Raw genomic sequence first — 72,089 nt, forward strand, 5'->3', positions numbered from 1 at the left:
CTAATACATTATTATTGTCCATGTAAACTTTGGCAAAGTTCGCGGAAAAATAACTTATCACTAGAAAGTGATATATTTTGAAAGGCTCGAGGGTAAGTCCTATTGTACTTTGGCCCATTATACCACTAGTTGAGAGTAACACAGTGGATTTAAGTCCTAGCTCACTATGAGGGTAAGACATCGGGTTCGAGTACTGATGCTCCATGATGATAAGAATTGGGTTCGAGTCCCAATTCATTATGGCCTTATATGCCTTTATATGGGTAAGGCATTAGGTTTGAGTCCAAATACACCATATTGATGATATAATAATGATTAAAGAAAAATAATGTATTTCTTATGAAAAAGCATGAAACTTGTCCCACTTGATTTGCTCCATTCTTGAAGTGAATGTGTTAGCGGTGCATAATAATAGCCTCTTTGGCCAAACTTCTAAAATCAGCTTATTTTAAGAAGTGCTTTTCTCAAAAGTACTTTTTAAAAAAGTACTTTTGGTGAGAAGCAGTTTATGTTTGGCTAATTAATTTGAAAAGCACTTTTGAGCAGTAATTAGTGTTTCGCCAAACTTTTAAAAATTATTTCTAAGTGTATTTTTCTCAAAAGTGCTTCTCGAAAAAGTGCTTTTGGAGAGAAGCTACTTTTTTCTGCTTCTCAAAAACTGTTTCTACTTCTCCTCAAAAGTACTTTTTTTCCTTCCAAAATCTTAGCCAAACACCTTAATTTTTGGCCAAAAGTGCTTTTGGCCAAAAAAAGTACTTTTGGCCCAAAAAGAAGCTTGGCCAAACAGGTTATAAGTCTAAACGAAGACAAGTGGTTGATCAATGAACGTGGGCGTGCCAAAGAACAAAATAATAATAGTCAGCATTATGGTAATTGTAAAAAGGAGAAAAATAAGGGTTCTCAAAATAATCTTTCAAAGGTGAAGAAAATATGTATCAATATGGTCTATTAATATGAGACATATTCACATGATTGTAGTCCATTACTTGAAAATGTGACTTGTGATAAGCATTGTAAATACAGACTCATTCCCGAAAGTGAATGTAAAAATATATATATGATAAAAATTATGCATAAGAATGTGCTTATGCATGATTAAATAAATACTACATCTCACCTCTACGAGAAGTTTGAGAGAAAGAAAGATAATGAACATTACTATGTGGTTAAATGAATATACCATCAGTCGCGTACATGTGGTACGTCAAAAATATTTTGCCATGCCATATAAAAAGTTATTAAAGGCAAAATTAAAGCAAAAAATAATTTTGCTTATGATAATTTTAACCATGAAAATTATTATGATATGATTTTCTCCGTGAAGGAAACATTCACCATATGGATGGTGTGACAAAAGATCTTATAGTACAAAATTAATTAAGAGCTCCGGAAGAACTAATTTGTTACTACCCGGATGAATGATATTGTTCATGACATTGATATTATAGTAAATCTCAAAATAAATTTTTTTGCGTTTCAAAGATATTAGCCAAAGTAGTTAACATATTGAGACTATAAATGATGGAAAGATTGAATATCTTCATACTACTATGATCATATCGGGTAAATATGAAAATTATCTGACTGTGACGATCTGATAGGTCGTTTTGAGTATTAGCCCTAATTTTAATGTCCTGAGATCTCCCATAGCTTCATTTAATATTTATTGATTTCGGTGCGTGGTCCGAGTCGCTTTTCAAAAAGTTTTTATGTGAAATTTTGATTAAAATGTGATTTTTGACTTAAAATGAGGCTAGAGTTAACCACGACCAATATTTTGAATAAACAACCTTGGATCGGTATTTTAACGATTTCGATAGGTTCGTATGATATTTTTGGACTTGTACGCATGTTTGGTAGGGGTCTGGGGTGACTGAGCACATTTCGGCGCGTTATGTGAAAAATTGTGAAATTGAGTTTAAGTTGAAAAGTTCTTGAGTGTTGATGATCGATTCTTATTATTTGATATTATTTTGATGATTTGAGGTAGCGAGCAAGTTCGTAGCATGTTATTACACTACTGTGCATGTTCGATTTGGGGCCCGAGGGGCTCGGGTGATTTTTGGGTGAGTGTCGGATGAGTTTGGAATGGTTTTGCAACTTCTGGTGCCCAACAGTTACAGATCTCGCTTTTGTGAGGTCAGGCTCGCATTTGCAAGCCTCGCTTTTGAGGTCAATGGATCGCATTTGCGATCATGGGCTGTGGGCCTTTGCATTTGCCAGACATTTCAGTGGGCTTGATGCACCAATCGCATTTGCGATAAGTATGTCACATTTGCGGACATCGCATTTGTGATCTAGTGTAATGCGATGTCTACAGCTGGGTAAAAGAGAAAAAATCGGGATTTAGCTTATTTTACACCATTTTTAAACCCTAAACTCTCTAGAGGCGATTTTTGAAGAACTTTTTCTTTCCAAATTCATTGGTAAGCATCTGTAATTACTTTTCAATCAATTTCAATTACTTTTCATGAGTTTTTAATATCAAATATTTAAATTTCATGGTAGAAATTAGGGGTATTGGGTAGAATTTAGGAATTTTATAAATTTGAGATTTAGACCTCGAATTGAGGTCGGATTTCGAAATAAATTACATATTTGAGCTCGGGTGTGAATGGGTAATCGAGTTTTCGGTCCGAATCTTGGATTTTGACCAAGCAGACCCGGGGTTAACTTTTGTTGACTTTTTCAAAAATAATCAAAAATTGAACCTTTTTCATTTGTGGGTAGGTTCTAAAGCTTATTTTCAATTGTTTGAATAATAATTAGCTAGATTTGATTGGTTTGGTGGCTCGTTCGAAAGGCAAGGTCGTGATTGAATGCTGATTTGGTTGCGGAGTGAGGTAAGTGTCGTGGTTAACTTTGACTTGAGGAAATTAGGACTTGTTGGTCTATTTGTTACGTGAATTATGTATGGGGACGGCGTAGATGTAAGGTGACAAGTACATATTCATTGTCATTAGGTTAAAGCATGCGGGTGGAAATTGTTTAATTGTACTATGTTGTTTCATTTACTATACTTTCCATGCCTTAGTTGGATTGTTATTTCTTTAATTGTTTTCTCCATGCCTTAGTTAGATTGTTATTTCTTTAATTGTTCGCTTTCATATTTATTATTACTTTGAAGTTATTGGGATATTGAAAGTCGAGTTTGCTTATCATAACACCATGGCTGAAGTGAAATTTGCTTCCCACCTTGCTTGATACTTTGGATTATTGTTGTTGCTTGTTGAGGAAGTGTGAAAAGTACGAAGGGTGTTGTTGTACCTTATTTGCATATTGTTATCATTGATTGAGTGAATGTGAGGATAAAAGGACGAAGGGTGATGTCGTGTCATTTTATTTATCATATCATATGATGAGGATGAGAGTAAAATCACGAAGGGTGATGCCGTACCATTGCATTATTCATATTACAAGGTGAGGATGAGAGTAAAAGCAAGAAGAGTGATGCCATGCAATTTGATAATTTTATTGCTTTACTTGATTCTCGAATTGTGAATTCAACTTGGTTGTTTCTTTGTTTATTTCGAAAAGACACTATTTGGTATTTATGTACTTATTGTTCCAATGTTGTTCCCTTTACTATACTCCTACCCCGTTATTACTTTTAAATGCCTTACTTGTTATTCTATTGCTTTATAATATATATATATATATATATATATATATATATATATATATATATATATATATATTTGTATATTTTTAGTATGTGTCTTGTCTTAGCCTCGTCACTATCTTGTCGGGGTTAGGCTCGATACTTACGGAGTACATTAAATCGGTTGTACTCATACTACACGTCTGCACTTCTTGTGCAGATTGGTGTTAGTCCCATCAACATCTCGCGGAGTTTCTGCTCGAATCATATCTGCATTTGGAGACTTGAGGTAGACCCGCATGGCAATCGCAGTCCCTGAAGTCCCTTTCCTTATCTAGTTTTACTATTTATTTTGTTTTGAACAATTGTATTTCAGTTCAGGCATTGGTTGTAGCACTTTTAGTATGCTCATGTAGTTGTGACACAGGATCCCGGGATTTAGCTAGTCAGCGTTTGGAGTTATTATATCTATTTTGGAATTCTAAAGCTTCATTTCTTATTATGTTGCTTTCAACTTGGTTTAAAATGATTAGTTGTGTACTATTGTTGGCTTGCCTAGCAAGTGGACACTAGGCGCCATCACGGCCCCATGCTTGTATAACTATCCGGCCGATCGATTTGAGTATTATAGCCTCGTTCCCCCATTTATTGCCTATTCAGTGTTTCTTTATTGTTAAGTAACTGTCGGGGTGGTTGGTTTAGTTCCAGGGATGTTTCGGAATGAGTGGGGACACTTAAACCCAAGGTTGGAAGCCTAAGTTGAAACAGTTGATCGAATGTTGACTTATGTGTAAATGGCTCCGGAATAGAGGTTTGATGGTTTCGATAGCTCCGTATGGTGATTTTGGACTTAGGAGTGTGTCCGAATATTGATTTGCAGGTCCGTAGATCATTTGGCTTGAATTGGCGAAAGTTGGGAAAGTTGAAGTTTGGAGAGTTGAGAAGTTTGACCGAAAGTTGCCTTTATGGTTATCGGGCTCGAATTTTTGTCCCGGAAGTTGGAATAGGTCTGTTGTGTCATTTATCACTTGTGTGCAAATTTTGAGGTCAATCGGAGTTGGTTTGGTATGTTTAGGCTTTAGTTTTGGAAGTTAGAAGTTCATAAGTTCATTAGGCTTGAATCGATGTGTGTTTCGTGATTTTAATGTTGTTTGATGTGATTTGAGGCTTTGAGCGAGTTCGTATGATGTTTTAGGACTTGTTTGTATGTTTGGTTGAGGTCCCGGGGGCCTCGGGTGGATTTCGGATGGTTAAAGGATTGGAATTTGGACTTAAGAAACTGCTGAAGAGTTCTGGTCTGGTGCGATCGCACCTGCGAAAGATTTGGTCGCAAGTGCGAGACCATAGAAGCGTGTTTGGCATCGCAGAAGCGGATTTTAGTTGGGCTGAGGGGATGCGCAGGTGTGAGGTTTTGGACGCACCTGCGAGTTCGCAAATGTGGGGAGTGGAGGCACAGGTGCGAGGTTTTGGCCGCACCTGCGAGTTCGCAAATGCGGGGAGTGGGGGCGCAGGTGTGAGGTATTGGCCGCACCTGCGAGTTCACAAATGCAGGGAGTGGAGGTGCAGGTGTGAGTCCTAGAGAGGAGACCTGAGGGCGCAGGTGCAGAAGGAGGCCTGCAGAAGAGGATGCGCTTCTGCGGATGAGGGCCCGCAGAAACGAAAGTGGGTAGGAGGCAGTGGAGTCGCAGAAGCGAAACGGACTCCGCAGAAGCGGTCCCGCAGGTACAAGGAGGGGACTGCAGGTGAGACTGGTCGGGGACCTAAGTGAGTTCTGCAGGTGCGGAGATTGCACAGCAGATGCGGTTTCGCAGAGGCCATTTTTGGGCCGGATGTGCAAAAATGCCTAGGCAGAATATAAATTCGAAGGGTTCCGAGATTTCTTCATATTTGGACTTTGCAAGCTCGGTTGGAGGCGATTTTTGAAAGGCGTTTTGCGAGATTTCAAGAGGTAAGCCACTTTTGATCATTTTTATGTATTAATATTGAATACCCATTGAATTTTCCACCTAGATTATGTGTTTTTAAGGTGGAATTTTGGAAACTTTGGACTAGGGATTGGAGAGTAAGATTTGGGGATTTGAGTGACGATTTGATGGCGGAATTGGGTAATTTTTGTATGGTTGGACTTGTTATTGAATTTTTTTTATTTTTTTGGATTCCAAGTCGTGGGCCAGCTGATAACAACAAGATAGGGGTCCAAGAACTACTAAAGAAAAGCAAGAAATGTGCGGAAGCTAAAAGAAAATAAAGAAACAAAAAAAGAAGACAAAAAATTAAGATAGATTGAATTCAAGAAGTCTATTCTTGAAGTTGAATCCTAACAACAACAATTAGCTAAATAAGAACTAATCACCTTTTATAGAGAATTAAAAATAAGATATAGATTGTGGAACCCGACCCTTTAGAATAACAAGAACAACAATAAGGCTAAACTTATCACCTTTCTTGAATACCTAGAAGTGATATAAGATTTCTAAGAATTCATCATACCACTTTAAGTTGAGTCTGAATAAATCCAAGAGTAGACACACACAAGAGTGCAAGAAAAATCTCAATATTTTTATTGATAATAATCTGTCATAATCTAAGTCTAAAAACAAAGACACCCCTTTATATAGAGAGGGGGTCACGAAATTCTACCTAAAAAATAAGAAAATAAAGTCCTAAACTACTTTGGATAATCAGTCCAACTACCTTATGAAAAGAAAAAATACTAGGAAACAAAAATCAAGTCATTCTTGGAAAGTAATTCCAACAATCTTAGGAAAAGGAAAATATAAACTTACCTACCTAGGAAAGAAATAAATATAGTCCCAAAATATATAAAAATAAGTCAAAACCAATGTAGGATAGGATTTTGAAAGTCCCGAACCAATCTTGGATAGAATCTTGGAAATCTTGGAAATCTTGAAAGAAATTTGCAAGCAACATAGCACCAACTTGCACTCAACATCTAGCACGCCTATTGTAACCTTCTAAGACATCAAGCAAGTCCTTTTACGTTATAAAAATATGGATTTATGTAGGACTTCATGGGCTACAAGTTTGGAAACAATTTATGTGCCAAATTGGTCCAAAGATGGACTGATTAGGACCTTCTTCAAAGGATGTTGTCACGACCCAATTTTGGTTTAGGCCATGATGGCGCCCAGCGCCTTGCTAGGCAAGCCGACAGTGGACAATCTAGTAATTTCCATTTTTAATAAGTTTTTCAAACAGCTAACTTTCCTTAAATTTAAAAAAAAATTAACAAATAACGGAATTTAAAGTGAGCAAAATGAAAGCAACTAAATGAAATCATAACCGTAGAAATACAACCCAAAAATCATAAGTCTACTATTGTGTGCCAAGACCCGGTGTCACAAGTAGATAGGCTACTAGTAGAATATACAAAAGAATTCTAATCTACTTCCTGAAATGGAATAGACAGAACAAATAAACAAATAAAAGACTCTGGCTGCTGCAGAACGGCTCGGAAGGGTAGCTCACCGTATAGTCTCGTAGTGGGGATCAAATATGCGCACCGAACTGGTAACCAGATGTACTGCCTCAGATCCTGCACAGTCAAGTGTAGAAGTGTAGCGTGAGTACATAAACAACATGTACCCAGTAAGTATCCAGTCTAACCTCGAAGAAGTAGTGACGAGGGATCGACTTTGACACTTACTATGGGCCAACAATGATATATCAAATTTTATACTAAGAATGGATTTCATGAACAATACTGAAAGCTCAAATATCAGGAAATAGTAAATTCTTCTTTCGCAAATATTAAGTCCCGAGTTTAGTTTCATTATTTAACAGCTCGTATTTCATGGCATTTTAAGCAATATAAATCATGAATAGTTCTAAAGATTTTCATGCGCATATTATGCCGAGGTCATACGGCCCAATCCAACTTAATATTTAAACTGTGCACTGCCGAGGGTCAAATGGCACGAATCATAGATGCATCTATCTGCTACCGAGGCGTTCAGCCCGCTCCACAAATAGAAAATATTTCAAATAACATACAAATTCTCATTTATAGTCAAGTGTTCCATTCGCAACTTTAAGTAAATAAATTTAACCTTTTACAATTCTTTTATCAACTTCCAATATGACTTAAGCAATTAACTCAACAAGTAGGAGTGCAAACATTTCAAGTATAGCATGGTATGGGTCCTAGACTACCCGGACAATAGCATAATTAGTAGCTACGTATGGACTCTCGTCACCTCATACGTACGTAGCCCCTACACGTAGGAGCACATATTAGTTATAATTTACCTATGGGGTTAATTCCCTCTTACAAGGTTAGAAAAGAGACTTACCTCGTCTCAAGGCCTACTTTCCGGTCCAAGATTTGTGCCCCACCCTCAATTTGGCGCCAAACGACTCGAAACTAGTCAAATGTTATATGAAATAATTAATACATGCTTAAAAGTTTATACCTTAACTATCAAAATGATTTCCCAAGCCTATTTGCAAAAATCCTAAAACTCATCCCCGGGCCCACGTGCCCTGATTCCGAAAACGTTTGAAGAAAGTTGTTACCCATAACCTTATGACCTCAAATATATGATTTTTACTAAATTCCATAACAAATTTCGTGGTTAAATCTCATTTTATCAAAAACCTAGGTTTTCACTTAAACCCATGATTTTTCACTAATTTACATGTTATTAGCTTCCCTTAATCTATGTATTTAACTCAAGATTGGTAGAAATCACTTGCCTCTAAGTGCTAGGTGAAATCCCCTCCTTAACAGCTCTCAAATAGCCCAAGAGTGAAAGAAAAATGTGATAAAAATGGGCTAAGTCCCGTATTAAATGAACCCTCACTGCCCAGAGATTTTCGCATTTGTAGTGCCTTGGTCGCATATGCGGTCTCGCAGCTGCGGCAATTGCCTCGCAGGTGCATTTTTCCCTCACCTGGCCTTACTCCGCATCTGCGGACAAAAGGGGCCGCTTCTGCGAGCCTAGCTGCACCTGCGGTCACGCAGGTGCGCCCAATCTTCCGCATCTGCAGTTCCGGGGCTGCCCTCGATATTTTGCTTCTGCGGCTCGTGGCTCGCATCTGCGAGCCCGCACCTATGGCTGGCCAAGTGCAGGTGCGATTATGACAGATTTGGGAGCTTCAGCTATTGCTCTAAGCTCCCAACTTGGGCCGAGCCTCATCCGATCGGCACTCGGGGCCCCCAGGGCCCCGTCCGAACATACCAGCAAGTTTGAAATCATAAAACGGACTCGCTCGAACTCTCGGAACACCCAAAACAACATTAAAACTAAGAATCGCACCCCAAAACTCATTGAATCAAACTTATAAACTTCAAGTTCTTCAATTTACTCCAAATGCGCCAAAACGTACTTAAACTACCCGAATTGACACCAAATTTTGCATGCAAGTCTTAAATGATATTACGGAACTATTCCCGATCTCGAAATTCCATTTAGTCCTCGATATCACCAAAACCCGCTCCAGACCAAATTTAAAGAACTTCTACAACCTTCAAAGAACCAACCTTCACTATTAGGCTCCAAAACGCTCCCGGATCATCCAAAACCCGATCCGAACATACGCCCAAGTCCGTAATCATCATACGTACCTATTGGAACCGTCAAATCCCAATTTTGAGGTCGTTTACTCAAAATGTTGATCGAAGTCAAACTTGGCCTTTTTAGCCAACCTTAAGGAACCAAGTATTCCGATTTCAACCCGAACCCTTCCAAATCCCGAACTAACGATCCCGCAAGTCATAAAACTGTAAAGGCACGTAAGGGAAGTCTTATTTAGTGGAATGGGGTTCTAGAAAGCAAAATTACTGGTCGGGTCGTTACATTCTCCACCTCTTAAACAAATGTTTGTCCTCGAACGGGTTTAGATTCATAACTGGAGTGCTGAATAAGTGTGGATATCTGCTCCGCATGTCCTCCTCGGACTCCCAGGTCGCCTCCTCGACTGGTTGGCCCCTCCACTAAACCTTTACCGCAGAAATCCTCTTGGATCTCAACTGGCGATCCTGCCTATCAACAAGGCAACTGGCTCCTCTTCATAACCCAGACTCTCATCTAACTGAACCGTGCTGAAGTCTAACACATGCGACAAGTCGGGATGATACCTCCGGAGCATCGACATGTGGAAAACCAGGTGAACTCCCTATAGACTGGGAGGTAAAGCAAGCTCATAATCAACCTCCCCAACTCGCCTCAACACCTCAAATGGGCTTATAAACCTTGGGCTCAACTTGCCCTTCTTTCCGAATCTCATAATCCCTTTCATCAGTGAAACTTTCAAAAGAACCTTCTCGCCCACCATAAATGATAAATCATGCGCCTTATGATTCGCGTAACTCTTCTGTCGGGACTGAGCTGTGCGAAGCCGCTCCTGAATCAACTTTACCTTTTCCAAGGCATCCTTCACCAAATCAGTCCCATACAATCTAGCCTCGCTGGGCTCAAACCACCCAATGAGAGAACGACACCTCCGACCATATAAAGCCTCGAATGGAGCCATTTCGATGTTGGACTGATAGCTGTTGTTGTAAGCAAACTCAGCCAAATGCAAGAATCAATCCCACTGCCCTCCAAAGTCAATCACACATGCTCTGAGCATGTCCTCCAATTTCTGAACTGTCCGCTCCTACTGACCGTCGGTCTGCGGATGAAATGTTGTGCTGAGCTCTATGCGGGTCCCCAACTCACTCTGTACCGCTCTCCAGAAATGTGATGTAAACTGAGGACCTCTGTTTGAAATGATGGAAATGGGCACACCATGCAGCCGAACTATCTCCTAGATATAAATCCGGGCCAATCTTTTTGAGGTATATGTAGTCATCACAGGAATAAAGTGTGCCGACTTGGTTAATCTGTCAATAATGACCCAAATTGCATCAAACCTCTACAAAGTCCGCAGTAACCCAACTACGAAGTCCATAGTGATGCGCTCCCACTTCCACTCAGGTATAGTCATCTGCTGAAGTAGGCCTCCTAGCCTCTGGTGCTCATACTTAACCTGCTGGTAATTTAAGCATGTAGCTACATACTCAACTATGTCTTTCTTCATTCGCCGCCACCAATAATGCTGCTTCAGGTCGCGATACATCTTCGTAGCACCTGGGTGAATGGAATATCGGGAACTGTGCGCCTCCTCTAGGACTCAAGCCATCAGCGCTGCCTCAAATTGAGATCCCTTTGCTTGAACAAATGCTGCAAGCTGCGATGATCAGTGTAAACCTCACAGGACACCCCATAAAGGTAATGCCTCCAGATCTTAAGAGCATGAACAATCGCGACTAACTCTAGGTCGTGCACAGGGTAATTCCTCTCATGAATCTTCAGCTGACATGAAGCATATGCAATAACTTGCCCCTCCTGCATCAGTACACAACCCAAACCAACGCGTGAAGCGTCGCAATAAACTGTATACATCCCCGAACCAGAAGGCAACCTAGAACCGGTACTGTAGTCAAAGCTGTCTTGAGCTTCTGAAAGCTCGCCTTACAATCCTTGGACCAATGGAATGGAGCACCCTTCTGGGTCAATCTAGTCAAAGGTGCTACAATAGATGAAAATCCCTCCACAAACCGGCGATAATAACCTGTTAATCCCAAGAAACTCCTGATCTCAGTCGCCGAAGTGGGATGAGGCCAACTCTCAACTGCCTCAATCTTCTTGGGATCCACCTTGATACCTTCGCCTGATACCACATGCCCCAAGAATGCTGCGAAATCTAACCAAAACTCACACTTGGAGAACTTAGCATATAGCTTCTATTCCCGCAAGGTCTGAAGCACTACTCTCAAATGATGTTCGTGCTCCTCCATGCTACGTAAGTAAATCAAGATGTCATCAATGAAGACAATAACAAAGGAATCAATATAAGGCCTGAACACCTTGTTCATCGGATCCATAAACGCCGTTGGGGCATTGGTTAAGCCGAAGGACATTACTAGAAACTCATAATAGCCATATCTAGTACGGAAGGCAGACTTCGCAACATCTGAGTCCCAAATCTTCAACTAATGGTACCCCGATCTCAAGCCAATCACAGAAAACACCCTAGCACCCTGCAACTGGTCAAACAAATCATCAATGCGCGGCAATAGGTACTTGTTCTTAATGGTGACTTTTTTCAACTGGCAGTAATCAATGCACATCCGCATAGTCCCATCTTTCTTTTTCACAACTAATACGGGTACACCCTAAGGTCATATACTCGGCCTGACGAACCCCTTTGCTAGCAACTCCTCAAGTTGTTCCTTCAACTCCTTCAATTCTTTCGGAGCCATATGGTATGGTGGGATAGATATAGGCTGAGTGCCTGGAGCCAAGTCAATACAGAAATCAATATCATGATCCTGTGGCATGCCTGGAAGGTCCGAAGGAAACACATCAGCGAACTCCCGAACTACTGGCACTGAATCAATTATCGGAGACTCTGCGGTAGTATCCCGAACATAGGCTAGATAAGCCAAGCAACCCTTCTCGACCATGTGTCGAGCCTTCATAAAAGATATAACTCGACTAGATGTACTGACAGATGAACCCTTCCACTCCAACCTCGAAAACTCTGGCATCGCTAAGGTAACAGTCTTGGCATGGCAGTCAAGGATGGGGTAATATGGAGATAGCCAGTCCATGCCCGGGATGACCTCAAAATCGGTCATATCAAGCAACAAAAGATCCGCCCTAGTCTCATATCCACAAAATGTAACCACACAGGACCGATAGATCTGATCCACAACAACAGAATCGCCCACAGGAGTGGATACATAAACAGGAGTACCCAAGGACTTACGAGGAATATCCAAAAAATAAGCTAACAGGGATGACACATACGAATAGGTAGATCCTGGATCAAATAATACTGAAGCAACCCTACCGCAGACAAAGATAATACTTGTGATCATGGCATCTGAGGCCACTGCATCTGGTCTGGCCGGAAAAGCATAAAATCTGGTTGGAGCGCCACTTGGCTGGCCTCCGCCTGCCTGAGCTCCACCTCTGGGACGGCCTCTACCCACCTGCACTCCGCCTCTGGGCGGCCGAACGGCTGGTGCGGAGCTGTAATCATGGGCTGCTGGCCCTCCTGCACTACCTAGCCTCGAAGCCTGGGGAAAAATCTCTGCACATGACTAAGATCCCTGCACTCAAAACAACCTCTCAGCACCATGATCTACTGCCCTGAAGTCTGACACTGATGGCCTGAATACCCACAGGAAGAACCCTGAATAGCTGGTGGGGCGATATGAACTCTCTGGCATGGCACTGAAGTAATCACAAGAAGAACCCTGATGACCGGAATACCCACTGGAAGGACCCTGAATAGCTGGCGGTCGGTAAGAACTCTCTGGCATAGCGCTAAAATAGGGTCGTGCTGGAGCACCCCGTGGAGGCGGCGGTGCTGGATATGGGGACCTACTGGGCTGACCCCCCTGAACTGACCTCTGCCCCTGATTGAGGCACCTCTGAACTCCCCGGAGTAATGGACCCTCTTGTCCTTCTACATCTTCTCCCTACCCCTCTGGAGATAACCCACGATCCTTCGAGCAATCTCCACTACTAGCTGGTAGGAAGCCCTCATCTTTACCTCTCGGGCTATACTAGCCTGAATACCTGAGTGCAACCCCGCAACAAAACCTCTGCACCTGCTCCGCCTCAGTAGGGAGTATCATGAGTGCATAGCGAGATAGCTTAGATAACCTTCCCTCATAATCGGTCACGGACATATGACCCTGTTGGAGCTGCTCAAACTGGAATCGCAACTCTTCCCTCTGAGAGGGTGGAATATACCTGTCCAAGAATAGTCATGTGAACTGGTCCCAAGTCATGGGAGGAGAATCTGCTGGTCTACCAAGAAGATAAGACTGCCACCACCTACGTGCTCGGCCCTCCAACTGAAAGGTAGTGAAATCCACCCTGTGAGACTCCAATATCCTCATGTTGTGCAGTCTGTCCCTGCACCTATCAATAAAGTCCTGAGGATCCTCGTGTCGCTCACCCCCAAACACCAGAGGGTGAAGCCTAGTCCATCTATCTAAAAGCTTCTGCGGCTCGCCGGCCGCAGCTAGTCTAGGCTCAGGCACAGCTGCTGCGACTGGCTGGGCTCCGCCCATAGGGAGAGTGCCCGGGGTATGATATATAGCGGCTGCATGCCAAGGAGCCTGAGCGGTAGGGGTCTGTGCTCCCCCTACCGCCTGAGAGGTGGCGTGGTCCGCTGGAAATAAACCAGCCTAGATCATAGTGTCCATGAACTGCAACATACGGCCCATGACCTCCTGAAATCCCGGTGCTGACATGAAATCTACCGGGGCTGGCTCTGCTGCGGGCACCTCACCCTGCTCCTCAATGGTGGGATCCTCCACTGGATCTGCTGGTGGTGCAACTAGGGTAACTCTGGGACGTCCTCGTCCCTTACCTTAGGTTGGTGCCCTCCCCGGCCTCTGCCTCAGCCTCTAGCAACGGGGGGAGCAGCTCCTCCTGGGTCTGGAACGTCCTCCGTATGCGTTCTCACCATCTGTGAGAGAATGAGAGAATAGAACTTAGTATACCATCAACTGCACGATAGGAGATGAATAAAAGGTAGTTTCCGAACACCCTATAGCCTCTCGAAGATAAGCACGGACGTCTCTGCACCGATCCGCAAGACTCTATTAGGTCTGCCCATAACCTGTGAGACCTACGTGAACCTAGTGTTCTTATACTATGTTGTCACGGCCCAATTCTGGTTTAGGCCGTGATGGCACCCAGCGTCGTTGCTAGGCAAGCAGACAGTGGACAATCTAGTGATTTCGATTTTTAATAAGTTTTTCAAACAGCTAACTTTCCTTAAATTTAAAAAAATTAATAAATAACGGAATTTAAAGTGAGCAAAATAAAAGCAGCTACATGAAATCATAACCGTAGAAATACAACCCAAAAATCATAAGTCTACTAGTGTGTGCCAAGACCCGGTGTCACAAGTATATGGACTACTAGTAGAATATACAAAAGAATTCTAATCTACTGCCTGAAAAAGAATAGACAGAACAAATAAACAAAAAAAAAGACTCCGGCTACTGCAGAACGGCTCGGAACGGCAGCTCACCGTATAGTCTCGTAGCGGGGATCAAATATGCGCACTGAACTGGTAACCAGATATACCTACCTCAGATCCTGCACAGTCAAGTGCAGAAGTGTTGCATGAGTACATAAACAACATGTACCAAGTAAGTATCCAGTCTAACCTCAAAGAAGTAATAACGAGGGGTCGACTTTGACACTTACTATGGGCCAAAAATGATATATCAAATTTTATACTAAGCATGGATTTCATGAACAATACTGAAAGCTCAAATATCAGGAAATAGTAAATTCTTCTTTCGCAAATATTAAGTCCCGAGTTTAGTTTCATTATTTAACAGCTCGTATTTCAAGGCATTTTAAGCAATATAAATCATGAATAGTTCCAAAGATTTTCATGTGCATATTATGTCGAGGTCGTACGGCCCGATCCAACTTAATATTTAAATTGTGCACTGCCGAGGGTCGAACGGCACAAACCATAGATGCATCTATCTGCTACCGAGGCATTCGGCCTGCTCCACAAATAGAAAACATTTCAAATAACACACAAATTCTCATTTATAGTCAAGTGTTCCATTCGCAACTTTAAGTAAATGAATTTAACCTTTTACAACTCTTTTATCAGCTTCCAATATGACTTAAGCAATTAACTCAACAAGTAGGAGTGCAAACATTTCAAGTATAGTATGGTATGTGTCCTAGACTATCCGGACAATAGCATAATTAGTAGCTACGTACGGACTCTCGTCACCTCGTACGTACGTAGCCCCTACACGAAGGAGCACATATTAGTTATAATTTATCTATGGGGTTAATTCCCTCTTACAGGGTTAGAAAAGAAACTTACCTCATCTCAAGGCCTACTTTCCGGTCCAAGATTTGTGCCCCACCCTCAATTTGCCCCACCTTAATTCCCGAGCCTCGTCTGATCGGCACTCGGGGCCCCGGGGCCCCGTCCGAACATACCAACAAGTATGAAATTATAAAACAGACTCTCTCAAACTGTCAGAACGCCCGAAACAACATTAAAACTAAGAATCGCATCCCAAAACTCATTGAATGAAACTTATAAACTTCAAGTTCCTCAATTTACTCCAAATACGTCGAAACATACTTAAACTACCCGGATTGACACCAAATTTTGCGTGCAAGTCTTAAATGACATTACGGAACTATTCCCGATCTAGAAATTCTGTTTGGACCTCGATATCACCAAAACCCGCTCCAGACCAAATTTAAAGAACTTCTACAACCTTCAAAGAACCAACCTTCACTACTAGGCTCCAAAACTCTCGGGTCATCCAAAATCCGATCCGAACATACGCCCAAGTCCGAAATCATCATACGTACCTATTGGAACCGTCAAAATCCAGATTCCGAGGTCGTTTACTCAAAATGTTGACCGAAGTCAAACTTGGCCTTTTTAGCCAACCTTAAGGAACCAAGTGTTCCGATTTCAACTCGAACCCTTCCAAATCCTGAACTAAGCATCCCGCAAGTCATAAAATAGTAAAGACACATAAGGGAAGTCTTATTTAGGGGAACAGGGTTCTAGAAAGCAAAACGACCAGTCGGGTCGTTACAGATGTCTCTTGGGATCTAATACTCCTCTTTTTGGACATAAATTTGGGCCATAAAACAATTGTAACACCTAGCCTATTCACATCCTTTATCCTTGAGCTCTTCCTCTCAATTAATAACTTCTTTATTTGCACTTGAAGTCTAATGACCTTGTTTTGCAACTCTTTAGCTTGACATCTTGTTAAAGGTCCTCTTTGAGATTCCAAAGCTTCATCCTTGCCCTTGAATAGATTTGAGCTTTCTAGGATGCTATCATTCCCCTCTTCTTGAAGAAAATTCGTCCTTGAATTTCGACCTTGCAAGAAAAAGAAGTCACGCACTAGTAAATAACATCCACTAATTTGAAAAAATAGTAGGAATAAAACAAGATAGTGACCATGTGTCCACTTAACCCAATTAAGCCTAATAGGTGTAAATACTCCCTTATAATGCATATGGATATCATCATCCCAATAAAATTTATGCCTACTTAGATTTGTCCAATAAAAACCTCTCTTAGATGCATTATGTAATGAAATTTGCAATGCGATCTTGTCAATAAGGTAGTCCAAACATGTGCATGCCAAAGAAATTATAAAATATTGACCATGCAACCATTTAATACAAATATATCTACCACATTTATCAAAAAAGATACTTTTATGGTATAGCCAAGTATCAACAATTACAAATTTCATGGAGTCTTCTTATTCAAAGAAGCACATAAATTCTCAAGAAGGTTAGAAAACCCCATAATTCCCAAAATAAAAGTTTCAATACATTCAAGCTCATGATTATAACTCTCACCAATAATATCCCCAACATCAATGGATTCTAAACACTTGCTCAAACTATCACAAAAAGAGTCATAGATAGGTTCATGAAAAAGTATTTGATCACTAGCGTCACAACAATCATGCATATCTTAATTACTAGTAGCAAACAGTTTTACAAGCTGACAATCAACATGACCTGAAGAGTGACTCCCCATCACACAACAAAAATCACATTCTAACAATTTATCACACGAAAACTCATTAGACACTTGAATAAGAGAAGAAGAAATATTTAACCCATTAGCACGCCTCTTCTTATAAATTTTGTGCCTCTTTGCACCAAATTGGAATACATAATCATCTATGTCATACTGAATTTCAAAAGACAGTAATTTACTCTTGCATTTGAACTTAGATATTACAGTCAATGACTTGATATGCATCAAAATATCATCATCCATAAAAATAATAAAATCACCAACATAAGAAATAAGAGTATAGTTCATTACCTCTAAAAATATTTGAGGTGTTCTAGAAAGCCCAAGAAATCGAATAAACCAATTATACATACCATACTTGGACTTATTTACCAATGGAACATCATCACCTTGTATTCTTTTATGGAATAGCTCCAACTTAGCAATGCTTTTAGGCAACTCCATGTCATAAACCTGTAAATAAGAATCAAAATAGTAAAAAGGTTCAATAACAAAGAATTTAATCAAGCTTTTATCTTTCACCATCCAACAAGAATTGATTTCGCCTAATTCTTGTTGGAATCCAATTGGATCCTTTGCCACCATCTCTTGCGCCTCACTTCTCCTTTCAAAAGGTATTTCAACACGTGGCTGCACAAAATCACAAGAACTAAAATAAGAAAGAGTTAATGGGTTAGGAAGTAAAAGAAACTTTTTTCTTGCTTCTACTCTCTTTGGCTTTTATCACAAGACTAACGTTTTCCTCACCCTTAGTCTCTTTTCTCTCACTAAAGTTTTTTTTCTTTTTCTTCACTCAATCACTCTTGTTTTTCTCTCTCTATCTCACAGACTTTTTTTATCTCATTTCCTTCTCTCTTTTCTTTTTTCTCAAGATCACTCTTTACCTCACTTGACATCACACTCTTTTCACTCAACACAACCTCTCCGTTTTCCTCTCTTGCAATGTCAACATGCACTCTCTTACTCCTCTCATTCTTTTCTCTCTCATATTTTTCTATATTCTCTTTAACAGTCTTTGCATCTTCACAAATTTATGTGAGAGTCAAAGAACCAAGAATGAGTTTCTTCCGTTAACCTCAAAAGAGTATCTATTTTTTTTCATGTTATATGAAGCTCTTCTATAGACATACCATGGCTTTTCCAACAAAATATGATAATTATTCATGGAAATCACATCACCCCAGATCGCATCCTCATATCTTCCAATACATAATAGTAATAAAACTCTTTTATCTACCTTTACTCCTCTCAAAATGTAGGGTTCAAAATGCTCAACACAAGTCAAGTTCAATTTCTCAACCATATAAGTGCTAATTGTGTTATAACCAAACTCTTTGTCAATTCTAAGGGCACAAATCGAAGATATTACTTTAGCTCTTGTTTGAAAAATAACTTTACCATTGTCTTCCTTCCACTTGGTATACTGTAAGTTGGACTTTTCAAGTTGTCGGGTCATAGCTCGCCTCTTTTCATCATAACTACATGTTTGAGACATCTTGACAAAGATTAAAAGAAATATGTATCTTTTAAATTTGGCTTTTTCCCTCTAATGTTCTCAGCTTTCTTGCCTTTTTTCACTCAAAGCAACCCTTGGTTGTTAATCTTTAGATTTATTAATAAATCTTACTAGTCACTACCCTTAGTGATAAGAATAGGAGTTAGAAAAGGAAAAGTGACGGACCAAACCTAGAAAGAACAAGAATTGGTTAGTAGGAAAAAAAAGAAAAGAATTTAGGAAACTCAAAACCCACAAGAATAAGAAAAGAAGTTACCTTAATCTTCAATAACTAGGATACCCTATTCTTGTTTCCTTTCTTGACTTGAAAACCAAATAAAACTTGAATTCTAAAAATAACAATGAGCAACAACACTTTTTGGGCTGAATTTCGTTTTTTGGTTTTGGTTTTTTTTGGTTTTTTTTTTAGCAAGAACCTCCCAAGATTATCAATATTGAAATCTTGATTAGCCTAGGCTCTGATACCACTTGATAACAATACGATAGGGGTCCAAGAACTACTAAAGAAAATCAAGAAATGTGCGGAAGCTAAAAGAAAATAAAGAAACAAAAAAAGAAGACAAAAATTAAAGATAGATTGAATTCAAGAAAGAGTTTCTTGAATTCAAGTAGTCTATTCTTGAAGTTAAATCCTAACAACAACAATTAAACTAAGAACTAATCGCCTTTGATATAGAATTAAAAATAAGAGATAGATTGTGAAATCCGACCCTTTAGAATAACAAGAACAATAATAAGCCTAAACTTATCACCTTTCTTGAATACCTAGAAGTGATCTAAGATTTCTAAGAATTTATCTTACCACCTAATTTGAGTCTTGAATGTTGAAGAATAAATCCAAGAGTAGCCACACACAAGAGTGCAAGAAAAATCTCACAATTTTTATTGATAATGATCTGTCATAATCGAAGTCTAAAAACAAAGAAGACACCCCTTTATATAGAGAGGGGGTCACAAAATTCTACCTAAAAACAAGAAAATAAAGTCCTAAACTATTTTGGATAATCAGTCCAATTACCTTAGGAAAAGAAAAAATACTAGGAAACAAAAACCAAGTCATTCTTGGAAATTAATTCCAACAATCTTAGGAAAAGGAAAACATAAACTTACCTACCTAGGAAAGCAATAAATATAGTCCCAAAATATATGAAAATAAGTCAAAACTAATGTAGGATAGGATCTTGAAAGTCCCGAACCAATCTTGGATAGAATCTTGGAAATCTTGAAAATCTTGAAAGAAGTTTGCAAGCAACATAGCACCAACTTACACTCAACATCTATCACGCCTATTGTAACCTTCTAAGACATCAAGAAAGTCCTTTTTATGTTATAAAATGTGGATTTATGTAGGACTTTATGGGCTGCAAGTTTGGACACAATTTAGGTGCCAAATTGGTCCAAAAGTGGACTGATTAGGACCTTCTTCAACGGATGTCTCTTGGGATCCAATACTCCTCTTCTTGGACATAAATTTGGGCCATAAAACTGTTGTAACACCTATCCAATTCACATCCTTTATCCTTGAGCTCTTCCTCCCAATTAACAACTTATTTATTTATACTTAAAGTCTAATGACCCTGTTTTGCAACTCTTTAGCTTGACATCTTGTTAAAGGCCCTCTTTGAGATTCCAAAGCTTCATCATTTCCCTTGAATAAATTTGAGCTTTCTAGGATGCTATCACCAGCAGTTAGCGCATGTACCTACTAAGTGCGAGTGCCGAGTGTAAGTGTCGCGCGCGAGTGCCGAGTGATTAAGAGTGCTGAGTGACTGGGAGTACTGAGTGACTGAGAGTACCGAGTGACTGGGAGTACTGAGTGATTGAGTGTGCTGAGTGAGATTGAATACTCTGAGAGTATGCTTACGACTTTATCACTGTGTTGCATTACAGTTGGCATGCATAATTGACATGTAGATATAGAGATGTATCATTCCTCATATGAGTCACACTTGGCATATTTTATCTGTGTTGAACTTAAACTGTTAAACTTGAAAGCATGTCTACATTTATGTACTGTTAAATTTTGCATTTGGATTGTACCTGTCCAAGCTCGTCACTGCTTTTAGCCCAAGGTTAGTCTTCTTACTTATTGAGTACATTGGGTCGATTGTACTCATACTATACTCTCCATTTCGTGTGCAGATCCAGGTACTTCTGGGCACGGCGGTTGCTAGCTTTGGAGCTTTATCTGTTGGAGACTATTGAGGTAGCTGCCTTGGCGCCCGCACACCTCGACTCTTCTTCTTTTTAATTTATTTGCATTGTTATATCTTTCTAGACAATTATTTTTAGCAGTTAGACTGTCTTGTCATATAGATGCTCATGTACTCAGTGACACTCGGATTTTGGGGGATTTTGTATTGAGTCGCAGTATTTTTCTTATCAGTTAATTATGAGATTCTTACTATTTAAGCTTATTTCAGTATGTTTTAAATTTAAAGATGTGTGGTTATTTGTGAATTGTCGGCTTGCATAGAATTGCGATAGGCGCCATCACGACATGTGAGATTGTGGGTCATGATAGCTTGTGATTTCGGGTCATGACAAGTTGGTGTCAAAGAACTAGGTTGCCTAGATCTCAGGAACCGTGAGCAAGCTTAGTAGAGTCTCGAGGATCAGTGCAAAGACGTTTATACTTATCTTCTAGAGGCTACAAGGCTTTAGAAAATTTTACTTCTTTCTTACTCTGTCGTGCAACTTTATTCTATCGCTGAAGTTTGAACCATTCTATTCTTGTTTTCTCACAGATGGTGAGGACACGCACAACATCCACAACTAGTTAGGAGCCGGAGCCCCAGGTTGCTGCCACTACTAGGGGTAGAAGCTAGTGCCGAGGTAGAGCCAGAGGTAGAAGTAGAGCTCAGCCTAGAACCTGAGCAGCAGCACCTATTGCAGAGCCTCAGATCGAGCAGGAGGAGGAAATTCCTGTCCCGGCCATTCCAGTTGGAGCAGCTTAGGTCCCAGAGGGGTTCATTGACATGTCAGTACTTCAGGACGCTCTAGTCAGACTGATAGGCCTTATGGAGAGTGTGGCCCATGCCTATGTGATTCATATGGCACCAGCCATCTCTCAGGCTGGGGGAGGAGCCCAGACTCCTGCTACTCACACACTAGAGCAGATGGCTCATGGATATCAAAATTCGGTAATTCCAGCAGTTCAGCATGTCATTGCTATACAGCCCTGGAAGGGACCCATTATGTTAGCTGAGGGGTTGAAGAGGTTGAATAAGTTCACCAAGCTATTTTCTATATTATTTGGTGGTACATCTTTTGAGGACCCAAAAGATTTCTTAGATTGTTTCCATGAGGTACTGCGCAACATGGGCATAGTGGAGTCTAATGGAGTCGACTTTGCAGTATTTCAGATGTATGGCTCTGCCATGAGGTGGTGGCGGGAGTATGTTCGAGGCAGACCAGCAGGTTCACCTCCATTCACTTGGGATCAGTTCTCATAGCTATTCTTGTAGAAGTTCATCCTTTTTACTCTGAGAGAGGACTATCGCAGTCAGTTTGAGTGCCTCTAGCAGGGTAGCATGACTATTACCTAGTATGAGACTAGATTTGTAGATCGATCATGCCATGTAGTTATTTTGATCCCTACTGAGAGGGAGTGGGTGCGGAGATTTATTGATGGCCTTACTTATGGTATCCATCTTCAGATGGACAGAGAGACTGAGGATGATATTTCTTTTAACCAGGTTATAGAGATCACCAGACTGATCAAGAGGATTCGTGGTCAGGGTAGAGATGCAGCATCTGAGAAGAGACCTCGTCATTTTGGTGAGTTCAATGGTGCCTGATCTAGAGGCAGGGTTTCATTTGGTAGAGGCCATCCCAGCAGACCGATCCATTCAGCGCTTCAGGTATCACACGGTGTTTCGGGCAGTCGTGGTTCTTATGGGTCTCATACTGAGAATCTAGCATACAGAACACCTTCAGCTTCGATTAGTGCACCTTTGATTCAGAGTTATTAGGGTGGTTATTCAAGTCGATAGGCTCAGTTACAGGGTCAACAGTTACAATAGCCGAGAACTTGTTATACTTGTGGAGATCTGAGGTACGTAGCGAGGTTTTACCCCAGGTCATAGGGTTATGAGACTAGCGTGGACCTTCTGTTACTCAGTATGGTAGACATTGACGTGACTTGGGCATGGATTGATTGTCTCCATATCATGTTATCTCGGATTGTCATGTTAAGACTGTGACATTAGCGATGCTGGTATTGCTGAGACTGGAGTGGAGAGGTTCATTGGGTTATATCCCCAGCAGGATGGTGTCCTTTCTGAAGGCACATCGAATGGTTGAGAAGGGGTGCTTGGCATACTTAGCCTATGTGAGGGATGTTAGTGCTGATACTCCTATTGTTGAGTTAGTTTCGATAATGAGAGACTTTCCAGATGTGTTCCTAGTGGGCCTACCAGGCATGCGGCCCGATAGGGACATTGATTTTGGTATTGACTTGGTACCGGACAAAGCCCATCTCTATTTCACCATATCGCATGGCACCAATGGAGTTAAAGGAATTAAATGAACAACTTCAGGAGTTGCTTGATAAAGGTTGTATCAGACTAAGTGTTTCATCGTGGGGTGCTCCAGTTCTATTTGTGAAGAAGAAAGATAGCTTTTTGAGGATATATATTGACTACAGGCAGCTGAATAAGGTTATAGTCAAGAACGCGTACCTACTACCGCTTATTGATGATTTGTTTGACCAGCTTTAGGGTGCCAAGGTGTTCTCGAAGATTGACTTGAGATCAGGATATCATCAGTTGAAGATCTAGGCTTCAGACATTCCGAAGACGGATTTTAGGACTCGATATGGTCACTATGAGTTTCTGGTAATATCTTTTGGGCTGACCAATGCCCCAACTGCTTTCATACACTTGATGAACAGCGTGTTCCAGCTATATCTTGATTCCTTTGTCATTGTGTTCATTGACGACATATTGGTGTACTCTCGCAGCTGGGAGGATCATGAGCAGCACTTAAGGATCGTGCTCCAGACTTTGAGGGAGAAGAAGCTTTATGCTAAATTCTCCAAGTGTGAGTTTTGGCTTGATTCGGTGGCATTCTTAGGCCATGTGGTGTCTAGTGAGAGCATTAAGGTGGATCCGAATAAGATTGAGGCAGTTTAGAACTAGCCTAAACCTACTTCAGTGAAAGAAATTTGAAGCTTCTTGTGCGGGTTATTATCGCTGTTTCGTGAAGGGTTTTTCATCCATCGCAGCTCCTTTGACTAGATTGACCCAGAAGGGTGCTCCTTTCAGTTGGTCTGACGAGTGTGAGGTGAGCTTTTAGAAGCTCAAGACTAAATTAACTGTAACCCCAGTGTTTGTATTGCCTACAGGTTTGGGATCCTATACCGTGTATTGTGATGCATCGCGTATTGGACTTGGTGCAGTGTTGAAGAAGGATATTAGGGTGATTTTCTACGTGTCTCGTCAGTTGAAGGTTCATGAGAAGAATTACCCTGTGCATGACTTAGAGTTTGCAGCCATTGTTCACGCACTGAAGATCTGGAGGCACCTTCTCTACGATGTTCCATTAGAGGTTTATACCGACCATTGGAGTCACCAACACCTGTTCAAGAAGAAAGACCTTAATTTGTGGAAGCGGGGATGGTTAGAGTTGTTGAAAGACTATGATATCACCATATTGTATCACCCGGGGAAGGCCAATGTAGTGGTCGATGCATTGAGTAGGAAGGGTGAGAGCATGGGCAGTTTGGCATATTTACCGTCAGCAGAGAGGCCACTAGCCATGGATGTTCAAGCTTTGGCCAATCGGTTCGTGAGATTGAATGTTTCAGAGCCTAGCCGGATCATTGCATGTGTTGTGGCACATATATCATTGTTAGAGAGTATCAAGGCTTGTCAGTTTGATGACCCTCACTTGTTAGTGTTGAAGGATATAGTGCAACGGGGTAGTTCCAAGGAGGTTGTGATTGGTGATGATGGTGTTATGCAGTTTCAAGACCGGATTTGGGTTCCAAATGTTGATGGGTTGATAGAGTTTATCCTTGAGGAGCCTCACAGGTCGCGCTATTCCATTCATCCTAGTGTCACAAAGATGTACCGTGACTTGAAACAACATTATTGGTAGCAGAGGATGAAGAATGATATTGTTGCTTATGTCTCTCGGTGTTTGAATTGTCAACAGGTGAAGTACGAGCATCAAAAACTGGGTGGGTTGACTCAGAGATTGAAGATACCAGAGTGGAAGTGAGAGCGCATCACTATGGATTTTATGGTAGGCTTACCATGGACCTTGAGGAAATGTGACGCAGTTTGGGTTATTGTGGACTGGTTGACTAAGTCTGTGCACTTCATTCCAGTGATGGCTTCATATTCTTCAGAGCGATTGGCTCAGATTTACATCCAGGAGATTATCCGCCTACACGGCGTGCCCATTTCCATCATTTTTTATCGAGGAACATAGTTCATATCGCAATTTTGGAGAGCCATGCAGTGTGAGTTGGGCACGCGGGTTGAGCTGAGTACCGCGTTTTATCCTCAGACGGACGGACAGTCTGATCGCACTATTCAAATCTTGATAGACATGTTACGTGCATGTGTTATTAATTTTAGAGGTTCATGGGATCAGTTTCTCCCGCTTGTAGAGTTTGCCTACAAGAACAGTTATCAGTCGAGCATTCAGATGGCGCCATACGAGGCCTTATATGGGAGGTGATATCGTTCGCCGATTGGTTGGTTTGAGCCAGAGAGGATAGATTGCTAGGCACTGAATTGGTCCGTGATGCTATGGAGAATGTTAAGGTGATTCAGGAGCGACTTCGTATAGCTCAGTCCAAGCAGAAGAGTTATGTGGACCGGAAGGTTCGAGATGTGGCTTTTATGGAGGGTGAGAAGGTTCTTCTCCGAGTGTCACCCATGAAAGGCATGATGTGGTTTGGGAAGAAGCGCAAATTGAGCTCGAGGTTTATTGGGCCATTTGAGATCTTAGAGAGAGTTGGGGAGGTTTCTTATAGGCTTGCATTGCCTTCTAGCCTAGCAGGGGTATATCCGGTATTTCACATTTTCATACTTCAAAAGTACCATGAGGACAGATCACTTCTTTTGGACTTCAGTACGGTGCAGCTTGATGAAATTCTGACCTGTGAGGAAGAGCCGGTGGCTATTTTAGACCGGCAGGTTCGCAAGTTGATATCCAAGAGTTTTCCTTCTTTCAAAGTGCAATGTAGAGGTCAGCCAATTGAGGAGGTTACATAGGAGTCCGAGTCCGATATGCGAAGTAGATACCCCCACCTTATTACCAGTCATGGTACTTTTTTATGTCCGTTACGTTTTTTAGAGGTGGAGAATATGACGACCTGATAGGTCGTTTTAAGTATTAGCCTTAATTTCAGTGTTTTGATACCCCACATAGCTTCATTTAATATTTATTGATTTGTGTGCGTGGTCCGAGTTGCTTTTCGAAAAGCTTTTACGTGAAATTTTGATAAAAATGTGATTTTTGACTTAAAATGAGGCTAGAGTTGATCACGGTCAACATTTTGGGTAAATGACCTCAGATCGTTGTTTTAAAGATTCTGGTAGGTTCGTATGATATTTTTGGACTTGCACGCACGATTGGTAGGGGTCTAGGGTGACCCGTGCATATTTCGGTGTGTTATGTGGAAAATATTGAAATTGAGTTTAAGTTGAAAAAATTCTTGAGTTTTGATGATTGATTCTTATTATTTGATGTTATTTTGATGATTTGAGGTAGCGAACAAGTTCGTATCATATTATTACACTAGGATGCATGTTCAATTTTGGGCTCGAGGGGCTCGGGTGAGTATCAGATGAGTTTGGGATAGTTTTGCAACTGCTGGTGCCCATCAGTTGTTGTTGTCCAGTTGCAGATCACGCATTTGCGAGCCTCAATTTGCGGTTAATAGATCGCATTTGCGAACATCGGGTGGGGGGTGGGTCTTCGCATTTGCGAAGAAAGGATCGCATTTGCGGACAGTGGGTGATCGCATTTGCGACCTTGGAGTCACTTTTGCGAATTGGAACTGGGGGCTGGCAGCTTCACAAATGCGAAGCTTAGCTCACATTTGCAATAAGGGGACTCCTCGCATTTGCGATACTTTTGTCTCATTTGCGATACTTTTGTCGCATTTGTGATACATTTGTCGCATTTGTAACTTCACTGGGCATGATGCACTGATCGCATTTGCGATAAGTGTATCGCATTTGCGGACATTGCATTTGCATCAAGTGTTTGCAAATGCGACGTTTGCAGCTGGGTAAAATAGGGTAAAATCGGGACTTAGCTCATTTTACACTATTGTTCAACCCTAAGCTCTCTAGAGGCGATTTTTGAAGAACTTTTTCTTCCCAAATTCATTGGTAAGCATCTCTAATTACTTTTCAATCAATTTCAATTATTTTTCATGAGTTTTTAACATCAAATCTTTGAATTTCATGATAGAAATTAGGGGTTTTGGGTAGAATTTAGGAATTTTGTAAATTTGAGATTTAGACCTCGAATTGAGGTCGGATTTCGAAACAAATTACATATTCGGGCTTGGGGATGAATGGGTAATGGAGTTTTGGTCCAAATTTTGGATTTCTACCAAGCAAGCCCGGGTTGGCTTTTTCAAAAATGATCAAAAATTGAACCTATTCATTTGTGAGAAGTTTCTAAAGCTTTTTTTTGAATTATTTGAACAATAATTGGCAATATTTGATTGGTTTGGAGGCTTGTTCGAAAGGCAAGGCCGTGAGTGTTGTTAATTTAGTTGTGTAGTGAGGTAAGTGTCATGGTTAACTTTGACTTAAGAAAATTAGGACTTGTTGGTCTATTTCCTACGTGAATTATGTATGGGGACGAAATATAGGTAAGGTGACGAGTATATATGCGTTGTCATTGGGTTAAAGCATGCAGGTGAAAATAGTTTCATTCTACTATGTTGCTTCATTTACTATATTTTTCATGCCTTAGTTAAATTCCTATCGGGATGCGTATGGGTGGAAATAGTTTCTTTGATCAAGACGGAGAGTGAGGTGCACAAGATTCGATAAACCTTGGTTTTCGGAGTTCGAAAGAGAAGGGGAAGAAGTGGGCTAGAGGAATTGATCAACTCATCATGCTCATGACCTGAAGATTGAATCGACTAAGTTTATAAAAGGTCTATCCTCTAGCAGAATTTCGTGGAAATCTGTTGAGAACTTGGGAAACCTTAAAACATAAAAGTTGTAGTCCTTTGAAATACCTTTCCAATGATATATTGTGGAGCCCAAACGGATCTCAGTGCAAACAGTTATGAGCATTTTACTGGACAATGTGCAATATACACGCCCAGGTGCGTGCCCAGATGTTCCCATGCACGTCCGCGCACTTGTGGCAGTGCTACTGCTCTTGATGCGCATTCAGGTGAGCGTTTGGGCCTTCAATTATGTGTGAGCGCACCCGGGGGGTCATTTTAAAAGCCCTACTTCGTCCCCCACACCCCGAAACACAAAACTTTGCTCTAGAAAGGGAAGCTCTCAAGAACCTAACTTCCTTAAAGGTCCCTCCACCATCCAAGGTAAGTTTTAATGTTGCTTCTAAGTTAATTTCAATTCTCCAACACCTTATTAACATGGGTAAACCCTTCAAATCATTAGATATTCGATCGAGACATCATTCTTGAGGGAAAAAAAACCCTAGAACTCGAATTCAAGAGGATAAAACGTCAAAAGGTAATATCTTCATCCGCTAATTGATTATAGCATTGGATTAATGATTATAGACTAAGTTCATGAGATATGAGTCGATGAGTTTGATAGAAAAGCATGAACGATTATAAGTTTGGGTTGTTGATTATTGATTATTGGTTAAGGGTGTTGTTTATCTTATGGGTGATGAAGAATGATATTGATTATAAGAAATTTGAGATTTTAAAATTTATCTAGGAGCAAGAGAATGGGTTGTTAGGTGTAAAAACACCATTAATGAGGGCTATAAGACTTTACGCCCATAAGATGTTTGATAAAATGCCTAAGTGACCAAAACATGAGTATTATTGTTAATATGGAATCCCTTTGACTTGTACTGATATAGATTAAAGTTGAAAGGGTTGGCGAATGTTGTATTACACTCAAGAGTAGGAAGTTAAGGTATGTGAGGCTAACTCTCTATGTTTGAGAATGTTAATAATTCTCCCTACACTACGTTTATTTTATAACATTACTAATTACCTCAGAAATATAGTTAAGCTTAGTTCCTTGAATAGTTGCAGAACTTCTATTCTTTAGCTTCGTAATTCGTTCATGACTTTCATTCGGAACGTTGTGAGCTCAATGCGTAATCAATATAGATTTGTGTTTGATGCCCATGAGTCTCAGTCTTGATTACTCAGCATGTCATAAATAGTTGAAGGTTCAGTTCTCATAATTAGTTCATGAATACATGTCTCGGTCTAGTTCTATTTAGTATTCCAGTATCATATAACTCAGTATGGCTCAGTATTTCAGTATCATATGTTGCAGTATGATTCTCAGTTCCTGATTTTGAATCCCTGAATATTGAACACCTGTATTTGGGCCTGAGGCCGTAGTTTATTCATTATGCATCTTTGGGCCTGAGGCTGCAGTTTATGCTTTATGCATCTTTGGGCCTGAGGCCGCAGTTATGTATACGTATACTTGGGCCCGAGGCCGCGACTTGTGCACATATATATTGGTTCTGAGGTCGCATTTTATTTATTCAGATAAACAGGTGGTTCATCATTCAGAAGAGGGAATATTCATATCCTTACTTCCTTTGTGCAGTTCAGTTATCAGTTATTAGTTCAGTTATTGGTTATTGGTATCGGTTATTAGTATCAGTTCTCAGATATCAGTTATCAGTTTAGTTTTAGTTTCAGTATTTACAGTACTTTCTTTCGGTTGCTTTACATACCAGTGCAATTCAAATGTACTGACATCCCTTTTGCCCGAGGCCTACATCTCATGATGTAGGTAATGAAAGTTTAAATGTGTCAAAGCTTGATATTAGAGAACTAGGTTCAAGAGTCCTAGGGAGTCTGTGAAGCCGTGTCCAGTGGAGTTTCCTTTATATGTGTGTGCCGGCCACGCATATAAATGGTTAACTACCAAGACATTCAGGATTGTCTCATTTCTTTCTACTCTATATCATGACATGAAGCTTAGAGCAATAGGTAACCTTCTCTTCTATCGAATTTCAGACGTATCGAATGCCCAAGCGACAAGCAGGAAAAACCCAAGGTCCCAGAGAGGATGATTGCCCATTAGGATATAATTATGGAGTACAGGTTGGTAACAAATGAGACTTGAGAATATGTTGAAAGTGGAATGCAATGCATAGTAGTATAGGTTGGAGCATAACCTTATCAGAAAGTACAAAAGTAATTATCATGTTTTATGGTTATTAGTTTACCTCAGTTACCAGTTATACAATCTTTCAATTAGCAAGTTTATGGTTATTCAGTACCAGTATTCAGTAATTTAGTTATCAGATCTCCAATTATCAGTGTATCCAAATTCTGGTGACTTGTGAGTATACACTGATGCCTATAGGTGCTAAAAGAAAATGTAAGCAACAACGATTATAGCGAAATTTTCGCATGTTTTAGGCCCGGATTAAGACCCAAGACTCGCCAGATGGTGTAACACTAAAACATAATGCATTTATAGTTACGAAATCTCAGCTACAAATCTAAATTTCGTGGCTAGTACCTAACAATAGCCACAAAAATTAAAGTTGTGTGGCTTTTTACAAATTCGTAAAATTTCTTAGCCAAAAAAATTAAAGTGACAAAGCTAATTCCTCATTTTTGCTATGGTTGCTAATTATCGTGGCAACAATTACCTAAATAGCTATAAATTTATTGCTACGGTATAATTTTGTAGCTAATCATAAGTTTTTGCTACGCGTTAAAAGTTATTGTAGTAACAGTAATCTTTTAGCCACAATTAATTTTTTGAAACAAACTATTGTAGCTAAAATATATATTTTTGCTTCAAGTTATAAAATATCGTGGCAATAGTTGATTTAAAAGCTATGATTATTTGTCATGAAGACATGATATAGCCACGGATCTTTTGATATGATAAAATTTCGTAGCTAACTATTAGTTTTTGCTACATACTAAAACTTACTGTAGCAAAACTAATATTTAGTTACAATAAGTTATTTAAAATAAAGATTGTATCTGAATAAATAATTCTGTTTTAAGTTCTAAATAAACTATTGCTACATTTGGCTTAACAATTATTTGTCACAAATGATATAAACCACAGATTTATCACTATGATAAAATTTCGTAGCTATTTAAGTATTACCACGAATTGAAACGTACTGTAGCAATAGTAATATTTTACGACTATTAAATTAATTGAAACACAATCCTCTAGTTAATGGATAATTTTGCTTCAAGTTAGAAACAAATTCAAAATAGTTGGCTTAATAGTTACAAATTTTTATCAAGAAAAAAATGAATAGTAACAGATTCAAAATTTCAATAAACTTTTATAGTTGACTGTAATTATATAATCGTACATTTGAGGTTACCATTGCAATAATAATATTTTAACCATAATAAATTAGGTCAACATTTTTTAAAGATGAATATTTTTGCTTCGAGTATGAAGTCATGAAAAGACTTGATCTAGAAATATTCTGTTTTGAAAAATTAATTTCATAGACAAATAAGATTTTATATATATATATATAAAAAAATTTAAAACATTAATTAAATTTAAAAATAACAAAGATTAAAATGGATGAAAAATAATCTTCATTCTTAAAATTGAATCTAAACAGTATAAAAACTATAATAAAAAAAGCGTATAGTAAAATAGCAACGATTCTAAAGTGAAAAACAAAATTTATTGTTGGTTTTATGCTAACTAATAGCAAAAAAATTAGAAATAGAACTTTCTGCCGCTAACATTATTATTCATATTAATTTTTCCGGTTAGTTACACAAAATACTCCTATAGTATTAATCAATTTTAGATTACATCCGTTGTATTTTAAATTTAAACTTATATCCCATATATTATTAAAATTCTACACTTACACCCTCTATGAGGTATATCTGTAACTAATTTTTTTAAAATATCATGTTAAATAATAAATTACAATTATAAATAATTTTTTATGTACTTATTTTTTATGATATTTTAAGAAGAGAAGAAATATTTTTTTTGAAAATATTTATTCATGTCATTGATTAGAAAATTAATAAATATTTTTTGAAATATGTATCTCTTGAAATTCTTAAATAGAAAATTAATACAGATTATTTATTTAGAAGACTAGAATTTTTGTGTATTTTGCATAATCGATTTATCTGTCGAAGCTCTTACATGTAATGATGTTATTCTTATTTTTTTTTATAAATATTTAAACCTCCTATATAATAAAAATATTACACAAATGAAATTTTATCCAACTAAGTAAATTTAAAATAACTTTGAAGCAGATGAATAAATAAACAAACTAAAATAAAAATGAGATATTCATATTATGAGTTTCGAAAGATATATGTTTCAAAATATATTTATTATATTCCTTCGTCAATTGGGTGAATACAAGTTTTCGACAAAAATATTTATTTTCTTTGTAAGTTTCATGATAGTAAATACATAAAAAGTTTATATTTATAATTTAATTTTTCTTTTAATAAGTATGTTTTAATGTACTTAGTTATGGATATACCTCATAAGAGCTGTAATAGTAAGATTTTCATAAAATATAGTAAAGTTTATAAGTGTTTAGGTCCCGGGTTCGAGTCACGCTGGAGGAGAAGTGTGAAAATACTATAGATCCTCCTAATTTGCGAGGGATTTAAAAGAAAAAAAATACCATTATTGTGTGTATGCCTAATTACAACATCGAATTTAAACAAATATAATTTTATACCAATTACATCGTACAACAAATTATTTATATTGTACACCGAATCAAAGAATTAAGAATTTAATATATTAATATACAAGAAGGGGTCGTGTCTCTTTTACGACTATTATTCGATATTTTATAAACTTAAATAATTTCAATATTATTAGGTTCTATTTCAAAACGCCGATAATTTAATATGGTTGATAAAGGAGTTTATAAAAAAAAAATTAATTAGTATATCATTATTCATACTAAACAAAGTATTACTTGTGATTTTCAAATATAATTTAAATAAATATTAACTTTGTGCTTGTATCTATTTTCATTGATCGCTAATTGTATTCAATTTGAATATGCATAATTAATGGTCTAATGTTATTTTGATAACTTAATAATTACTATCATAAATCTAATTAAGCACTAATATTTTTTAAAATTAATATAATTGAAATAGGAGAATATAACAAACTAAGAATATCAAATAGTACGAAAGAAGCTTTAAAGAAAAAGGTAAATTAGAATACCTTCATTTTATTTAAATAGTTTATTGTTTCTATGTTACTTATTATAAATTAAATATTTATAATATTATTCCTTGGTTTTTGGTAGTTTTTTTCATTACTTATATTCGTTAGCACTTACATTTTTTTGCATTTAATGTATTTCGTGTCTTATTAAAAATTAAAAGAAAGTAAAAATCTATAGTATAACAACAAGTAAAGAAACGACAAAGACCCAAAGCAAAAATCCCTAAAACCTAAACTACACTCTGACCTCCTCTCTCTCCCGCCACCACCTCCCCTTCCCCACTTTTCTATTTCATTCTTTAACCAAGGCTAAATTAAGAAGATCGAGAATGACAAAGAAGAGCGAGAGAGAACCCAATCGCTTCTCTATTCTCGGACATAAGTGGTAAGCTCATATTTCTATATTTTAGGGCTTGTAAATCTTTTTATACCTACTTCACTTGGATTTTTGGGTACAATTTTGCAGACTATTCCAGCAATTTGATAGATATTGTATCTTATTTTTGATAAGTAGTGATTGAGAATTTGAACAGAAGCAATATTACAAAATTCGGATGAAGATAATTTAAGTTGTTTAAAAAGTGTTCAAAATTTTCTTTTTTACTTCTTTTGTTGCTTTGTATATTTTCCTTTTGTTATCTATTAGAAATTCTTGTAAAATATTTATCAATACATGTTTTTTGTCTGCTTGAAATTCTATCAATATTTTTACTAATTGAACTTTCAACTCAGTTGTACTATTTAAAAACATATATGATCAATTGTTTTTGCTTCGTGGTGTTAAAAATATTTTTTCATTGACAGGTAAATTAGTGGAGTTAGAGCAATGACAAGTTAAGACCAAGATAAGGTGCAGTTAAAGACCCGAGGAGGAGTGAAAGAAGAAGACGATGTCGTAGAAAAATTGTGCATCGCGAATGCTTCGAAATTTACAATTATGTGTAACTTGAAACCTATTGTGGAATATAAATTCTTTTTATTCTTAACTACGTTATTAAAAGCTTATGTGTAACTTTGAATTTGTTTTGGAATCTAAAATATTTGGAATTTTAGCTATTATGAAAATTATTTTGACTAGTTATTCTTGTAGCAAATTCTTTAATTTGTGGCAATAAAAGTTTGAATTCGTGGCTATGGCAATAAAAGTTTGAATTCGTGGCTATATATATATATATATATATCACGTAACAAAAATATGGTTATACATTCTCACTTTTTGTAGCAAATGAAGAAATCTTTAGCTATAATTTTATATATTTCATGGCAAGAGAATGGATTCTTAGCTACCTAAATATTTGCGGCAAATACTTCAATTCATAGCTATGAACTTTTGAACTTGTAGACTGAAAAAAATACTATTGCCACGAAACTAAAATACAAAAATAGCCGCAAGATTTGAATTTTGTTGGCAAACAAATTAAGTCTTTTGCCACAGTAAAATACCTTATAGCACAATATAAAAATTGCTATATAGTTTATTTGCCGTGGCAAAAAACTAAGATTATTTGCTATGAGTTATATATTTCGTAGCAAAAAAGTATTATCAATATAGCTACAACGCAGAAAACATTCGTAGTAATAAGTATTAGTCCTTAGCCACAGATCATATAAAGTCTGTAGCTAACTTTTAGCTACGCTACATTTTGCTACGGATGCTACAGAAGAAAATATTGTGGCAAAAGTGTTTAGCTACAGAAAATTTTATATTTAGCTACAATATATTTTGTAGCTACATATACAAAATGTTATAGTGTAAGAAGTGATTTATCAGATGATGGTATACTCTAAAGGACAAGTTTGTGTATGGTAGTGCATCCATATGTATGTTACCTCATAGAACAATTTCATTTTTATTCTTGGAAATAGAGCCACATGTGAAACTATTTTAGATGTCAGACCCCACGGTGATAGGTTAAAAATTTAATCCCAGCGGGCATAGAATTGATTACTATAGTTTTGGATAAAAAAGAGCCAAAAGGTAAAATTCCTAGGAGTTAGCAATGTTTGTTATTGCCAAAGATGTGTTTTTGGTACGACTTATACATATGACTAAGAGAATATGATGTACGAAATGAGAACCAAGCCGATATTTAATTTCAGGGAATGATTTTAAGTTGTTCAGATTTATTCAGATCAGAACTAGAAAGTACCACGTTAGTACGTTACTATAAGAAGCAGCTATTATTGTGAGATAAAGGATATGACAGTACCCCCTTAGGTTATGTGACTAAGTGTTTACCCTAGATGATTATAGTCTGATATGATTTTGAAGTGTATAGAACGTTTGGGGGGTTAGATATTCCAATTTCGTTTAAGACAGATGAAATTTCCCTAAGTGTGATCCATGTACATAGTTAAAAACAAAAGTATGCGATCATAGAATATGGTCGGATGGTGAGAGAAGTTAGGAATAACCTTATACTTCACTTTAGTTATTCAAACCAGAATTAGAAAACATGATGCTAGCAGGTGGTTAGTAAAAGAATAGTAAGTAAGTTTTGAGTAGATACAGTGAATTAGCAATTTCAGCAGAGCTAGTAGATGTACGGTTTGATTTACTTAGCTAGGCTAACACTACTCAGTGGGTAACTGTTTGAAACATAGAATGTGTGTTAGAACCCAAAGATTTTAAGTTAAACCTGAAGTATAGTGACAGTGGAAGAAAAAAATCAGCTGGGCAGTAAGAGAGAAAACTACAGAAGAATAGCCTTTAAGGTTATTGAAAAGGGGTTTCCCCAAGATTGACAGTGTGAGCAGAGTTAAATCATTAAGATTGTGTATGATAGTTGTGAATACATTAGCTTTCCGTTTATGTAATAAATTTAGTTTTTCCTAGTAAGGAAGATTGCTCAGAAGTAAGTCAGAAGATGAGTCATCATTGACATAAAATGCAAAGAATTGCAAAAGATAAGGAAAGTTATTTGGATCCCATCATAAGAGAAGGATCTAAAAGTACAAGACCTTAACCTTTGGTCTAAGGGGGAGATGTGAAAATCATCAGTAAGTCCAGTTGGAGATTTGAAACCCGCATAATTAGTATGGGATATAAAAATTATAAAACCATGCCCAACTATGTATCATGAGGTTAGTGCCATTGCACGAGACTCTCATCTTCGGAGTACTGGTCAAAGACTTAGCTCACAACAATACTATAAGTATTTTCAGGAAGTACCTTAAAAAGATAATCAAGTATGGGAAGTATATCTCATGATTGGAACAGACAAGAGAACTATGGTGAAAGAAGTTTACCTTTTTAGCCAAGCTAGGAGTTCGACTTTCGGACTCTGAAGATGGTGGAGTTGTTGTCCAGAGCAGGACTTGTTCCTCCTTAGTAGTCGAAGTGAAGGAGAAACAATTTGATGATCCCTACTTGTTGCAGCTAAAAGCGGGGATTCACAAGCATAAGACGATGGCTTTTGAACAAGGGGGAGATGATGGTACTTTGAGGTACCAAGACGGATGATGTGTTTCAGACATAGATGGACTTAGAGAGGGAGGATCATATTAGAAAACCATAATGCCATGTATTCTATCCATCCAGGTTCCCCAAAGATGTATCGCGCTCAAGGAGATTTATTGGTGGAACGACATGAAAAAGAACGTCACAGACTTTGTGACCAAGTGTCCGAATTATCAGCAAGTGAAAGTTGAGGAGCAGAAAGCCTAGTGTTTTACTACATAATACATATATTCTTGAGTGGAGATGGTAAACATGGACTTTATAACAGGATTATCTCGCTCATTTTGAAAGCATGATTTGATTGGGTGATTGTAGATCGACTTACCAAGTCATCGTACTTCTTGCCAGTAAAGACCACAGATTCAGCAGAAGATTATGCCAAGTTGTAGCTTTAGGAAATCGTCCGATTGCATGGGACTCTGTTGTCCATCATTTTAGATCGTGGTGCTCAATTTACAGCGAACTTTTAGAAGTCCTTTCATAAAGGATTAGGCACAAGAGTAAACCTCAACACAGTTTTTCATCCACAGAGAGATGGCCAGGCAGAGCGCACTATCCAGACACTTGAGGATATGTCCTTAATGTTAAAGTTAATTAAGATGATCACATACCTCTCATTGAGTTTACTTATAATAACAACTACTACCATTTTAGTATCAAGACGGCACCGTACGAAGCTCTGTATGGGCGAAGGTGTAGATCGCTAATTGGTTGGTTCGAAGTTGGTGAAATAGAGTAGTTGGGACAAGAGTTGGTCTATCAGGCTATGAAGAAAGTCAAGTTGATTTAAGAGCATTTGAAGACGACTCAGAGTCGCCAAAAGCCCTATTTGGACGTGCGACGTAGAGGCCTAGAGTTTCAAGTTGATGATTGGGTGTTTCTAAAATTTTTGCCTATAAAAGGTGTTACGAGATTTGGGAAGAAAGGAAAGCTCAGTCCTAGATGCATCAAACTGTATAGGATCCTACGAAGGATCGAGCAAGTAAATTATGAGTTAGAGTTGCCACCAGAATTGACGGTTGCACATACACTATTTCACGTGTCATGTTATAACATTCAAGTTTCCAGTATTCACATCTCATGTTATAACATTCATATCAATTCAGTACTCAGATACTCATGTCAGTTCAGTACTCAAATACTCATGTTAGTTTAGTACTCAAATACTCATGTCAGTCCAATACTCAGATATTCATGTTATCTTAATACTCAGATATTCATGTCAGTTCACTATTCAAATATTCATGCCAGTTCAGTATTCATATATCCATGTTAGTTTAGTATTCATGTATCCATGGCAGACCATAATTCACGTATATGTTTCATGTTATGCGTATTATGATGCCTTGTGAGGCTTGTCTTATGCTATGATAGCTGGCGAGTGTTTTAGAGAAATGTTGAAGGTAACTAACCTTTTCATTTAGACCTTATATTATAATCTCCATGTCTTTCAGTATTCAATCAGCTCAATATTCAGTCAATGCAGTAGTCATTCAGTTCAGTATCTCAGCAGTTCAACAATCATCAGTGTTAGCATGTTTTCACCAGACCCGTTTAAGGTCCAGAGTTAGCCGTTGTTACAACCAGGATAATCATTCGAGGACGAATGATCCCAAGGGGGAGATAATATAACACTCCGTAAATTTGGATTAGGCGTGGACGTGTTAAATGAGTATTAATATAATATTTTAAACATGTAAAGTCCTATCAGGATGCGTATGGGTGAAAATAGTTGCTTTGAAATCAAGGCGGAGAGTGAGGTGCATAAGATTCGATAAAATCGACAAAGTTTATAGAATATCTATCTTCTATCAGAATTTTGTGCAAATTTGTTAAGGATTTGGGAAACCTTAAAACATGAAAGTTGTATCCCTTTGAAATACCTTTCCAGTGATATATTGTGAAGTCTGAACGGATCTCTGTGCAAACAATTATGAGCATTTTACTGGACAATGCGCAGTATACGCGCTCAGGTGCGCGCCCAGATGTTCCTGTGTGTGGCCGCACACTTGTGGCAGTGCTACTGCCCTTAATGTGCATTCAGATGCACGTTTGGGCCTTCAACTGCATGGGAGCACACTGGGGGGTCATTTTAAAAGCCCTACTTCATCCCCATACCCCCAAAATAAAAACTTGCTCTAGAAAGGGAAGCTCTCAAGAACCTAACTTCCTCAAAGGTCCCTCCACCATTCAAGGTAAGTTCTAATAGTGATTCTAAGTTAATTTTAATTCTCCAACACCTTATTAACATGGGTACCCTTCAAATCATTAGATATTCGATCGAGACATCATTCTTGAGAAAAGAAATCATAGAACTCGAATTCAAGAGGATTGAACGTCAAAAGGTAATATCTTCATCCTCTAATTGATTATAGCATTGGACTAATGATTATAGACTCTAGGTTCATGACATATGAGTTGATGGGTTTGATAGAAAAGCATGAACGATTATATGTTTGGGTTGTTGATTGTTGATTATTGGTTAAGGGTGTTGTTTATCTTATGGGTGATGAAGAATGATATTGATTATAAGAAATTTGAGATTTTAGAATTTATTTAGGAGCAAGAAAATGGATTTTTGGGTGTAGAAATACCATTAATGAGGGATATGAGGCTTTACGCCCATAAGGTATTTGATAAAATGCATGAGTGACCAAAACATGAGTATTATTGCTAATACGGAATCCCTATGACTTGATTGATATAGATTAAAGTTGAAAGGGTTGGCGAATGTTGTATTACGCTCAAGAGTAGGAAGTTAAGGTATGTGAGGCTAACTCTCTATGTTTGAAAATGTTAATAATTCTCCCTACACTACGTTTATTTTATAACGTTACTAATTACCTCAGAAATATAGTTAAGCTTAGTTCCTTGAATAGTTGTAGAACTTCTATTCTCTAGCTTCGTAATTCGTTCATGAATTTTATTTCGAACATTGTGAGCTTAGTGCGTAATCAATATAGACTTGTATTTGATGCCCATGAGTCTCAATCTTGATTACTCAGCATGTCATAAATAGTTGAAGGTTCAGTTCTCATAATCAGTTCATGAATACATGTCTCGGTCTAGTTCTATTCAGTATTCCAGTATCATGTAACTTAGTATGGCTCAGTATTTCAGTATCATGTGTTGTAGTATGATTCTTAGTTCCTGATTTTGAATCCCTAAATGTTGAACACCTGTATTTGGGCCTAAGGCCGTAGTTTACGCTTTATGCATCTTTGGACATGAGGCCGTAGTTTATTTTTTATACATCTTGGGGTCTGAGGCCGCAGTTATGTATACGTATACTTGGGCCCGAGGCCGTAACTTTTGCACATATATATTAGTCCTGAGGTTGCAGTTTATTTATTCAGATAAACAGGTGGTTCATCATTCAGAAGAGGGAGTATTCATATCCTTACTTCCTTTATGCAGTTCAGTTATCGGTTATCAGTTATTAGTATCAGTTCTCAGATATCAATTATCAGTTTAGTTTCAGTTTCAGCATTTACAGTTCTTTCTTTTAGTTGCTTTACATACCAATACAATTCAAATGTACTGAGATCCCTTTTGCCCGGGGCCTGCGTCTCACGATGCAAGTAATGATTTACAGGTTGACAATTCAGAGCGCTAGGATTCTCGTACCAGCTATTTGGTGAGCCCCAGTTCTTTCGGGGCATTATCATTACTTTACAGTCTTTTAGTATTTATAGACAGTCAATATTTTCAGTACTTCATTAGAGGCTTCATAGACTGGAGTCACAGTTAGACAGAGTCGCAGACTTTTCATGCTAAGTAATGTTGGCTACATATATGTTTCAGACTTACATTAGTGTTTTCACACTTTGATTTATATCATTCAAACTTTCAGTATATCAACATGTGTTAGTTTATCTTCCGCATTCAATATGTTATGATATCACATGTTGATTCAGTCAACCAGTTGGTTTGCTCGGTCATATGTAGTCAGGCACCGGGTGCCGTGTTAAGTCCAGGCCCAGGTTCGGGACGTGACAACATATTATCTTTAGAAATCCAATGGGGAGTGTTATGAAATATTATATTATGGTGGATATCTATAACTCCTAAAGGAGTAATACCCACTACTCTTCTCCATTATCTTCATAACTTTCACTACTCCATCACTTATGGTTATAACTCCGACACCTCCATAACCATCCCCTTGATCTCCCCATGATCCCAATGATTAATACAATGTTTAAAGTAACCTTATTGTAAGCCTCTATGAAATTCTATAGATAGAGGTATTGAGGATTATATATCATGCACACTTGAGAAACACTATAAAATAACAAAGTTCTTTTTTTTCTCTCTACATTGCTTATCTATTTTTTTGTTTTATATTGTTACGTTTAATTTCTTAACAAGTACTACCTTTTATTTTTTTTAATTTTTGTTTGAAGATGATTTGGGTCTAGTGACCACCCAAACCCTCGAGCCTTTTCTTCTCTGTCATCTATCCCCCCGACTCGTCCATCTCTTTCTCTCTCCCTGCAACACAGTTCTCTCCGAACCCTAAAATCCCCTCACCGCATTCACTATTCACTTTGTTTCTCATTTGACTCTTCAATTTCCACTCTCTTGCTAGCTCTTCCGTTTCATTTCTCTCGAATCGATCCTTACTTTTCTGAATCTTCTCTGACACAAAGGCCATGGCCGAAGGAAAGCTCGATCTCCCTGACGATCTCCTTTCCTCTAACCCTTCCGATCACTCCAAAGGTCCTCCTTATTTTGTTTATTGTTACTTTGTATTTTAATTTCGATGGGATTCGAAGGATGATTGTCTAATGCTTGATTTAGGGGTTATTGATCTTATATATGAATTTTGAACTTCGTGCGATGCTTGCTTCAATTGAGATTCAACTTGAATTCTAGGGCTGCAGATCAGGCGCTATGTTGCAAAGTGCTGTTTTCTCTGTATTTAGTTGTGTCGATTTGCTTTCTTTGAGTGTGTGAGATGTATCAGTCCTCCAAGAGAAGAAAATGATGCCAATTTCTTCCCGTTGCGAACTCAAAATACAGTGTAGGATTGAGCCTTTAGGTTAATCTTAGCTGGACTAGAGGCATTGCTGCTAGATTTGCTTCTCATAAACATTTTAAGATTAGTAGTTTACGAGTGTTATTATCTGTAGGAAGTGGTTGATTTCTCACTAAAGTGTCATGTTCTTCTATATTCAGCCCAATAGCTGCTAGTAGTTTTTCATTATCCATGCTAAAGTCTTTGCTTTTTATTTCTGGAGTAGGAATTCGGTCCTATTTTATCGTGTTTTACAGTTGCTAAGAAACATCTGCAGGTAACGATGACAGCAAGCCTTTCATGGGCCAGCTTGATATTTCCAAAGGTAGAATATTTTTCATTCTTGATTCTGATTGCGTGAGTGCTATGGATCTTCTTCTGATTCTTTTTTACCTTCTCACATCGCTTTAGATCATCCGATGGTGGACAGCAGCATTCCTTTGTCTCCGCAGTGGCTTTATGCTAAACCAAGTGACACAAAGATGGTGAGTTTTTGGTCATTTCTGTGTCAAGTTTACTTGCAGAGTAACGATTTCCCTATTTCTGCTATACAATGGATAATTTCATGATACAAACTATTTTTGAAGATACAGATTGAGTCAATGGAAACTTTTGCATAGTTATTTTTGGACTTTTGGACCCTAAGCTCTGCTTTTGTGGTACTATCTCTAAAAGAATGAGTTCTCAAAAAAAAAAAAAAAAATCTCTTTACAATGAGTTTTATTTTCATTTTCACCTATTATTATTTCGAATACTTGAGAGACGGTTTGCAGTTTGAGAGGAGTCGCAGATTCTTGTAAGACCAAGTCGAGATGTGGATGTAAAGTAGTCCCACCTGGAGTTACAACATCATATTGAACTCAATAGAGTATATAAAATAATTGTTAACCTTAAAAATGTTTCTTCGACATGATTGATACATTTTTACTAGCTTTGTCTATGGTATGATGAATTGTACTTGATCAGCCGAAACAAAATAAAAAAGAAATAGTTTGTTCCATTTGGAAATTCTCCTTTCTAAGTTTACAGGGCACCCTTGAGAATTAAGTGTTTTGTTGTTGAATTAGACCTTGTGATTTTTTATGGTATTTAATGCCCATCACCCAGAGGAAATACTTTCATCCTGAATGTCCGTTAGTGGTGGTCTCATAACAATTCCAAGTTTTAAAATTGATATTTAGTATTTAGAAACTGTCACCGTTGATCCGAGCTGTCCTTATTTATCTAAACAAAAAAAGCTAGCTTGAAACAACCTGAAAAAAGATTTCCTATAAATTTTGGCTGGATTCTGTCACATTGTGGCATTATTTCCTCCTAGACTTTTGTACATATAAAATACTTTAAGTGGCAGTTACCATTTTCTCTGCTGTGTTAAAGAGAACTCAAGAAAATTTTCCTTCATTTGCTACTTTCATGTTGTATTCATTCACCTGTGATTTTTTAAAGATTTGAATTTCCAGTCTTTTCTCTGCAAATATCTCACGTGCCAGAGGTTACACTTGCCCTGTTCTGTTATACTGCTTGAAGTTTTTCTTGTAAAGTGTTTTCTACCCGTGTTCTATTCACCATAGGAAATGCGTCCACCGAGCTCTTTGTCACTTGGAAGTTCTGCTGATTCAAGTCAAAAGGAGGCCTGGCGTACAGATATGCCTGAGGACAAAAAGGATTGGAGAAGAACGACAGTGGAGACTGAGAGTGGTCGCCGGTGGCGTGAGGAAGAGAGGGAAACTAGCTTGCTTGGTCGAAGAGAACGAAAGAAAACCGATCGTGATGTTAATAACCGCAATTCTGGGCTTGATACAAGACGTGATAGCAAGTGGTCTTCTAGGTGGGGTCCTGATGGCAAAGAAAAAGAAAATCGCAGTGAGAAAAGGATAGATGTAGATAAGGAAGATGTTCATAATGATGGTCAACCATTTCTCGCTAACCGTGCTGTCTTGGAGCGGGAGTCAGATTCTCGTGATAAGTGGCGTCCACGCCATAGAATGGAGGGTAACTCTGCGGCTCCAGGTTCCTATCGTGCTGCCCCAGGCTTTGGACAGGAAAGAGGAAAAGTAGAAGGGTCAAATGTGGGATTTAACTTGGGTCGTGGGAGGTCTACTGTGACTATTGTAAGACCTTCCTCTGGGGGTGCAATTGGTGCTTCACCATTTGAGAATTCTGTTGCTGGAAAACCAAGCATCTCAGCTGGCATATTTTGTTATCCAAGGGGGAAAACTCTTGACATATACCGCATGCAAAAGCTTGGCTCATCTCTTTGTAGCATGCCTGAAAATATGGAAGAAGAACCCCCAGTTACTCAAGTAATTGCTATTGAACCATTAGCTTTTGTTGTTCCTGATGCTGAGGAGGAGGTGAGCTAAATCGATTACTTCATTCAATCAGTCTTGTCGGTTTAGTGTTCAAGAAATATTTGATACCATAAAGTTACTTGATCATTCTTACAGGCTGTCCTCAATGACATATGGAAGGGTAAAATTACTGGTAGTGGTGTTTCTTACAATCCTTTTAGAAAGGGTCAATCAATGGATGATGTCACAGGTAACTGTCTTTCAAACACTGTCTTAGGATGCGCTACTGAGTGCTACTGCTATCCCATGTCCATTATCTTTTTGTTGGAGTAGGAGCACAGGATTCTCTCTGATTGTTTTTGTACTTCCCAGAAACTGGGGATACAGAGCCCAACAATCCAAAGCAGGGTGCTCCCTCTGCTGATGTCACTGAAGAGGCAGCTGATAGGTTACTGAAAACTTCAAAAGGTGTTGAAGAAGCCAATGCCTATAGCTTTTCTTATGAGAATGGTGTCAAGGTCAAGTTGGATGGTGAGTAAAGTATTACCTCTATTTATTTTGGAATTAATTATTCGCTCTTCTCATCAATATAGCTTTACTTGTTGACTTCTGATAAAGAACTTGTTCTTGATTTAGGTGGAGATAATCATGAAGGACAGAAAGAGAAAGTTTCTGAATCTATTCCTGCAGATGAAAGATTGTTGACCAGGAAGAGAACTGTCAAAGACTGCTTGAAAGTCATTAGTGGGTCTAAATCTGATACTTCTGAGGTCAGCTTACCAGAATCTGGAGTAACCAGGGCCACTGTCTTTGAGAACATCCAACAACATGTTGCCTTTGATGTCAGTTCAAAGGTTCCTGGTGATTCAAATTCCCGATTTGCAAAGTCCTCTTCAGAAATCTATTGGAACAACCTTCTGGGAAGGGTTACCCCACCTGAGGAGTTGAGTTTGTATTATCGTGATCCACAGGGCGAAGTCCAGGGGCCATTTCTTGGAGCTGACATCATCTCATGGTTTGACCAGGGATTTTTTGGAACTGACTTGCCAGTTCGGTTGGAAGATGCCCCTGAAGATTCACCTTTCTTTGAACTGGGTGACATAATGCCGCATTTGAAATTTGAACATGAGTATGTTGGTAACATCAATCTTCCTCAGGTAGAACCATCTGCTGTACTAGAGGGGAAGCTGGACTCTGGTTTACATTGCTCAGCTTCTGTTTCTGAGATGGTTGGTTCTGCTGCCCTGGATGGCTTGAGCTGGCCGACATCTGATTTTGATGGCCACAATGGCCTTGGTGGACATCTTAATCAGTCAGTACCTGATCATCCAGCTCGTCAATTTAAACCGCCTTATTTACAAAATGAAGAGTTTCATGATTTCGTTGCTCAAGACGAAGGTTAGTTAGCGTTTTCACTTTGGATTCTTATTTTTATGCCAATGCATGGCCTCTGGTGGCTTTGGAGGAGAGAACGTAGCCTCTTTCCTTGCAAATAGGCCATCAAGATCATGATCATTAATATTTAATGCAGGTGACCTTTATCTGTTCTTTTGCTATCTGATTCATTACTTAATGGAAATCCATTTGCAGAAATTGTGTTTCCAGGAAGACCTGGAAGCAGTGGCAATCCTATTGGAAAAACTTCAACGGGACCTACTGATCCTTCAAATATGCACCGTGCAATTCCAAACGCAATGACCGGGGGCCGAGTTCCAAATCAGGAAGAGGAAGAGCCACTGCACCCACTTGGTTTATTATGGTCAGAGCTTGAAGGCACTTCAGGAAAGAGTGGTCCTATCTCAGATGTTCCATTTAGTGGAGGTGGCCAGGATCAGATTCTAAACCCTGTTGCTGCAAGGGTTGCGCCGTTTGGTGCTAAGACGGAACCAGCCTCTACTGTAGAGACATGGACTGATGCTTATAGAAGAAATGCTCTATTAGAACCCAACTTATATCAAGATGCTACAGATGCCAGCCACTTGTTGCACAGGGACCACGAACTGAACCGGTTTGAGTTGGCAGATAAGCTGTTCTCCCAACAACTTCAACAACAGCATCCTAATAGTTTGATGTCTTCTCATAATAGTCATTTAAATGAAGCAATGCTGGAACAAGGGGCAAATTATAATTCAATACACCAACCGCAGATGACGAGTCAGACTGGACAGGACTTGGAACACTTTATGGCTCTTCAGCTGCAGCAGAAGCAGCAGCAGCAGAGACAGTTACAGCTTCAACAACAACAACTGCAACAACAGCAACAGTTCCATCAACAGCAAATGCTAATGAAAGAACAACAGTCCCATGCTAGACAGCTGCTTCTTGAACAATTATTGCAGAGTCAAATATGTGATTCAAGTCTTGCACAATCACGTCTTGGTTCTATTAGGCATAACAGTGCTCTGGAGCAGGTGTTGATTAAACAGCAAATTCTGAGTGAACTGCAACAGCGTTCACATCTCCCTCCAAGACATGCTGAACCATCTATTGAGCATCTCATTCAAGCAAAATTTGGTCAAATACCGCGTCAAGGGCATCAAAATGATTTGATGGAGCTCCTATCTCGGGCAAAGCATGGACAACTGCACCCTGTGGAGCATCAAATCCTTCAACAGGAACAAGTGCATGAGAGGCTAAGGCAACGTTTGGAAATGGAGGAAGATAGACAGATTGGTTCTGTCTGGCATGTAGATGAAACTGGTCAGTTTCTCCGAAATCCAGCTGTTGCTCGTCGAGCCAACTCTGGATTTGGCCCATTAGATATTTACCAACAGCAACAGATACCCCTTCCTGAAGAGCATGTCAGTCATCTGGAAAGGAATTTGTCAGTGCAGGATAGACTTCAGCGGGGTCTCTATGACTCTGGATTACTGCCTTTAGAACGTACAATGTCAGTACCTGGTGGTGGTCCTGGTGTTAATTTGGACGCTGTAAATCCTCTATTGCGTGCACAAGGTTTAGAAATGCAAGATCCAAATTCAAGAATGCAATCAGCTGGTCATATGCCTGGGTTCTCGACTGGAACCCACGCGCAATCTCCTCACCATCCTTTGTTTTCCAATCAATTTCATGCTCCGAATGCAGATACAATTGAAAATCATTGGCCTGAAAGAAATGGTCAGTTACCAGTTGATTGGATGGAAACTCGGATGCAGCAACTGCATCTTAATGGTGAGATGCAAAGAAGGGATTTTGATGTCAAAAGGGCTTCTGAAGATCAAAGTATGTGGATGTCAGCTGGTGCTAGCGATGACAGTTCAAAGCGATTACTTATGGAGCTGCTCCAGCAAAAATCTGGCCAGCAGTCAACTGAGAAAGCAGAAATGACCAGGGGGATTTTGTTTGAGAGGGGCTTTCACTCTGGTCAGTTTTCTGGGACAAATGCTTCTCTCTCTCTCTCTCTCTCTCTCTCTCTCTCTCTCTCTCTCTCTCTCTCTCTCTCTCTCTCTCTCTCTCTCTCTCTCTCTCTCTCTCTCTCTCTCTCTCTCTCTCTCTCTCTCTCTCTCTCTCTCTCTCTCTCTCTCTCTCTCTCTCTCTCTCTCTCTCTCTCTCTCTCTCTCTCTCTCTCTCTCTCTCTCTCTCTCTCTCTCTCTCTCTCTCTCTCTCTCTCTCTCTCTCTCTCTCTCTCTCTCTCTCTCTCTCTCTCTCTCTCTCTCTCTCTCTCTCTCTCTCTCTCTCTCTCTCTCTCTCTCTCTCTCTCTCTCTCTCTCTCTCTCTCTCTCTCTCTCTCTCTCTCTCTCTCTCTCTCTCTCTCTCTCTCTCTCTCTCTCTCTCTCTCTCTCTCTCTCTCTCTCTCTCTCTCTCTCTCTCTCTCTCTCTCTCTCTCTCTCTCTCTCTCTCTCTCTCTCTCTCTCTCTCTCTCTCTCTCTCTCTCTCTCTCTCTCTCTCTCTCTCTCTCTCTCTCTCTCTCTCTCTCTCTCTCTCTCTCTCTCTCTCTCTCTCTCTCTCTGTGTGTGTACATATATCCCTTTATCCAAAAGAAGATTTTATTGTTTGAAAGATTTTAATGTTTTTAAATCATCTCAGGTGGAAATCTTGACTTCTACAATGACAAGAGTGATAGAGGGGATTCGGTTGCGGAGGAAATTCCGAAGGAACGGTAAGTGCTATCTTCTGCTTCTTCATGGAAAGGAAAGGATTTATCATTATTGGTGTCATTCTGATGGGCATAGTTGGTAGTTTGGAAAATGAAGTAAAGTTTGTGCTTCAGCAGCTGCAACAATTTTATTCGTATAAAATGCTCTGTAAGAGGAAACTGCTAGTTGTAATTCCTGAAGCAGTAGGATTTATTGCCAAGATTCTATTACAAAAAGAATGTTCTCTTATTATAGAGTAGGCTGGCTTGCTTAGAAACTGAATTATTGCTTCAGTACTGAACATTTTTGGTTCTGATATTTCATTCTATTGCGCACCATCTTCATTTTACTGATATTTATAATGGTACATGCATGCATAATCTTTCATAAGGTAGGGGTAAGCTCTGCGTACACACTACCCTCCCCAGACCCCACCTGTGAGATTATACTGGGTTTGTTGTTGTTGTTGTATATGCATGTATAATCAAGTGTTGTTAAGGAGCCTCTTCACTAAAGGCGTAATCAGATAATATCAGCATTGTCACTACTACTAGGTTTCAGTCTTAGGAAAGGTGATGTTTGGGCACCAATTTGATTGTTCAAAAACTTTTTCCAAGTTCTGTATGTTTAAAGGTATCACTGTCATAACTTATTAAAATAAAAGGTATAACTGTCATAAGAATGTGGAAATTATTTTGTTATAGTAGTGTTTTCACCCTCCAAAACTGTGTTGCCAAATCTGTCTGATCTCGGCCATGCTCTCACAAAAAGTTTCGGTTGCTTTTTTTCCCTTCCCTTTCTTAAAAGGTTAATTTTTTCATTTATCAGTGTATGGTGTAAAAATCATGCAATAGATAGCACTTTCCTGATATGTAAAAATATGTTGTGATATTACTTTCCTGATATGCATCTGTATTTTGTTTTTATTTGGTAGGATGATGACTGTGACATCAAAAAGGCTGGATAATATCTTGCTGAAGCGTCCACCTGTCTTACGAGTTTCTTCGACACAGGAGAGTCTATCTGAGCTAACTTCTGATACCCTTGTGAAAAGCAAAAATCCTTCAGATGCCATGGCTTCTGAAAGTAGGCTGTCCTTTTCCTTTTTGTTGCAAACTGTCTTCTGATTGTGTCTTGATTTTACTATGTTTCATTTCTATTTTGCACCTTGAAGATGCATGTGAGGAGTATACCAGTTATTTTTATCTCTGCTATTCCCATTGTGGCACTTGTAACAGTAAAATTCCCAATCCCCTTGTGCACAAATTCCATCTATCACGAATTGCTTACTCATCCTCATGTTAATTCTATTACTAGGGGACAAGAGGGAAGCGGGAGGTAATGCAGCAAATCAAGTCCGTGACACCGTGACATCTGGAAAGAAAGATGTGCGCTTCCGACGTACTGCATCTTGTGGTGATGCTGATGTTTCAGAGACATCATTCAGTGACATGCTTAAGAGTAACGCAAAGAAGCCAACAGCTCAGGAGGCACATGCATCAGAGGCATTGGATGGAACACAATGTGCCCGTAGTGGTAAGAAGAAAGGAAAGAAAGGAAGGCAGATTGATCCTGCTCTTCTTGGATTCAAGGTTACAAGCAATCGCATCATGATGGGTGAGATACAAAGGATAGAAGATTAGTGGTTGTACAGTTGTAACTTGTTAGTTTCCCAATTTCTTCTGCTGTACAGATTCGAGTCATCTGTAAAATTTTCCGGTCACATTCTTTTGTTTTACTCCATCCCATTTTCTGTAGGGATGGCTGTTGAGATATAGCTAGCGTTAGGTAGTATAGCCAGTTAGTTGGGATAAAGATAGGAAAGAGCTTGTATAGATTGATTGGATCTTTATAGATACCAGCTATCAAGTAGAGCACAGGCAACCTAACAGAGAGAAATGTTTTCGTTTTTGTTTCTTCCCATCTGATGTGGGGAAATTGATGGCCTTAGCCGATATGATAAGAGCAAAAGGCTATACTAGTAAGCTCCTAAACTAAAGAAGGTGCTTGGTGTATTGCGTTCCACTTGGTGAAACCCATTTTTCACTATAACGACCTTCGTATCCCCCCCCCCCCCCCCCGTTCATTACCCTCTGTTCACCTAGCTAGTATTTCTCTTTTTCAGTTCCTCTCTTAAATTCATGCACTCATACACGGGACAAAGACTTTATTACATTCTGTCAACGTGTGCAAGAGGGGGAGTAATTATGTTCAAGATCCATCATTCTTTAATGTTTTTCTCACTATCATTTTCCAAAATTTTGTTTTCTTATTTGGCCGTGTTTTGTACCCGCTAGATTTGTATCAGCTGTTGATGAGAAAGTCTCTACTCACCCAAAACATAACATAAACAAAATAACTCAAATATTTAAAAAGTAGTAACCTAAGCAGATTAAATTTCTTCAGATACGTCCACAGCATTCTTGTTACTCGAATCATCTAAGTTGTGTCTCATTTTGGATATCCAGTCCTTAATACACACACACTATACTTAAAAAGTAGAGTAAAATCCTATTGATCCCTTAACCTTTAATACTTGAAAACTATACCCCTTCACATTTTGAATGGGAAGGGCAACCCCCTTGTACTCAAAAATCAGTTGAAAAAAAACTATTATCAATAAAAATAAAAATTAAGAATAAACCCTCTTTTTGGAGGGAATAGTTTTGGCGCTAGAATAAGTTGGGCGCTATATTCTGATAATTAGCATAAATTACAGTGTTTACTTTTAACTTTTAAGCAAAAACTTGACATAAAAATTTGGGGAAAACCTAGAGTCATATGGAAAATAGACGTACTTTTCAAGGTGAGTAACCTTTTTCACTATTACAATATAATGCCATATCAGTGGTTTTGTGCTTGTGCACAAGTTCCAAAGACGGTATATATTTATATAATATATTCTTATTATAATATTATTTGCCAGATTCTATATTTCGAAAGGATAAAATACAAATACTAAAATACTACAATATGAATGGAGTCCATCGGCCTTATGAGAAACCATGGGTACTGCTCAGCAGCAGTGGGGGTATTCTAATCTTTTTCAAAATCAACTTCTTGCTCAATATCTAGTGAGCGGATACTACACATCTCTTTCACTTTTTATTTTCACTTAAGAATGTTTTCGTTATATGTATTGATTTACAGCTGGGTAAAGTTTTATCTGTCCAATCTAGCATCTTTCTCTTTGTCAATTTCCATCGATGAATCCATATTTCTTCGATACAACTGTTACACCTCACGTTTTCGTACGCAGAAGTATGCCATAAGTAAATTGATGAAAGTTCGGAAATGAGATATTACATCCCGTATTCTCGTACGTTAAAGTTTCGTCGTAAGTTAATCGACGTAAGTTCGGGAATGAGATTATTTGGGGATTATAAGTATTATGCTATTTCAAACAAGTGATAAGTAAATTCGTGTAGGTGAGAGGGTAAGCGAATCGAAGGAAATGAGTTTCGTCGAAGTTTGACATTTTGGGATAAATACGGTCCGAGCTATAATACCCGGTATTTATGGACTAATGCCATTCAAGGTACTACATGACCATGATAGTGATGTGTATAAAATGTGTTAAATGTGAGTAGTATTTTAAGTAATTTGAGATAATTCTTAATTATGTGGATAATTGGGTAGTTATGAATTTTTTTAGTGGGAGATTAACTTGTAAATTGAATTTTGTGAATAATTATTTGGATAATTGTTAAGGGGGACAAATCCACGTGTGATTAATGAGGGCTTGGCAGCAAGCTAAAGCTAACTTAATGACTCTTGAGTTATGATTGAGAGGTGTCACATTTAAGTTTATTATGTGGCTTAGTCATTAGATGTGGGCCCCACACCATATAAATCATAAAGACCTCTCCAATTTCCATTTGGTAAGAAACAGATCTTCAGCAACATTTCAAGCAAAAATACCATATCATCTTAGCAACGTGAAGTGGCTTCAATCTTTCATACAAAGACTACGTAATGTTATAGCAACGGGATTTTGCGATTCTAAGGGAGTACGGTGTAATCTTTCTCAAAGAATATCATACGAATTTTCCCCTACTTTGATCCGCCCTTACATATTTTGTCGCAATCAACGTGTATTGAAGGGATTGTCAAGAGAATTGGTTCAGGTATGTTAAGGCTATCCCTTCTTTCCTTTTGGCATGATCTATACGAAACGAGCAAATGCACAACTTTCATAAATGACTCTATTCATAGAAATACTAGGGATGTCTATATTCTTGATTCCCCATGTGAGTTATTATTATATCTTCTGTTCATGGGTCTCAAAAAAATACATATTTGATAAAATTTATCCGAGAGGCATATTATTTTTATGACATTCCGAGAGAATCTTATTAACGTATTTCTTATGTATTTCATGCATTTATACATGTACATTGACACATGACCAGATGGCGTTATATACGCATTATTATATGTATATGGGATATGGGAAAAGGTTATGGCGTTATATACGCACCACCACCTGATCAGCTGGTATACAAATGCATGACATTATAAAAATAAAATGATTCACAAAGCTATGCAGACGTACATGTCGAGTCTTTTACTCCATGTTTCTCTCATGTCTATTATTTACTGAATTTCATTCCTTACATACTCGGTACATTATTTGTACTGACGTTCCTTTTGCCTGGGGACGCTGCGTTTCATGCCCGCAGGTCTCGATAGACAGGTCGAAAGTCCTCCAAGTAGGCGATCAGCTCAGCGGAAGATGTTGGTGCACTCTATTTATTCCGGAGTTGCTTATGTGGTCAGTATGATTAGAACATGTACTGATTAGTATGGCGGGACCCTGTCCCGACCTTTATGATATTTATGTACTCTTAGAGGCTTGTAGACATATGTCGTGCACGTGAAAGATTGTACGACCTTGTCGGCCTATGTTTTGAGTTTATAAATGATGATGTTGGCCTATTAGGCCTGTATGTCACATGTATATGATGATGTAATAAGAAAGATACGTTACGTTGGTACTCTATTGAGTAAGGTACCAGGTGCCCGTCGCGGCCCATCGGTTTGGGTCGTGACAAAAGTGGTATCAGAGCAGTTCTGTCCTAGGGAGTCTACAAGCCGTGTCTAGTAGTCTTGTTTATGGGTGTGTTGTGCACCACACTTATAAGCAGGAGGCTACAGGGCATTTAGGACTGTCACTCTTTCTTCTTACTCTAAATCGTGTGGTAGAGCTCAGTTGTTAGAACTCAATTTCCAAAACTCTATCTTATTGATAATACGATGATGCCTCCATCTAGAAAAATGGTTGGTAAGAGATGTAGATATGGAAGAGTTGAGTCAGAGGAACTCAATTTTTACATCACGCTTATGATGGATAAATATGAGGTATTCAACAGATCATGTGTGTACTAAGATGTGTAAACTTCTTGATAAGGATCCCTAAGACTAGAATGTCTATCCACTCTTACGGTAAAAAGGAATAAGAGAATTGGAAGGTACACACAAGTTTCAGCAAGTAAAAGAAGCAAGGTGAAGAGGGGTACGAGGTACCTAGTTAGTAGAGATGAACATTATCTACAATTCAAGCAGAGAAATATAAGCATTTTGAGTTACCTTCAATTATAACAAAGGTATATACAATTGGCCACACCCATCTCATTTATTTCTTATGGAAGCTAACAGAAGTAGTATAAGAGAAGGACGGATATCAAGATCCGGCTGGGGTTAGAGTAACCCAAAATGGTGAATGGATTATTTGTGTTAGTTGACATTTCCGAAGGGTATTGCAAATATGGTAATAGATCTCCTTGTGAGACACCCAGATGGTGCACTCTAAAATAGTACAACTAGATATGAGTACTACAAAGATAGGCACTGAAAGTCTTGAAGGGATAAACATTACCTTAGTGTGGCTCCCGTCTTTAGTAGAACGGGAATGTTAGGCAACCCGAAGAGCCAGGGGATGGAGCAAGGGGAGATAAAAGCAAAGAATGTCTTGTTGAAGTTTTCTGAATAAAGTAATAGACATAAATATTAGCGGGAAATAAGAAGAGAGTTAATGAAGCATTATGAGTAAGATGTGATACATGGACGACAACGGTAGATCAAAAAGATGACAGTATTACTGAGTCTATACTCAAGTGAAGGAAAATACGAGAGGTGACAGGCCTTGAGACAACAAAAGAGTATAGGCCATAAAGTCATATCCTCATTTCGAGAAATAAGTTCGTGACTCTAACACGACTACCAAAAGAAAAAGTTAGACCCCAGAGTAATAAGAAATCAGCATGGATTGATGAACAAGATAAACTAAGTATGAACTAGGGACTGAGTAGTAGTCGGCATCATGAGAATTTCAGAGATTGCGTCCCGACGATAATAGAGTGGAGGAAAGAAGAATACCCTTTAAAGGTCATTCAGGAAGACGCTTCCCCAAAGTAAGCAAGGTGAGTAAAGTTAAGCTTAAGGGACTGTATGTGCCAGTTACATAAGTGTCACCCTCGCAAGCGAGGAATTTTGTTATCCTTGGTACAGAAGGATTACCGCGAGGTGAGTAAGGATCATCGATGATGTGAAACTATGCCACAGATGAGAAGGTAAAACATCTATACGTAGATCATCTTAACACTAAATCTTAGTGCTCCCCTAAAGGGGGGATTATGGAATGATGTGGTATTAAGTCAGAATTAAGTGGTTCTAGTTATTATGGAATGATAAAGGAAGAATGCGATAAGACTAAAAAAGGGATGAGATTGCACTTATTCAAAGCCTAAAGATATGCTACGATTCCAGAACATTATGCAAACACGGCGTCAAGGAAAGGAAGTAAGGGTCCCTGCCCGAGATATTATTGATAAATAAGGAGCCAGTGCGAGACGTAAGTTAATGCAAAGGAAATAGCCCAAGAAAGATTACGCGGAATATTGATATGAGGATGGGCCAACAAGTAGTTAGTAGTTGATCCAGGAAGAGTCTAGCTATGGCTAAACAAGAGGACACAGATAAATCAACAGATTGTGCAAGATGAACATAGTGAATCCCAACATGGGGAATTCAGTCTCGCAGATACGACATCGAGATCCTTGAGAAATATTCAGATATGAGTTGGGATAGTAAAGGTACCGTATGAGTGTTACGGAAATAAAAGAGCGCCCCACTGGGAAGACAGTCAAAATATTAGTTCACAAGCAACCCTACAAGCACAAGGGCGTGGAGGTAAGTAACTACGGGTAATTATAGACGAGGAAGGACATCAAAAATTCTATCAGGTATACGATGTGATAAGCTCACAGCTTTATAAGAATTAGAGGATCCTCCCTAAATACTATAATGAAAGACTAGCTGAGGAAGTAAGGAAGAAGGCCTCAACCTAAGCTCAGTAACCTAAGGAGGAAATGGTCTTGTAACAACAGTCTCACAACAATATTGTATGCTCTCCATAAGGAAGTGATACCTACCGTGGCTAAGGAACGGGAAGAAAAATCAAAAGTAATATTCGAGATCATATAAGTTACACGAAAATTTCGACATGCTTGGGAACTAAGATAAGCCAAGTATACATGCAACAAGTGGCAAAATAACCAGGAAAAGTAATTGCTTACATTTAAAGAAGGTGGAGAAGGAACGAAAGGAATTATTCGATCAGTGATCCAGAGTGAGTTACGTTATGAATGCACGTAAGATTTCAGAGTATTATCCATGTAGCATATATGTGACAATCATACAGCCGTAGAAGACTCCGGTATAATTCAAAGAAAGAATTGAGCCCAAAGCATAGACAAAGGATTGAATTGTTAGAAGATTGTGTCATGGATAGTCCATAGCGCCCATGAAAGGCTAAAGTAATAACTAATCCCAGGAGCTGCATATCGGAAGATAGTTTAAGCCTACATGAAGGCTGATCAGAAGGAAGAGGAAACTAAAGAGTTACATCAACTCAGTAAATCAGGAGTCTGATTATTAGAGCAAGAAAATTTTAGACCTCGTGATTGAGAACATTGCAGGATCACTCTTAAATACAAGAGAGATAGTACATTAGCCATATTCTATAATGGCTCTACGATAAAGCCAATTAGAAGAGTACCAGCCTCATAAGAAGTTAGTATGAAGCTCTCACCGAATCATGTAAACAGGTGCAAGAATTATAATAGAAGTTCAAGTTGTGGATATGAATTATACCTAGGTGAAAGGGAGGTCATGAAAGAGATAGAAGATATGATGTGAGACTTTAAAGTTAGTAAGGTAAAGGTGAACAACGTATGAGATACTCAAATGCAAAAGGTTATGAATAGTCCATACTTCGGATAGAAGGCTAGAAGCGCGGGGATTCAATATCCAGGTATGATAGCGGCATCGTCAGTGGCATATCTTCCAGCCTATGGTTTTTACGTATCGAGAGGTCTAGTTAAGAGAGTAAAGAAGAGTTATAGATGATGTGATGTCTCGCTTGATGTTCCAGAATAACACAAGGAAATCTATGGTGCAAGCAAGTTAAAGGAAGCTTGCGAGTAGTATAAATAGATATGTGTAGGTCACAAACTAAAGTATGATAGAGTGACAAGGTTTTAGGAAGACATGAGTAAGGATAAGAAAAGGCGAGTGATAAAGTGACGAGAATGGATAAGTCCTCGGGATTAAGCCCATGAAAACAAGAAGAGCTGATGGTTTCTCTAAGTTATAAAAAGCTCAGTATAGCCTGAATGAACTCAAAGGAATCTAAGACTAATAGCATTTAGAAGAGATGGAATGCTACCATGGTAGTAGAATGATGGTGTAAATTGTGGCATATAAAGGGTGACGTTTGGGTCTTCGGCTGAGTAATGATTTGGAGAAAAAAAGAAGGGGGATTTCATGAATTGTACATGATTAAGATAACCACGTAAGGTGAATCACATTGAGATGCTATGAAATACGATTATTAAAGTACAGTATCGCCCCTAAGTGGATCAGGAAAATCACTTCAAATATTCCTCGATGCAACGTAAGCCCTAGTGGCAAGGTATGACGTAAGAAGTTTCAAGTTATCAATGGTATATTGTAGATTAATATTGAGGTGAATCAACAATGGATGGACAAAAGTCACAAAGTATGAGATGAGATTAGGCTGCGATTCTTAAGATGAACAGTAATGAGGAAGCATTAAAGGACTTAGATTTATACATATGGGATAAGCAACGAAAGTAACCTGGAGTTCGGTAGCAGACCTCAGTAACGATAAATCAAAGTAAGAGTTATGGCAGTAGAGTCATATGGATGGATAAACGGATCTATGAAATAAGGTACAAAAATAATCGTAAGTTCAACAAAGTACCGAGGGAAGAACTTCAAGTATACCTATAGACACCCAGAGGGACAGCTTGTCATAATTCTATATACGTTCACAAAGTGAAGTCTAGAGATTGGCTAAAAGCTAGAGGAAAAAGGAGAGAAGAGTCGCATAGGCTCACATACAAGGAAAAAGTCGTACAGGCTACATGACAAAAGGTAGCAACAGTTGCGAGATTGGAAGAATTCCGACCACAAGTCGTGGTGTGAGAAAGAGGCCTAAAGGGGGGATGTCCTGGCCTTTGGGATCCATTCACGGAACAGTTGCCTAGATGGCAAGAGGAGTACTAAAGTATTCAGAAGACATAAGTTATGAAAATGATAAGTGCATCAGTTAACATTCGAGGATGAATGTTTCAAAGGGGGAATGATGTTATACCCCACGTTTTCGTACATAGAAGTACGCCATAAGTAAATTGATGAAAGCTCGAAAATAAGATGTTACATCCCGTATTCTCGTACGTTAAAGTTTCGTCGTAAGTTAATCGACGTAAGTTTGGGAATGAGATTATTTTGGGATTATAAGTATTACGCTATTTCACACAAGTGAGAAGTAAATTTGTGAAGGTGAAAGGGTAAGCGAATCGAAGGAAAGGAGTTTCGTCAAAATTTGATATTTTGGGATAAATACAGTCCGAGCTATAATACACGGTATTTATGGACTAATGCCATTCAAGGTACCACATGACCATGATAGTGAGGTGTATAAAATATGTTAAAGGTGAGTAGTATTTTAAGTAATTTGAGATAATTCTTAATTATGTGAATAATTGGGTAATTATAAATTTTTTTAGTGGGAGATTAACTTGTAAATTGAATTTTGCAGATAATTATTTGGATAATTGTTAAGAGGGACAAATTCACGTGTGATTAATGAGGGCTTGTCAGCAAGCTAAAGCCAACTTAATGACTCTTGAGTTATGATTGAGAGGTGTCACACTTAAGTTTATTATGTGGCTTAGTCATTAGATGTGGGGCCCATACCATATAAATCATAAAGACCTCTCTAATTTCCATTTGGTAAGAAACGGATCTTCAACAACATTTCAAGCAAAAATACCATATCATCTTAGTAACGTGAAGTGGCTTCAATCTTTCATACAAAGACTATGTAATGTTATAGCAACGGGATTTTGCGATTCTAAGGGAGTACGGTGTAATCTTTCTCAAAGAATATCGTACGGATTTTCCCCTACTTTGATCCTCCTTTATATATTTTGTCGCAATCAACGTGTATTGGAGAGATTGTCAAGAGAATCGGTTCAGGTATGTTAAGGTTATCCCTTCTTTCCTTTTGGCATGATCTTTATGAAACGAGCAAATGCACAACTTTCATAAATGACTCTATTCATAGAAATACTAGGGGTGTCTATATTCTTGATTCCCCATGTGAGTTATTATTATATCTTCTGTTCATGGGTCTCAGAAAAATACATATTTGATAAAATTTATCCGACAGGCATATTATTTTTATGACATTCCGAGAAAATCTTATTAACGTATTTCTTATGCATTTCATGCATTTATACATGTACATTGACCCATGACCAGATGGCATTATATACGCGTATATTATATGTATATGGGATATGGGAAAAGGTTACGGCGTTATATACGCATCACCACCTGATCAACTGGTATACGTTGATGATTTGCCCACAGTGGCTGAAATGATCTGATGGGATGCCCTCAGAGGCTTGATGATGTTATGAACGCATATACCAATGCATGGTATGACATTTATACGCATATGCATGACATTATAAAAATGAAATGATTCACAGAGCTATGCAGACGTACATGTCGAGTCTTTTACTCCATGTTTCTCTCATGTCTATTATTTACTGAATTTTATTCCTTACATACTCGGTACATTATTTGTACTAACGTTCTTTTTGCCTGGGGACGCTGCGTTTCATGCCCGCAGGTCTCAATAGACAGGTCGAGAGTCCTCCAAGTAGGCGATCAGCTCAGTGGAAGATGTTGGTGTACTCCATTTATTCCAGAGTTGTTTATGTGGTCAGTATGATTAAAACATGTACTGATTAGTATGGTGGGGCCCTGTCCCGACCTTTATGACATTTATGTACTCTTAGAGGCTTGTAGACATATGTCGTGTACGTGAAAGATTGTACGGCTTTGTCGGCCTATGTTTTGAGTTTATAAATGATGATGTTGGCCTATTAGGCCCGTATGTCACGTGTATATGATGATGTAATAAGAAAGATACGTTACGTTGTAACTCGGTTGAGTAAAGTACCGGGTGCCCGTCGCGGCCCATCGGTTTGGGTTGTGACACCAACAGCAAGGAATTCCACCCGAGAGCTTCACTTCTAGGTTTTTTTTTTGTCTATATCTTCTCAATTGGGATTCTTGGGGTCCTCATCATTTGCACAAAATCGATGCAAATTTAATCAAATACTTTCATCTGAAGATTTCCAGTGTCTTGCTAGCCTAACATGGCATTTTACTGTAAAGTGAAGTGTAATATTTTCATCCAAAATAATACTTGAGTTTCCTTGCTTGAAAATTTTAAGATATTTTTTTTGTTATTTTGAGGCCATTCCTAAAATTCATGTAATAGAGAAAATCGTATATCAAAGTTCAAGAAAAGATATTCACCTTAAGTAAATTTTTTTAGAGATTCTTCTGACTATTAGTGAAAAAATTGTTGCTATGTAAAATTTTATTTTATTTATGTGCATTTTTGTATATTAAAATTATTATGAGACTGCAATTATTCAACTTTACTTGTCCTACAGAAATCATGGTGGACAAGGTAACATTGGAAGTTCATTATGGAGGATTTTTTGGATTGCATCCTGTCTTAAACTATGGAGGAAGGGGAAAGGTACACTCCGTACATAATATAGATCCTGATTGTTTGTCACACATAGAACTTTTGGCTATAATGAAAGAACTTGGTTATTCTGAAAATTGTCTTATATATTATAATACGACTAACCAAGATATTGCTGATGGATTGGTGTTGTTGACTTCTGATAAAATGGTATTAGAGATGGTGAAAACCCATAAAAATATTGATACTTTTGAGTTGTATATTGAAGAGAACTTGACGGATTTTGGAGGAAATGTTGAAGCTGCGGGTGAAATTGGCTCTTATGATGCAGGGGGATATGGAAAAGCTTTGGCGGATAATACACAAGGAGAGGGAGGTGTAGTTGTGTATATGATAAATGAATAGCTGAAAATAACATTGAAGAGGATAAATCAGTGGAGGATAGTGACTCAGATAGAACATATTCACCTGAGAGTGATGAAGAAAATAATTCTGAAGATGACTTCGAATACTTCGCAGACTCATTTGAAGATATAAATAAACTTTTAAAGAATAATCTCAACCCAGGAATTACAAGAGATATTGATGAGCCATATATTGACCACACGATAATTAAAAATATCCATAATGACTCATATTATGGAAGATCTGATGGTCTATCTGAAGAAGGTGTTCGAAGTGATTCAGAAGACTTAAGTGGTGATGATGAGACAAAGTGTGATGCTCCTAATAAGGATATTGAATGGTTTAATGAAGAGACTGATATGGAAAATCCAATATTGTTTACAAGTTTGGGTTTTTCTTCAGTTCAACAATTTAGGAAGGCTCTTAGACAACATGCAATAAAGAATGGGTTTGAAGTTGGATTCGAAAAAAATGAAAGTGATAGAGTCACTGCACATTGTAAAAGATTGTGTGGATGGAGAATTCATGCTAGTTATTGGAAAAAGACCACTGCGTTTCAGATTAAAACTCTTTATGGAATGCCTCACAGGTGCCCTTGGACATTCAAGAATAAAATTGCCAATTCTACTTGGGTTGCCAAAAGGTTCATGAAGGATCTTCTTGATGTACCAAACTGGAGCATACAAGGTTTTAGAAGAATTGTAAAGAGAAAATGTGGTGTAATAATCTCTAAAAAGCTGTCACGATCCAAAATCCTAACCTGTCGTGATGATGCCTATCGATGGTACTAGGCAAGCCGATTCTCAAAAATACTTCCAATGTTTCACAAAAGATAAGTCAAAAGCTTTTACATAACAGAATTTTCGTAAAAACATGAGTTAAACTCAAAATACAGTGCGGAAAATAGACCCAAATATCGGGTATCACCAAGTTATGAGTATCTAAACAACCAGACTAAGAAACAGTGTCTACAAGAGTTTGTGTCAAAATACCAATACAGAAAAGAAAAGATAATAAGGAAGGAGAGACAAGGACTGCGAACGCTGGCAGCTACCTCGTGAATCTACGATACTCAACCACGCACGAGATCAACGTCCTCCGTGACCGAAAACACCCGGATCTGCATATGAAGTACAGGGTGTAGCGTGAGTACAACCAACTCAGTAAGTAACAATAATAATTAAGGAACTGAAAGGTAGTGACGAGCTATACAAATACAGTTCATTTCAGTAATTTCAGCATTGAAAGTAGACATGTTTCAATTCCGGCAATTTAAGTCAAGTCCTACACATTACCAAGTTCAGGTAAAATCGGATACAATATTTTCCAAAAATTTCAGAACAATGACATAAATCATCTAAGTGCAACAACATTGAAACAAGTGCAACCTCTCAGAGCAACAATCCCTCAAGCTCTCTCAATAGCTCAACACTTGGCTCTCAACCTTCAATACTCACACTCAATAGGTACCTGCGCTCATTGGGGGTGTACAAACTCCGGAGAGGCTCCTACAGCCCAAGCGCTATAATCTGCACGGATAACTCATCTGCTGCACGGACAACTCACGTGCTATAATATCATATCAAGATTCGTAGGGACAACTCACGTGCTACAGTATCATATAAGAATCCGTCCGGATAACTCACGTGCTGCCCGGACAACTCACATGCTATAATATATTATCTCACAATCAGGCCCTCGGCCTCACTCAGTCATAAATCTCTCCAGTTTCTTGGGCTCTCAATAATCATGATATCAGTCCAAACAACAATGATATGATGCATCAATAAGGAACAACAGAGACTGAGATAAAATAAACAAGTAAACTGTGACTGAGTACAAGTAACAATAAGCAGGAAGGTTCGACAGGTATTACGACCACTGGGGGTCTTTACAGCACCAACACATAGCCTAAGCATGATTTCTAACATGACTCACTGATAAATTTCTATAGCACAGAAAGGGCACTTAACTAATAACAAACTTATTCAACTTTCCAGTTTCACGGAATGGACCAAGTCCCAATTCTTACGGTGCACGTCCACACGCCCGTCACCTAGCATGTGCGTCACCTCCAAAATACTCACATAATACAATAATCTGGGGTTTCATACCCTCAAAACCAGATTTAAAACTGTTACTTACCTCAAACCGCGCAAAACTCTACTCCCAAGTGCCTTTGCCTCTCGAATCGGTCTCCAAACTCCCCGAATCTAGCCACAAGCACTACAATACAATTAATATAGGGTAAAGGAATCAATTCCATAAGAAAAACACGAAATATAAGCCAAAATCCGAAATTGGCTCAAACCGGTCCACGGACCCATGTCTCGAAATCCGACAAAAGTCACAAAACCCAAAATTTCATCCACTCACGAGTCTAACCATACCAAATTTATCAAATTCCGACACCATTTGGTCATCCAAATCCCCAAAATTCACTCTCTAATTCTCTAGCCAATAACCCCCAAATTTCACCTCAAAAACTCACCAACTAGGTGTAAAATTAGTGGGGAAACATCATTATTGAAGATAAATGGACACAAGGAGCTTACCTCAGTAATCACTTCAAAATCCCTCTAAAATTCCTCCAAAATCCGAGCTCAAAATGGTGAAAATGGTGAAAAATCTTGAAGTCCCATATTTATATGTTTTGCCCAGGCCTTTCGCACCTGCGACCTCTCATCCGCACCTGCGGCTAGAACCCTGCATCTGCGGAAACCACTTAACCAGCTGACTCCGCTTCTGCAAGTGCTGGACTACATATGCGAACATCGCAGGTGCGGAAAATGCCATCGCACCTGCGGAACAGCCGCATCTGCGCCTCTTCTGATCGCCTTTGCGACCATGCAGGTGCGGGAGAATCTTCGCACCTGCGGTCCTTGCTCACTTCTCCCTTGGCCACTTCTGCGACACTTGCCCCGCTTCTGCGGACTCGCACCTACGGTGCCCACTCTGCAGGTGCGGTTACACCGGTAGCAGCAACACTTTAGCTGCTTAACCAACTCAAAAATCAAGTCCGTGAATCTCTCGAAATCAACCCGAGACCCCAGGACCTCAACCAAACATACCAACAAGTTCTAAATCCCGATACGAACCTAGTCAAATCCTCCAATCACCTCAAACAACATCAAAAACACGAATTACACACGGATTCAAGCCTAATGAATTTCGAAACTTCCAAATTCTACAAACGACGCCGAAACCTATCAAATCACGTCCGATTGACCTCGAATTTTACACACAAGTCATAAATGATACCACGAACCTACTCCAACTTTCGGAAATCTAATCCTACCCCGATATCAAAAAGTTCACCCTCGGTCAAACTTTCCAAAAACTTCAAATTTTCATTTTTTGCCAAGTGACCCCGAAACAACCTACGGACCTCCAAATCCACTTCCGGATGCGCCCCTAAATCCAGAATCATCATATGAACCTGTTGGAAACTTCAAATCCCGATTCCAAGGTCATTTACTCGAAATCACACCTTAGTAAATTCTTCCAACTTAAAGCTTCCAAAATGAGAATTTTCTTTCTAAATCAACTTCGGACTTCCCGAAATTCAATTCCGACCACACGTACAAGTCATAATACCTGAAGTGAAGCTACTCATAGCCTCAAACTGCTGAACAACACGTTAGGGATCAAAACCACCGGTCGGGTTGTTACATTCTCTCCCACTTAAACATAAGTTCGTCCTCGAACGTGCTAAGAACTATTCTGGAGTTGTCTGAAATCACCGTTTAACACCTTGTGCACCTACCCGTGCTACCACAACTAGTTGAGCACATTAGATCGAGCCAATCTGAAGATCTTCCCCTTTATTTAGTCAAGTAAGCCTTAGAGTCAAATTCCAACATCCGGAATTCTCCACCAGGCCTGTTTCCAACATACGAACACCGTATCAATCACTACACACTGCACCAAACATGATTGTATACCCTTACTGAATTCTTACCATGCACTGCGTAACTCATTTGCCCAAGACAATATTCCCAAAGCACAACAACTAAAATTTCCACTGACCCGAAGCCCGCAGTGTACCTCATGACAAATTAAGCCTTGCTTTAACTCTCGTAATACAACCACAACAGAGAAGGTGTGTAGAACTCATAACCACCTGCCGAATCATAATTTATGGAGTTTCTCCTCCCGACAAGAACCATTACCTCATTCTGGACTGAATAATAATATTTACTCTTTAGTATGCCTTATAGAAATCTGATCGCACTGATCCTAGGTCCAATAATCTCGTTTCACCCAGTACAAGCTGCTAAGGCAATAAGCCACCCCAGATACTGCAAAAGCCTCATAAGATGCCACATTGTGCTAACAAGCTACAAAATCGAATGTGATACATAAGGAGAACGAACTCTGGAATGAACTACTCAATCCACGTAACTAATTTAATAACCGAAAAGATGTTATGAACCTTCCTCAGAAATGAGACACAAAACACACAAGAATAGCTATGGGAAACTGTACTCAACGTCACACTGTTGCGGCATGCAACCCTATCCACACATGATACTGTTGCGGCGTGCAACCCAATCCAACCATGATACCCGTGGCGGCGTGCCACCCGATCCAAACAACATACCCGTGGCGGCGTGCCACCCGATCCAAACAACATACCCGTGGCGGCGTGCCACTCGATCCACACATAATAATCTAAAGAAAACACACATCGAGCCATGACGTTTACACTCACGAAATGCCCGAATATGAACCATAAGCACGCCAAGTGCATAATACAAATCTTGGGGAGACGGGTAGCACCATATGCTATAAAACTCAAGCACAACTAAGGTGCGATATATGATCTGTATCTCGAGAGCCATCTTGCTCACATAACACCACCGCTACGCGGAACCTCAACTCATTGTACAAATAATCAAGCCGTCTCACAACCCACATGGCACAATAGAGTATTACATGAAATAGCTGGCGACGAAATTAACATCCCATGCCCGAATACTCTTCCATAAGGAATGCTATGCTGAATGAACACACCCAGGCTGGTGTAGAGTACACATCCATATTTGGACCCATCAACGGACCTCAAACCGATTCTGATCATACCATGCTTGGGAAAATAATCTCTCAAGGATCCACAATGACCCTTTTCCCATGACACGCAAGAACAACTGTCAAATCCGGAACAAACTTCCACAATTCACAACCAACTGAATAGAGCGCCTTTTCAGGCCTAAACCCTCACATTAGCGATAGTACAAAAAAAAAAAAAATCTCCATACTTGATTTTAATTTTTAATCAATCAAGTGACTACATGTCACACTTATACAATCTTTCCGTGGGATACTCTCCCACGACCTTCTGCACCAGGTAACAAGTCTGCACCTCCATACTACCGGCCACATTAATGCTGTAAAGCAAATCAAGAATCCGCAAATCAGTACACAAAGCCTCTTACACAGGGCACCGATCTCAGGTGACGCTAAGGACAATACCAACTGGTTCTAACCATTTGAATTCTTTCTTGCTCGTCTGAGCTCGTAACGTTCTTGTCAACACCAAACCACAATCTTGATCCTCAGCTTCCGATTTCCATGCCGCTCACTGCATCTAAAATGACAATACGTGAGAGTACAAAAAGTCCATAATAACCCCTGATCCACTAATAGAATAAACACTCCGTCATATAGCAACCTTTCACTTAACTCATTTCAGAAGAACCATTGCAACACGCGACCGAATTGTCATAATCGCAGAAATATTCAACCCCAAGTAGGGGTCTAAACCACCATAACCCTTCCGGGATCCATCTACACATAACAGGCCATAATAACTCGAATGCCTCCAAGTAAAATCAATTACGGTGGCCATCAAGCCTCGCATGTACCCCCACAAACACCTGTAAAACTTAACACGTTGAAGGAACTGATCATTGCCACATCATGCCGATTCAACCATTGCTAACCGATCCGGCTTCTTCTAATTTACTCCGATATTGCCTTAGGAATAATAATAGCTCCATTCAAAACATGACGAACCCAATTCACACTCATCCAGAAGGACCCTATTTCACGAGACCACGTTGTCTCAAAACCCACAAACCATCTCATACCCTCCTTGTGCGCACATTCGCATCTTCAACTGGTACACCCATTCTGATATTTTCTTTATGAATCTGAAGTTATTTTCTCCCATTCCTCCAATGCTACACCACAGACCTATGATAACATAGGTCACTCCAAGCCCCTTTTCGTAATCCGCTGTAATGCTCGATGCTTAACCATACTACAGACTTGAAATCCTTAGGCACCGCTCTTTAAATTTTTTTTTTGAATCCACTAGGACCGTTGTTGAGAGTCACCCACTCTGACTTGTTCCTAATTATGATCAAACCCCAAGGCTCTGCTAGCACATGAACGCCCTCTCAAAGAAGCACCCGGCTGAATCACCCTTCTCGTACATCACATCTACACGAAGCATAAATCCTGAGTCTTCCCAAAGCCTGAACATGAATCGATAAGGCCAATTATAGCACACATTCCTCAAATTATTTGCTCAAATCACCACTAATGTTGTCTTTCCTTACTCGTAATAACTCACCAATATGCTGATAACCAGAAACCCCACAAGTAGACAACCATGCAATCCAATCGTAGGCGGTGGGGCTCTCCCACTTAGCTTGAAGCTACCATTACATAACCCTGGAACCTACCAAGATTCCTTCTTCCTCACTAACATGACCTCGCGCAATCGACCCGCCAAATTCCTCGAAATCTTCCTGTTAACCATTTCATGAACGCTCTGAATCCCTAGTCATATTCACATGTTCGACCTCTTACCAGGTAGCCAGTAGAATTCTTCGCAGAAGCTTTGTCAACACCACGCAACAATTAACCTGCTCACCGGAAATAACCCACTTGTGGAAATTCTATGCCGACATCTTCCAACAACACTGCACCGAGTACAATTACCACGAAACCAATAAACCATCCTGAGCCCATGCTCATTCACCAGCTGTACAAGTCCGTTCACTCCTCATGGACATCCACTAAAGGTGAGACAATACATTCCAATCCAAAGTCATGTTGTATCCTTCTTCCTATCAAGCAACTCCTTTCCTTCATATCTAACCTTTCTCCGTATAGCAGCCAATATTCCAAATTAAGTTCGTAGACTTATTCACTATCCACCATGAGTTCCAAATCGCTCTAAACTTTCCTTAACGCGTGTAGCTATCCTACCACAGAACCCATATGCTACTCTGCCACTCTCCCACTTTGGTCAAACCCTCTCCTTTATGCAACTTCCCGACTTCTGCTTTTCATACTTAACCTACTAGTAATTCACCTACCGCGAGACTCCCTTCCGCCATGTCCTTCCTCATCCTTCGCTGCCCAACTGTTGCCTTAAATCAAAATCCATCTCTGTAGCACTTGGATTAATCGATCGCTACCAACTTTAAACTTCCTCGAAGACCACCTTTCTCGAGCCATCAACACTAGGAACACCGATTCGATTCTGAACCACATCACACCGCGATCTCTGACAGCCGCTTCCCCGGCACCATTCCACCATACCCTGCCCTGAAGGCGAATTGAAGAAAACCATAACACCGGCAAACTTAACACATTCAACAAGGACAACGACGCTACATCACAGATGAAAATTTTGCCATGCTCGAAAATACCAAGTCTCGTTACTCCATCAACCCAACCCTGAACATTCATAGTCCGATTGCCTTTCCTCCGCTGGAAATAAAATGCTGAACCTCTGAATCATGCACTGAGAAAACCTCCTTTCAAGTCATTCACTGCCCCGACACATAGACAAACATTTTACCATCACATCAATACTATGCGATAACAGCTCATGAATCATCATAACAACAAGTGCCCAACTTCAAAACCGTAGAAATTACTGATACTGAGCTGAAACGACAGGACAACCTTCCGCAATGCGACAACCATAGCCCAAGCAATTACGCAGGGAGAAACATCCTGCACCACATCTGCAGTACCATTAAAATTCCTTGATTCCCAATTGATAACAAGAGCTTCACGTCGCATAAGATTGAGTAGGAAAGAAATAAAGGCACAAGCCTCAAAGTAATCAAATCGCACGATGAGGAATCAAGAAGGGTGGTGCTCCTATCATCCGTGTAGCCTCTCGAAGATAAGTACAGATGTCTCCGTACCGATCCGTAAGACTCTACTAGACTCGCTCATGACTCGTGAGACCTAAGTGAACCTAGTGTTCTGATACCAAATTGTCACGACCCAAAATCCTAACCTGTCGTGATGGCACCTATCGATGGTACTAGGTAAGCCGATTCTCAAAAATATTTCCAATGTTTCACAAAAGATAAGTCAAAAGCTTTTACATTTCAGAGTTTTCGTAAAAACAGGAGTTAAACTCAAAATACAGTGCGGAAAATAGCCCTAAACATCCGGTGTCACCAAGTCATGAGCATCTAAACAACCAGTCTAAGAAACAGTGTCTACAAGAGTTTGTGTCAAAATACCAATACAGAAAAGAAAAGATAACAAAGAAGGAGAGACAAGGACTGCGAATGCCGGCAGCTACCTCATGAATCTCCGATACTCAACCACGCACGAGATCAACGTCCTCCGTGACCGAAAATACCTGGATCTGCACATGAAGTATAGGGTGTAGCGTAAGTACAACCAATTCAGTAAGTAACAATAATAATTAAGGAACTGAAAGGTAGTGATGAGCTATATAAGTACAATTCATTTCAGTAATTTCAGCAATGAAAGTAGACATGTTTCAATTCCGGTAATTTAAGTCAAGTCAGTTACACATTACTAAGTTCAGGTAAAATCGGATACAATATTTTCCAAAAATTTCAGAACAATGACATAAATCATCTAAGTGTAGCAACATTGAAACAAGTGCAACCTCTTAGGGCAACAGTCCCTCAAGCTCTCTCAATAGCTCAACACTTGGCTCTCAGCCCTCAATACTCACACTTAATAGGTACCTGCACTCACTGGGGGTGTACAGACTCCGGAGGGGCTCCTACAGCCCAAGCGCTATAATCCGCATGGACAACTCACGTACTGCATGGACAACTCACGTGCTATATTATCATATCAAGATCCGCACGGACAACTCACGTGTTAGTATCATATAAGAATCCGCACGGACAACTTACGTGGTATAATATTTTATCTCACAATCAGGCCCTCGGCCTCACTCAGTCATAAATCTCTCCAGTCTCTCGGGCTCTCAATAATTATGATATCGGCCCAAACAACAATGATATGATACATCAATAATGAACAATAGAGACTGAAATAAAATAAACAAGTAAACTGTGACTGAGTACAAGTAACAATAAGCAGGAAGGTTCGACAGGTATTACGACCACTGGGGGTCTTTACAACACCAACACATAGCCTATAAAAGGATCATAGCGATCATACCCCCTCTTTTTATTAACCTCAATTATGTTGTATTGCGAGTGTACATTTGTACCTCTTCTAGGTGTTGGGTCAAACCACTTGCATCGGAAAAGTATGATCTTCTTATTTTGCCAACCTGAATATGATAATTCTAGAATCTCTTTGATCACGCCATAATAATCATTTTTCCCATCCTGGTTGCCTTCACCACCTTTGACACACACCCCACTGTTATTGCTTTTTTTATACTTGGAGCATTCCTTGGTGTGAAATTTGTAACCATTCATAAAATACTTAGACATAGTTGTAACCGTGGGTGTAGGTCCCCAAGATATATCTTTCAAAAATTGATTAACACCGTTGTTTGGATTATTGACCTACATGTAGTGTTAAATAAATCACAAGTGAGCAAGTATATTTACAAGTGACCAAGTATGTATATTCACATGTGAGAAAGTATGTATTATGTACTTACACACTCTTTAAACCATGCCTCAAATGTAGAATATACAACATCATGGCCAAATTGACTCATAAAGTCACTGAGCGACACATTGAAAATTTTGTTAGTTGCATCAACAAAATTAAATAGTAGTCCATGTAAATTAATCTTATGTCAACACTTACTTAAGAAAGGGTTGAACTTCCGGACAATTTAGCAACACATAATTTGAAGCTGATTTGTACTCCATACTACTTAGGCCCCTTTTTGTTCGATCTTTAGAACCTCGGCCTGGTTGATTGAATATGGACATTGGTGGATATAATGGATCAATCTCAATTATGACATTGTGATGATTGGCCTATTTCTAGCACATGGTACATGACTGTCGAAGTAGTAAGAACAAAAATGGGTAGTTTTTTTTGCAAGATAGGCTTCGCATATGGATCCCTCAATCCTATTCCTCTGTTTAACAAACCGTTTACACTTGCCGATAGTCCTGCACATTGTCATATTAGATGATAACATTAAAGAAAATTAAAAGAATAAATCAAGGTTTGATCATTACCTCTCGAATGGATACATCTACCTACATTGAACCGGCCCTCCAAGTCGCGCCTCGTGTACAAGGTGAATTGGAAGGTGTTCCATCACATCAAAGAAACTACATGGAAAAATTCTTTCCAGCTTATTACTGATTCAGGAATGTTCTGATTCACTTGAAATAGATTTTCTTCCCTTAATGTGGTAGAACATAAGTCTTTGAAGAACAAACTTATCTTTGTGATGGGTTTTCAGATATTTTCAGGCAAACCACAAAATGCAATAGGGATTAACGTTTTCATGAAGATATGACAGTCATGACTTTTCATATAAGTCAGCTTTCCTTCAACCATATCGGCACGTTTTCCCAGGTTCGAAGCATAGCCCTCGGGCATCTTTAGGTTTGCAACCCACTCACAAATTTGTCGTCTTTGTTCCAAAGTGAATGTGTAGCTCGTCTTGGGCTTGAACACCTTACCATTGTTCGCAGACTGCAAATATAATTCAGGTCGCCTGCAATATTCTTGTAAGTCCAGTCTACCCTTCGGGTTATCTTTTGTCTTATTCTTATCATCCATCACTGTGTTGTTGTTGCTAAAACTTAAGTATTAACATAACACTACATCTCATAGAACTATACACTTTGTTTTTAAATGTGTTATAATAAGTTTTAATCGAATATAATTGAATTTTTAATTGATCCACTGATGAAGTATCCGAGTAAAATACTAATAAGGTGATCGAGAATAAAACATTCATGTGTGTGTGTTTATATATATATATATATATATATATATATATATATATATATATATATATATATATATATACACACAACAACAAGAGACTAGCAACAACAACAACAAAAAACCCAGTAGTTTCCCACAAGTGGGGTCTGGGGAGGATAAGATGTACGCAGCCTTACCCCTACCCCGAAGGGTAGAGAGGCTGTTTCTGATAGACCCTCGGCTAGAGAACGACTGAAAAAGAATATATATATATATATATATATATATATATGTGTGTGTGTGTGTGTGTGTGTGTGTGTGTGTGTGTGTGTGTGTATTGTTAAATATATGTAGATATTATAAATAACAAATAATCTAACAATAATACCGACCGAAATCGGTCGGTAATTATATATATATAATTTTTGTTATATTAAAAAACCAAGTGGGAAAAAATAATTTCAACTTTCCGACCGATTTCGGTCGTTATAATTGAAATTTTATAATTAAAACTTATTT

The 72,089-nt window shown here is 38.8% G+C and overlaps 2 protein-coding genes across 2 annotated transcripts; both read left to right on the plus strand.

The window, feature by feature from the left end:
• Nucleotides 1-40,962: 40,962 nt before the first annotated feature.
• On the plus strand, nt 40,963-48,207 carry LOC142169640 (uncharacterized). The gene is made up of 10 exons (XM_075231530.1): nt 40,963-41,282; nt 41,858-41,905; nt 41,992-42,065; nt 43,152-43,934; nt 44,028-44,121; nt 44,244-44,402; nt 44,508-45,269; nt 45,462-47,254; nt 47,898-47,970; nt 48,044-48,207. The coding sequence occupies exons 1-10, from the start codon at nt 41,216-41,218 to the stop codon at nt 48,205-48,207; spliced, it is 4,017 nt and encodes a 1,338-aa protein (XP_075087631.1). The 5' UTR covers nt 40,963-41,215.
• LOC142169448 (uncharacterized) lies at nt 47,833-49,864 on the plus strand. The gene is made up of 3 exons (XM_075230845.1): nt 47,833-47,970; nt 48,882-49,033; nt 49,265-49,864. Exons 2-3 carry the CDS (start codon nt 48,883-48,885, stop codon nt 49,588-49,590), a joined length of 477 nt encoding a protein of 158 aa, XP_075086946.1. The 5' UTR covers nt 47,833-47,970; nt 48,882; the 3' UTR covers nt 49,591-49,864.
• Nucleotides 49,865-72,089: the final 22,225 nt, after the last annotated feature.

This window comes from Nicotiana tabacum, chromosome 15 (assembly GCF_000715075.1).
Source record: "Nicotiana tabacum cultivar K326 chromosome 15, ASM71507v2, whole genome shotgun sequence".
Taxonomy (NCBI): Eukaryota; Viridiplantae; Streptophyta; class Magnoliopsida; order Solanales; family Solanaceae; genus Nicotiana; species Nicotiana tabacum.

Coding starts and splice junctions, on each gene's coding strand:
- LOC142169640 (XM_075231530.1), top strand. CDS start 41,216: ATGGCCGAAGGAAAGCTCGATCTCCCTGACGATCTCCTTTCCTCTAAC. Junction 44,403..44,507: donor TGTCAAGGTCAAGTTGGATG/GTGAGTAAAGTA, acceptor TTCTTGATTTAG/GTGGAGATAATCATGAAGGA. Junction 47,971..48,043: donor GAGGAAATTCCGAAGGAACG/GTAAGTGCTATC, acceptor TGATGGGCATAG/TTGGTAGTTTGGAAAATGAA.
- LOC142169448 (XM_075230845.1), top strand. CDS start 48,883: ATGATGACTGTGACATCAAAAAGGCTGGATAATATCTTGCTGAAGCGT. Junction 49,034..49,264: donor AGATGCCATGGCTTCTGAAA/GTAGGCTGTCCT, acceptor TTCTATTACTAG/GGGACAAGAGGGAAGCGGGA.